Raw genomic sequence first — 71,229 nt, forward strand, 5'->3', positions numbered from 1 at the left:
ATACAATCCGGCCAAACAGAAATTTCTTCCTTCCTTCTCTCAGTCAGTGAATGGGGACCAAATCTGAATCACCCTGAGGGATCTGCAGGAGCCTTAGATGACAGAGTTTGCCCTTGAGTAGCTTAAATACGCCAACAGGCCCAAGTGAGATGAATTTAGATAAAGCTTTGCCATGAGGGAGGGCTGAGCTGTGCATCCTGCACATCCCCTTGGGAGGAAGGCGAGGCCTTACCATGGTCTGCCAGGTCCACAGGATCTGCCCCAGTACCTCCACCACGTCACTTCCCTGGTGTCAACTCCCACAGCTCTTGTCCCACCCCTCTCGAGACTGCTGGAAAGGAGAGGGCTCCGTAACCTGTAAAGTGCTGGGCTGATATCAGTGAAGCTGCTGTCAGCCGGCATATGCACTCACGAAGGAGCTCCAGACACCGGGGCCAGCCATCTCATAGATCATCACGCTTTGCCCCAGGAAAGTCAAATCGGATAACCGGACCGCCCCAAAAGGCAGCCCTAGAACGAGCATGCTGTCCTGACTCATTCTCGCAGGCTTGGCCCAGCGTTCCCTGGTCCACATGGGCAACTGCGGGGAAGAGCCCCCAGATGGCCTCGCCACTCTGGGCCCTTGGGGATCCCCGACCCATCACTGGGCTCCAGCCTAGCCTCACAGCACCCCACGTAAGAGGCATAAAAGGCCGTAGAAAGCAGGAGACATCAGCTACCCTAAACACAGGGCCGTTTTTAGTTCATAGTAGTATTTCCTGATGTTGCTATTCACAAAAACTATTCATTGTAGAAAACACAGAAAAATTAATGCAAGTCTAGAGAAGAAATTTTAAATCCTGTTAGCCTACTACCCAGAGATATCCACAGCTCATATATGCATATATCCTCCTATCTTTTTTCTCCACATATAAAAAAACTAGACGTTAGATATTAGAATTAAAGCTTTCATAATGTCTTACTTACTTGGACGTTTGGTATCCCTGCCCTGTTTACTTAGCATGAAATCAGTAGCATTTTTCTACATCATCAAATATTTTTTGAAAATATTTGTATGGCTACATACTACCCTATGCTAGAGGTCTAAACATAACTCATTTGACCACTGCGTAGGGTTAGATATTAGGGTTGAGACTGTTCCAACAGAGACCTGGTTCCTCCTCTACTCCCCCTCCTCACTGACTCTCCTGGTCTTCATCACTGACTACCTTCCTGCCTAGGCATATGCCAGGCTGAATGGGAGGCACAGGGTAAGACCCCATCGCTGCCCCGGACAGGCTGCCTGGCTACGTGAAGACAGAAGACAGTGCACTCATAAGAAAGCTGAACAGGAGTCCCATGCCAACTGAGGAGTTAGGAGGGTAAGACTGTAGAAAACGTTTCCAGATGCGGTGGGATGGCTCCACCAAGAAGACACTGGAGCACTTACCACACGCTGGGGCCAGAACACTGGACAGCAGTGGGCCAAATGCTACGTATTCAGCATAGGCCCGTGTGGCCAGGTACACCCAGCCCAAGAGAAGGCTGAGTCCCTGAGTCTAGACCAAGCCCTCTGCCTGCAAACATGGCTCCTGTCCTGTTCAGCTGACAGCCTCGGAGGGAGACAGATATTAATCAAATACTTCACAAATAAAGATAAAAATTACAACTGGGCCATGAAGGAGAGATAGGTAGGGCTCTGAGGACATATAACCTGGGGTTCCCTCAGGGGGCAGAAGTGTGGCCAGCCCCATGTGGAAGGAGCAGGTGAAGGACCCAGAAGAATGTCTGTCTGGAAAGCAGAGCAGCAATGCAAGGTGGAATCCAAGGAGAATCCAGAGCCAGACCACGCAGGCATGATGGGCCATGCTGGGTTTTAATCTTGGGAGGAACGGAGCTGTTGGAGGTCTTTAAGCAGGGAGAAGCCAAGGTTGGATTTCCATTTTGAAGAGTGTGCTCTGGCTGTGTTCGAGTCCTGGCTCAGGGGCGGGGGCAAAGGGTGGATGCAGCACAGTCAGTAAGAGGCTGTGCTGGAGCTGGGGCAGGCTGACGGTGACTTGGACCAGGGTAGTGGCAAAGGACATGGGAAGAAGTGGAAGGATTGGATCGATATTTCTAGAATCAAGGTGGGGTTGATGATGGGACTTTTCAAAAAATCCGTTAAGTACACTTTTGAGCTAGAAACATTAACCTGCCAGCATGAAGAGGTGCTCACATTAGCAGGATGTCTCCTCAGGCAACGTCCCTTGGCAGACGTCCTAGTGAAGGCAGAAAGGAAGAAGTGGGACACGGCACAGATGGGGAGTTACGGTGAGGGACGGGGCACGGGGGGCAGCACAAGGGGCTCAGCCCCTGAGTTGCCACAACCAGACCAGCCCACGAAACCCGGGCAAGTCACTGTACAGCCCCAAACCTCAGTGTGTACATCTGTTAGTGGGGAAAACAATGCCTGCCCTGCACCGCCCCATCCCATGTTGTTGTGAGGATGGTAGATTAGATCATTTTGAAGCATCCTGCCAACCTCAAGTGTCTTAAGAAAGGAACTTGGCCATGTCCCAAGCCACCCTAAGAATGAAGCCAACTGCCGGTAATCAGCCCTGGGGTCAGAGGTTCCAGGAGCTCTGGACCGGAGCCCTGGGTCTCCAGGCAGGACTGACCCTGAAGGCCAGGATGGGGCAGCCCTGGCTGGGTCCCGTATGCGTTGTAGGTGCCTGGAGCTGTAGGCTCCGGTGCAGCAGGAACTGGACCTTAGAATATAACCATCTCTAGTGGCTGACACAGCACAGAGAAGTACATGCCGTAAGGCACCCCGTGGTTTGTGGGGAAAACACATGCTCTGGGGCAGGCCCCTCTGGACTACTCCCAGCTGGTCTGGGAGACCAATCTGGAAGAACGTCTGTTTCTACTTAACCTCTGGTTTCTACGGAGCTGCTCTGAGCCTCAGTTTCTTCATCCGTAAGCTGGAAACGCCCACATCTGCCCTGCAGAGTCTCTGGGATAGTGTCTCATATATTAGGCACTCAGCAATGGGACGTGCTGCCGGGAGTTTGAACTCAGGCCGCCTGTGGATGGGTTGTAGGCTCTGGGCTTGCTCACGCGAGCTGCAAGGTCGTTCTTTTGCCCCCTCCACGCAGGCCAGCTGCTGACAGTGGCAAAGCCACGTTGCCATGCTTGAGGGAAAAACTGCCTTGGTTTCAGGTTTAATAAAAAAAAAAAAAGGATATTTGGGTTTGGTTTCGTCTAGGGTTTGGCAAACGCGTGTGGTTTGCTTCTCCTTGCGGCTGGGCTGGGGCTCCGGTTCAGGTCCTGGCGGGAAGGAGCAACTAGCGGGGCTTTAGGACCCGGCTGCGCGTCTGCTGGACCCCGCGGGTCCCGGGTCCCCGGAGCGGCGGGCGGAGAGGCTTGAATGAGACGCTGGCGGGGATCGGACTGAAACCGCTCGCGGCAGAATAGCTCCGCGGTCTCCAGGCAACCGCCCTGACGCAACGCAAAAAAAAAAAAAAAAAAAAAAAAAAAGTCCCTTAAAAAAAGAATAGTGCCGAGAATTCACGGGAGCAAAGAGAAAGGGAGGCAGAAGCCGGCTCAGCTCCCGAGGCCGGGGCCAGAGGCTGCGGCGGGCGCCGGGAGCCCGCGTACGGAGAAGGAGGCGGGGAGCTGGGTGACACCCTTGGAAAGGGCCTTGGCGCGCCAGGGAAGGTAGGTTCGCGACAGGGGCGGGGACGTTCCCAGGACTGGGGTCGGGGTCGGGGCTGGGCGCCCCGCTGAGGGTGGTGGGGCTGTGGCCTGAGGCACCCGGAGGGGAGGGGGCTCGGGGCCGCAGGTCCCCAGAGCAGGCACTGGCAGAGAACAGCCTGGTCGGGGCTGGGGAGCACCGATCCCACCCTGGAGTGGACACCCCTTAACCCTCCCGCAGGAGAACAGGGTTCTGCCTCACCGTCCCTGGGGGGGCTCACTTGTCTCATGGGGAGTGGGACAGCCTGCTGGACTCCATCTCCCACCTCCTCGCTGGCCCGTTCCACGGCTAAGATCTGGCTGGAGATTTGGGGTACACCGTCTGAGAGGGAGGAGCCCCACTCAGTCTCTCCAGGTCTACTCTCAGACTGCTTGTCATCTCTAAGGCCACCCTGTCCCCTCCAACCTACTTCAGGCACGGTGACATCAAGTTCCTGCCCCAAGGAAGCAATCCCTAACTCAGAAGAAGTAACCCAGGCCACTTGGGCCCTGGGTGTTCTGAAGGACTGAAGCCAGTGTGATCAGAGGGAACTGCGCAGCCCAAAGGGCCCCAGGGGAAGGAGCAGGTCAGCCTTGAGACTGCCCCCGGCCCGGGGAGGGGGGGGTCACTAAGAAAAGGCAGGAAGGTCTATGGTCCTTGGCTAGGGCACAGGTGTCTCCCTCCACCAAGTCAGGTCGCATGTTCGGCTTTTAAAATAATCCCTTATTGTCTGTATCTGGTTTTCATTCTCTGTGGTGGGTGGTTCCTCCTGAGAAGGTCTGGAAGAGAGGCTGATTCTAGGTTGGTGGGCCACAACCTCCTCTTAAACCCACAGGCATGTTCTCCCAGATTAAGTTGCCATCCACTTCCTGGTGAATCCCAGGTGGGATGAGCCAGGTCCCCATCAACAGGGAATCCCCTAAGTGCCCGAGGGAGCCAGGGTCCCAAAGCAGCTTCCCTTCCTGATGCCCCAGAGATGGTCCTGCCGCCCGCCAGGCAAGGGATGGAGAAGGGAGAGTGCTGGGCAAAGTCCTGGAAGACGCGAGGCGGCCATGGCGCCTCTAGCCCGACGGCGTCCGCTCGTTTCTGCTAGCATGTTTTTAAGAGGTTTGGCAAAGCAGCCCTGAGCTGTGCTTAGAGTGGATAGAGATGACAGCTCTTTTCTGAGTACATTTACTGAGCAGGCACTGCTTGAGAACCCTTCGCATCCACTGGTCATTTTATTCTCACCATGGACCTCGGAGGGGACACTGTATCTCCATTTTGCTGATGGGACTCCAAGAGACTCAGTAACTCTGTTCGGCTCAGGTGACTAGTGAAAAAGAGCCTGAGAGTCAGCCTTAGGTGCCTGACTCCTAAGGCAGTGCTCTGAAAGGAAGGCTGCTGGGCGCCTGGGTGGCTCAGTTGGTTAAGCGACTGCCTTCGGCTCAGGTCATGATCCTGGAGTCCCAGGATCGAGTCCCGCATCGGGCTCCCCGCTCAGCGGGGAGTCTGCTTCTCCCTCTGACCCTCTCCCCTCTCATGCTCTATCTCATTCTCTCTCTCAAATAAATAAATAAAATCTTAAAAAAAAATGAAAGGAAGGCTGCTTTAGGAGATGAGAGGGGAGAGGCTCAGAGAGGGGGAAGAAACCATTTGCACCTGGAGAAACTGAGAGCTGTGTGGCAGGGCTCATCCTGTGTCCGGGGACCGTCCCTTACCATCCTGAGGGACCTTGTGGAGCCCAGAAATTCATTTCTTGCATCAGGAGCCTGAAAGGCTCTGCAGTCCAGCCTGGCTCACTTCATCGGTGCTTGCCTGAAGTGGAGAGAGGGGTTCTCCCTCACCCCCTTCTCCTCCCTGCCCACCCGAAGTCCCCCAACTTTTCACGCACTTGTTCCTGTCTTGTCCTCCCAAATACACCCATGGATTTCCACAAGATGAATAGTCCCGTTTCCGTATCTACCAGCTTGGCCTCCCTCCAAAAAAGGACTCTGGCAGGGAAGTAAATTAAGGCAATGCCTAACCGTCTGCCGAGAGAGACCCACAGAGCCCTCTCTGTGGGTCTCTCTCTCTCTTCCCCCTCTCTCTCTTCCCCCTCTCTCTCTTCCCCCTCTCGCTCTCTCTTCCCCCTCTCGCCAAGGGGGAAGAAACTGCTTGTGAGGCTCCCCACACACTCGGGTGGTTTTCTCTAGGTAAATTTGGCTAGTGGAAAACTCCTGTGCCCCCACACAAGCATCTGGAATTTTCAGACCCCTCTGGCAGCTATGCTCTAACTGACTCTTGGCTTAACAGGGGTGTTGAGCTACTTGGAAAGCTGGAAGATGAATGATAAGCTGAACGGTTTGCTCCCTGGTTTATAGAACACGGTTGAGGGAGTTCTTACTAATTGGAAATCTCCTGGGATTAGCCTGGATGGCTCTCAATATGCAAATGTACCCTGGGATGTGGATTGGGGTGAGGAGAAAGGAAGGAAAGGGCAAATTCTGAAGCAGTGCTCAGGCCCACCTCGAAGGCACAGGGAGGGGCTACAGAGAGGGTGGGAGCAGGGAGGATGAGCCAGGAGGTTGGAAAGGGGTTTAGCCAGGAACTTGGCAATCAGCCTGTAGAGTTTGGGCTGCCCTAGAGGGTTGAGTTGCCAACATGAGTTTGGAAGGCTGCAAATGTCAGCTTCTCCATGGTCAGCACAGTTGCCCTGGTGTGTGAAAGCCCAGAGCTACCCCGCCACCCCCGTTTCTCTCTGGAGAAGTGTGGGAGAGAAAGGAAAGAAAGGGAGAAAGAAGGTGGGCAAGAGGAGAGCTTAGAGGCTTGCACTCCCCACACCATCTGCTTTCCTCCTGAATGCTCCCCGATCCTGCAACAGCACCCACCCAGGAAAAGCCTTTAGAGAAGGGAGCTCATAGGGCAGCTGCCCACCTCCCTGTGGCCACCGCTCCTAGAGGAAGGGCTCTCATCTCAAGGGGTAGAGGAGTAGCGAGCACTCCAGCATCAGGGGCCTCCTCACCCCAGGACCCCTGCCCAGCAGCCTCTGCAGAGCCCCAAGAAGGGGCCAGGGTTCAGCTTATCCGGGGTACAGCCTGAGCACCATTTCTTCAAGACAATCTCTCCAATATGGCCAGAAATTACCCCCCCCCCGCACACACACCCAGAATCTGATCTTATTGTGGGAGTAGTAATGGGTCCCAAAAAGACTTCCTCGTAGGGCTTGTCCCTTGAGACCTCGAAGGAAAGGCCCAGCTCAGAGCTGGTTTTCCGGGTACATAATGGGCCCAGACAGTGGCCTCCACTGTGGCCACAGTTTCGGGGCTTACTGAAGGCCGAGCAGCATTTCCTCATTCCAGGAAGCCAACAGAGCCTCTGAGCGTATGCCGGGCACTTAGGGCCCAGAGGCCAGGGAACTCTCAGGGTGATGAGTCCTGGGTCAGGATCCTTGTCTGGGAGGACTCTCGGAGCCCTGACTGTCCCCCTCCCCTCACCCCCATAAAGTGAAAAGTGACACTACGTCCTCAGTCCTTTGAGAACTGACACCGTTCGGTCATGATTCTAGGGTTTGGCTGGGTTGTTGTCCATTTATTTGCTGGAGGGCAACCACTGCAAACACTGAGGAAGGTGAAGGTGAACCTCTTTAGCAGGTTGGATGAAAGCAAGCCTCAGACCACATTCTGCCACATATGTAGACATTTTTTTTAAAGATTTTATTTATTCATTTGAGAGAGAGAGAGCACAAGCAGGGGGAGAGGCAGAGGGAGAGGGAGAAGCAGACCCCCACTGAGCTCAGAGCCTGACATGGGGCTTCATCCCAGGACCCTGGGATCATGACCTGAGCCGAAGGCAGACACTTAATCGACTGAGCCACCCCGGCGCCCCTATGTAGACATTTTTTGAACAACTATTTGCAGACAGGCCCAGCAGAATTTATACAGCTTGTTCTGTGGACTCGGTGAGGTCACAGCCATCTGTCTCTCTAGGTGTCCTGACCACCCCTCCCCTGAGAGCTCACTAGATTCTTTCACCCTGCCTTTCCAGGTCAAGAATGCCTCAGGTAATTCTGGCCAACCCACATATCTTGAATACCTCTGTTTTCACCAAGGAGAATGCATTTCTAACACTTACTCTGTAAATTATCAAATGCCTGGTGTTGAGCAGAGAGAAAGACAACCAAAGCACCTGCCATAGCCCCCTCTGGAGCGCAGACCCTCTGCCTGAGGCTGCTGGCCAGAAGTGGGAGTCCCGATTTGAATGCACCCTTGTTGCAGCTAGCCTAATGAAACCACACAGAAGGGTTTTAAGATCAATCGTAGACATTGTATCACAGATAAGACAATGGTCTTGCCCTCAAGAAGTGTGCAGTCTGATCAGGGTTGCAGGTTAGAAAAGACCATTGGAGCAACCCAGAGTACTGAGCTGACAGGAAAGTGATGTTCTGAGCATTCTGGAGCATACAGACATACATGAGCTAACTTGAACGGTTTGGCAGCCGTTCCGCCCTTTGATAGGCCAAGGAGAGGCCCAGCCAAGCATTGTCATGGATGAGAGGGGATAGTCCTTCTAGAGGCGTGACTAAGAATTCACGTACACTCTGTCTCATTGGGACCTTCCAAAGCTTTGAGGTAGTATGAACCCCATTTCATGGATGAGGAACTTGAGGCCTAGAGGGTTAAATCAATTACCCAAGGTGGTAGAATTAGTAAGTGGTGGGACTGGGCTATCAACCCCTGTCCCCCAACACTCAGCCCTGCACCATCCCTAACCTGCTCTATCTCTTTCTTCTGCTACTGATTCCTACCCTCAGCTACGCACAGCTCAAGTTGACATGAATGGGGAGAAAGGTCACACATCCCACTTTCTGTTCTGCCTGAGCCAACTGTTCCCTCCAAACCCCAGTGTGGGCACAGTCCTACCCCTCAGGTTAGCTGCAGGCAGCGCTGGACATTGCTAGGCAGGCTGAGTTCAGGCTTGAACCACCCCCGCCCTCCATCCCCAGCTCCTGAGGACGGACAGGCCCTGCCCAAACACAGGGAAACTCTAAGGGCCCTTCAATCCCTGGAGAGGTCAGCACACCCAGACAGAGTATGAAAGTGAAGTGACTTGCCTAAGCACAGAGCACACCATGAAACTTCTTAGGAAGTCCTTGCTAAACCATTAGGCTTTGGAACTTGTAATGCAGAGCAAAATAGAAAGCCCATCATCAAAACAAATTCCCATTGGAGCTGGACTTCGTTGATTCTGCTTATTTGAAGTTGAAGCCAATTATCCTGTGGATTTGGATAGTTCTAGATCTGCCTTGTGTAGGGGCTGAGACACATCCTCGTTGGGAGACGCTTTGGTGGACCGAACCCCACAGGGGGACGATGTACACCCCAGCGCCCTTAGCTGTGAAATGGCACCCCGAGTTTCAGTCAGCTGTGAAGTGTTCCCTACTTTTACAGCCAGAACACCCGCTTGAACTGCGTTCTACTTTGATCTCTGCAAATTGCTTTAAAGGCCACTCTGTGTCCGCTTTCTACCCCGTAATCCCCAATGCCATGGCCTTTGGCCAGAAAAGTGCTGTGGTCACATGCAGCAGTGGGCTGGGGCGGCAACGGGCTGCCTGAGTCCCCGCCTGGGCGTCTCTGCCTCCTCTGGCATTCCCTGGAGGAGGGCCCCTGCTTCAGACTCTGCATTTCCCATGGCCCCTTCCCCCCTTCCTCCCGCACCCCTCCTCCCTCACCGGACTTGAGGATTCTCAGGCACCTTTCTCCCTGCCTGTCAGAGCAGAGCAGCCCTTTCCCAGGGCCTCGCAGCCTTGGAGGGGACACTGTAGCCTTGACCCTGGGCGGCCCAGCAGCCCCCTCCCTGCAGCAGCCCTGCGCTTTCTCCTCTCCTTTCAGTGAGGCAGTAAATTAGATCTGCAGGGCCGAGGAGCCGGGGCCTCTCCCCGCAGCAACAGGGAGCACAACTCTTTCTTGGTGATTTTCTGAGCAACTTCTTTCACTGGGCAAAACGATAGGAAAGGTTTCCACGTTCCCAGCCCTGTGTGTGGCAGGAGGCCTGTGCGTCTGCACTGAGCACCCCAGAGCAGAGCCCATCAATTATTCAGCACGGGCCGAGCACTTTGAATGTGCAAAGGTCTGAACAAGGGTTTTTTATAGAATCTTGCCTCACAACATCCCAGTGGAATGAAGCAAGGTTTCCAGGTATTCTAGACAGCAAAAGCTCAACTTGGAGTCAGAAGAGGAATCCGAGCCCAGACAACCCCACTAATGAAGCTGTGTGACCCCAGGCGAGTCTCGAGACGTCTCTGGTATGCAGTTTGTCTGTGGTTGAAATCTCAGGAAGACCTCTCCAGCCCAGACCATAGTGTATGGGGAAAAACTTGTGAACTTTTGTGTACAGGGTGATTTCGAAATCATTATGATATTTCTTGCTATTCCAGGTGTGGAAACAGAAGCTCTGAATGGTAAGTGAAGGTAACAACCATTAGCAGTGGACGCTGGAAACCGAGCTTCACCGGGAGACACCCCCCGGGGCAGTGTGGGTAAGTGGGTTCCTCTGCCCCCCTACTCTCATGGGTGCAGCTCGGGGACATGGTGACCACCCACCGGCTGCTGTGGTCTAGACTCTGTGAGTGTCAAGGTGGAAGGAAGTGCAGAGGCCACTGCACCCACATTGCACATTTTGCAGGGGAGAAGCAGAAGCCCTGAGAGGGGAAGTAAGTCGCCTCGGTCGCTCGGGTTGGGACAGGGTCCCTGGAGCTGACTCTCAGGCGAGGGGCTCTTTTGTCTCCCACCCTGGGCTGGGTCTGCCGCAAATGGCTGTCTCATTCCCATCTACCAGCAGCAGGGCTGGGACCCTGGCTGGGAGGCTGTCTGGGGTTGCCTGGAGCAGGAAAGTCCAGGGGAGTAAGGAACCCAGCCCACTGAGCCTCCCTGCACCTCCCGGGATCCCAGACTGGGCCTCACCTCCAACAGCTCATCCCCCCACGTCGGCAGTCTCAGGTCTGGGCATCCCAGCTGCCCCTGGGACGGGCCTGGGAGCCACCAGGCCCCCAACAGCAACACCATGGTCAAAAGAAATGAGCTCTGTCTCCCATGCCAGGCGCATCACTCACATTCCAGGAAGTCATGTGACTTGTCCAGGAGGGTATCGCAGTCAGGAACGGCAGAACTGTCCTGAGTGAGGCTCGGGTCCCCTCACTTGCCAGGCCCTGCCCTGGAAGGCGGGCTCTAGCCCATGAGAGAGACCCTCATGCTGCAGCAGTTTGGCTTCCCAGTGTCAAGGGGGTGGCGGCGGGGGGCGGGGGGGCGGCACTTGAGTCTAGCTGCTTGGGTCTCATCCTCCTCGACTGCCCAGATCAGTTTAATACAAAAATGAAGCATTGCCGTAAGACTATTTAAATGGCATTATTTGCCCCTGGGATTCCTAAGAACCTGGGCTTTAAAACACTGAAATACTCTAAAGCGTGTGTCCTGTTATTTTCTACAAATGAAGCTATTTGGGGGAGTGGTCACAATGGTGGAGTTGGGAAAACTTGGGCTCAAATGGTGGTTTCTTCACTCACCTGTATATGACCTGTCAGGCAGGGAGAATACAATTCGTATCTCAGGGCCATTTCGAGGGTTCAACTAGACGTTTGCACTGTGCTTGGCCCACGGTAGCCACTAGAAAATGCTTCTCTTCCCCTCTTCCTCTTGATTCTAGGATTTTGTATTTTTATTCCTGTATTCAATCAGAGGAAATGGCCATTTATATATTTCTTTTATTTTTACCGAAAATATGTGTTGAAATTGAACTGGTGATGTACTCAGTCAGAGAGGAAATGGCCATTTATATATTCCTTTATTTATACCAAAAATATGTGTTAAAATTGAACTGGTGTTACCAAACAAGTAGCTAGCTATAAGAAGTATGGGGAAGAATTGGAATCAGACTGTTCCTAGACAGATCCCACAGTTAGTACAGGGAGATGACTTGGGCCCCTCTTGATGACAGGGGACAGAAGTCCAGCTTAAATTAGTCCAAGCAAAGGAGAGAATGTATTAGTGCATAGAAGTGGGGAGTTTCTGTCTTTGGGCACTGTTGGATCCAATGGCTCTGAATATGTTGACCTGTCTCTATCTCTGCCTCTCTTTTGGTTCTCCTTCCTAAAGGCTTATTCCTTCTCAATGTAAATGAGTTTTCTCCATGAGGCTGAGAAAGATGCATCCTGGAAATTCCAGGCTGAAAAGCTACCTTGTTTCTTCAGATGCCTATATTTAAATCCCATGAAAATATTCAGACTGGACTTGCCTGGCCGTGCACACATCCACTGGACCAGTTACTCTTGCCAGAGTAAGGGCTAAAACAAATGTTTAAGTCTGGGTCACGTGAACATCCCTGGGGGTGGGGGTGATGGGCAGGGAGCTAGGACTCACAGTCCCTTCTGAACACTGAAATGACACTGGGATAGGCCTCACAGAAGGGATGCTGAAGGTATCTGTCCACCTAACGGGTACATCACAAATGTAACTAACTAATGTGATCCAAGGAGAGAAGTGGCCAATACCTAGACTAGTTGGTGCAGAAAAGCCCTAAAAAAAATTTGTTAGGGGAAGAAGCAATCGGTTCTATTTGGAAAGAACACAGAAGGCTGTAGAATGAGGTGGTGTTTGAAGTATGCTCCAAGATTTGGTCATATTCAAACATGAGGTTATGGAAGAAGGATAAAACATCAAGTTGAGGCCAGCCCCCCCCAAGCCACCCCACTTCCCAGCTCAGACTCATTCTGACCTTGAAAGTCTTACCTATGAACTTGCAGGAGGTCTTCTGCTGGGCAGATTCAGAGGTAGAACTACTCCAGCTGGAATGTGTTCACTAATTCACGGCATTGCCATGTCAGCATTTATTGAGCATCTACTGTTTGTAGAGCCTTGTGTTCGGGATGCAAGAGAAATCAATGCTCTTCCTATTGAGGAGCTAGACGTCTGGTCAGGGAGGCAGAACACTCCCTGAGGAGTGTCGAACAGGCAAATGTGTGGTGAGCATGATGGAGGCCAGTCCCGGGGGGAATTCAAAGAATGACCTGGCGGGCGAGGAATCCTTGAGGCCTTTTGAGTGGAAGCAACCCCTTAGCTGAGCTTGAAAGCAGAGCTTTAGTCTTTGTAAGGAGCAGGGAGGTCCCAGACAGGCCATTCATCCATTTAACAAGGTTACTGAGAACCTACTGTGTTCTGAGTGCTAGGGTCACAGGAATGAGCAAGAGAACATCACTGCCCTCGCGGAGCTTACGTTCTAGGGGGTGAAACACACCATAAACAAGTAAACAAATAACATATAATATCATAGTTGTATGGTGAGTGATAGCAGCTACAGAGTAAAACGAGGGAGGATATCTCGGCACGATGGTCAGAGCCGGTCTCCGTGTGGAAGGGACATCTGAGCAGAAATGCGTGAAGTGGGTGCCTGCAATCAGTCAGCCGACCGAGCCGAGGCTTGAGGGCAGGCAGCAGCGTCTCGGACCCTTAGACGAAATGGCTGGATTCTCACAGTGACTTGCTGCCAGGAGGAGTCATCCAGGCAGCAGAGATGACTTCCAGGAAGTGGGAAATGAAGGGTTCTTCTAGGGGGGCAGCATGCGGCCCTTGCAGGTGGGCTGTCCCCTGAGGTCTGTAGATCTTGGGGGGGCATTTGAGGAAGATCCCACCGACATGCACAACCCTGGTACCATCCCCCTTCCCTTACTATTATCCCCCACCACACACCTAGAGCACACATGCAACAGTGTAACCCACCACACACACACACACACACACACACTGTCCCAGTGCAGTTCACCCCCACTAGGGTCCAGTCTCTGCAAGATGTCATTCCCCCATCTCAGGAGCTCCCTCCCAACACCGGCTCAGACCAAGACGTGGAATAAAGATGAGCTATGTAGGGCCAGACCAGCGGGTGTCCCCTCCTGCTTCAGTCACCATGGCAACCTCTGACAGGAGAGAAAACCCACTTTCTGGCAGCTCCTCCAAGCTCCCTGGCTCCTTTGGGCAGCCCTGTAAGGCGCAGGGCTGTGTCCCCCGGCCTCTCAGCCCGGGTCATGAGGACTCAAGCCAGTGTGCAGAGCACGCACTAGAAATTCACAGCCTGTATGGGCCACCACCGGAGGTCAGGCCTGAGTCTCTCCTCCCTACCCTCCCCCCCCCCCCCCGCCCCATTTAAGATAAGCATTGTGGGTTTATGATTAAACCTGGTTGGAAAAGCCGCCTTGTCAAAGCTCCGCCTCCACGCCCCAGACCTCCTGGGGAAAAAAAAATTAGTTGCTTTAGAAAAGGAAAGAAAAAAATTCAGGTGTGAGTTGTGGCTTGAGCTGCCCTGAATTAAAGTTTATAAGATGCATGATAGTCCGCCAAGCCCTTTCCCCTCACTCTCTCTTCTCATCCTCCTCTACCTCTGCAGGGTGGACACTGCAACAACCCCACTTTCAAAAGGGGGGGCCCTGTGATTCTCAGCTGGAGGGGGCCCCACCCGCCTCTCAGGGGCACGTGGAAATGTGGGGAGGGGAGAATGTTTTGGATGGCATGCTGTTTTAGGATACTGCTGAGCCCTCAGGGATGGATTCTGTCTCCCCAGATGAATTATACATCCCCCTCTCCTTTCAGCTGGGGCTCTTGGTCTAACCACCAGAAAACAGTGTTGCTGTAAGGAGTTCACAGAATTGGCGGGAGGTAGAGACCCAAAGGAGAAAACAGGCAGAACCAAGGCAGCTCCAGAAAACAAAGAGTGGGAGGCAAGGCCCTGTGAATTAAATGGTTTGTCTGAGACCGACTCCGTGGGGTGCTAGGTTTTTACTCACACAGTACTCCCCAAAACACTTCTGACACCAGATGTGTGATTTTTCCACACCAAACAGCCCTCTGGCTCTCTGCAGATGCCAACTGCGTGTCCCATGAGCTCCCTCAATTTTGACACCATCGAGCTAAAGTCAGTGTCAGACCGCGCAAGTGGTCAGTCCCGCAGACTGTCCCCGCTTCCCACGCCAACTACAGGTCCCAGCTTGTCACTGGTACCTCTGATCTACTGGCTAATACATTGGGAATTGACCCCAACCCCCTCCTCTGATTCACCAGTTTGCTAGAATGGCTCACAAAACTCAGGAAGCATTTACTTTCATTCACCTGCCAATGAAGGGTACATAGGGCAAGGTGGGAGGAAGGGGTGCAGAACTCACATGCCCTCTCCAGGTGCGCCACCCTCCCAGAATTTCCATGTGTGCACCAACACAGAAGCTCTCTGAACCCCTTTGGGTAGGGTTTTTATGGAGGCTCATTACATAGGCACGATTGATCAAATCATTAGCTATTTGCGATCCACTCAATCTCCAGCCCCTCTCCCCCCGCTGCCTCCTAGGGCAGGGGCGCGGCTGCAAGTTCCAACCTTCTCATCACAGAGTGGGCTTTCAAGTGAGTCCCCTCATTAACATAAACTCAGGTGCGGTTGAAAGGGGCTTGTTATGAATAGTAAGACACTCCTTTCACCTCTCTGGCTCTAGAGCTATTTCAAAAACTAGAGACAAAACCCAGACATTGCAACAAGAAATATTCTTACTGCTCTCATCACTTAGGACATTCCAAGGGTTACAGGAGTTCTGTCTCAGAAACTGGGGTTGGAAACCAAATCTATATTTCTTATTATATATCACGTCCTCCAACAGCCCTTTAGCAGGGATGATCTGGCTAAGATAATGCCACCTCCCCTGCACTTCACATCTGCCTCCAAGTCTCATGTGGCCACAAATGAATCCTAACCATTTCTGCTTCTGGGCCTCATGCACACCACATTCTTTTTTTTTTTTTCAAGATTTTATTTATTTATTTGACAGAGAGAGAGATCACAAGCAGGGGGAGCAGCAGGCAGAGGGAGAGGGAAAAACAGGGGCTCGATCCCAGGACCCCGGGATCATGACCTGAGCTGGAGGCAGACGCTTAAACGACTGAGCCACGCAGGCGCCTCACACCCCACATTCTGAGGCCTGGGCCTGAGCGTCTGACTGGCCAAGCTCAAGTCGCATGCTCTCACCTGGGTGTCAGGGCGTGGGACAGGAAGGAGGGAGGATCTGATCCTCTCTGCTCAGAGGAGAGGTACCCAGCCTGCTGTCCAGCACAAGATGAAGAGCCCCCTGAAAGCAGTGTATGGTAAACAAACAAGACAAATGGCAACAAATATCCACTGTGTTATTTTATATTCTCTGTCCAACACATGCTTATGTTGGTTATAAACATCAGAAACACAGTTTCTCCCTGCGGTGACCAAGATGGCCCCCAGGAGCCCCAGGTCTGCATGGAACATGGCTGGTTTCTGGATAATTCTGGTACAGAAACCTAGGAGGACTCTGATTGGCCCAGCTGGGGTCATGTGACCATCTACTCAGGACCGAGAAGGCATGCCCGTCTTGAAAGGGATTCAGGGTTCTTGTCTCACCGAGTCGAAGAATGAGTCTCACAGACACAAAAGGGTGAAGTGAAGGGAAAGTTTATTCAGTGAAGGTGAGAACAGAAAGGAAAGAAAAAAAGCTCCCTAAGAGTGAGAGGGGACCTGAATAGGGACCCCTGAGGGCTTTTACGGTCTGTCTCTTATAGAACACTGGCCAGGCACTTGAATCTTCTTGATGTCACCCCTGATAGCGCCATGATTACTTCTCCTTTGACTCTCTCGGCTCTGCTGGTTAAGACAGACGAGGTGGTGTGGTTCTGTTCCCTTATCTCTGGTTCTGTTACTCCTCAGCATTTCTGGGATTTTTGGTGAGCCTGATCACCTAGCCCCCTACCTATCTCTCCCTACCTAGCCCCACCTGTCCCTTACTCAACAGGAAGCACACAGACAAATGCTCTTTCCAGAAGAGAGAAAGGACACGGGGTGGAAAGTACCTCACGATGCTGGACATAGAGGAGGTTCTCCAGCTGTAGCGGTGATGCTGGATGGCCCGGCGCACCAGCTCCCAGTCCTGGCACTTGAAGCAGGACGGGGCTATTCCTGTCTTCCTAGGGCCTGACAGCCTGTGTTTGGGACTCTGAGGTCAGGGCAGGTCTCATGAGGACAGGTGGTGAGGGGACCAGGTCGCCTCGGCTTCTGTGAGCCTGTCCGGACCGGCTCAGACTGGAGCGAGCACAGGCCACAGTGCACGGGGAGGAGGCCCAGGGGGGAATCTGTTCTATTTGCTCGTTCATTCTACAGACGTTTAGAGAGAGCAGCACGGTGCTAAGTGCTGCGTGTTCTCACCCTCATGAAGCTCAGAGTCTGGTAAAGGAAGCATCAGGAAAGTTCCTTGTAGCAGTGCTATGGCTTGAGAGGGCCGGTAAGCCCAGGGGTTGACAAGCCAGCCCGGAGCGGGACAGCAGAGGTGAGATCCCCGCTTTCCCATTCATTAGTTCTGCTACTCAGCCTCTCTGTGTCTCTCAGTCTCCTCATCTGTGCAATGGATACAGCACTACTTGCCTTGTAGGGTTGTTGTGAGGACTTATGTGTTGGTACATGCAACGCTGCTCGAACAATGCCTGGCGTGGTCCGCTCTGAGTAAGAATCAGCTAATGTTGTTGTGATGAGATAATTGTTTCTCTGATGTGCTCTCCTTGCATCCCAGGCACACGCAGCTAGGGCGAGTCAAGGAACACTTCCTGAAAAAGGAACCCCCTGGGAAATGAGGGGTAGAGGGAGGGAAGGGTGTTCCAGGCAGAGGGAACAGTTTGTGCAAAGCCCCGAGGGGGTGAGAGAGCGTGCTGCTCCATGGGACAGGAGCGGTGGGGAAATTGCATACTGTGGAGAAGAAATGAAACAGTTCTAGCAAGGAACCCCAGACGGCAGGGAGCAGGCACGAGCCTGGGGATCTAAACAGGGCGAGGGTGGCTTTCGAGTGTCTTAGAATGTAGAGCAATAGGGAGTGAGTGCAGTCAGGGAACGGGCTCATCTTCATGCTACCTTCACCCTTGAGAGAGACAGAGACAGGGAGAGACAGAGAGACTGGGTTAGCAGCCGCTGCAGGGCTCCCCTGCCCTCCGTGGAGCCCAAACCCATGGAAGTGGGTTTGAAAGTGGTCCAAGTGAACAGACTAGGTTATGATGACACAGGGCATAATTGGCCGGATGACTGAGCTGCACCCACCTGGCTCCTCCAGCAGCCCGGGAGTTAGCTCATGGCTGGCACAGCCTCCTTCCCTGAAGCAACCGTGGGCTGGAGTGAGCCAGGAACGTGTTCGAGCAGCAGTCCTCCCAGGCAGCGCAGGTCCCCGGGCGCTGGCTTGTCTCTACCACAATAAGGTGGATGCGCCCCTGAGGCTTGTCTTCTGTTGCGGGAAATTTCACGTCCCCCGGCAGCCGGGTGGCCCGCCTGGCAGAGCATGCCTGGGCCTGGTGGGATTAGGGTCTGACCTTGTTTTTCTGGGCGCCTGGTTCTACCAGCATCCTTTAGCTTTCCTCCCCAGGCTGTCCACCTTTGCAAGGCTCAGAGGGAGAGAAAATGTGTTCCCCAGCAGCAGGAAGGACTTAGGTTAGATATAAAGCAAGCCCCTTTGCCCAGGTGTTGGAGGGCTCTTCCTCCCAGCGCCTGTGCTCCCAAATCCCCGGTTTGTGCAGAGGAAAGGGAAGTCTCTACTGCTCTTTCAGACCAGGGAGCCGTCCAGGGCTGGCTTCTGCTCCCTGCACCCAGCTGAGTGCCCACTAAGTGCCCACATCCCTGTGGTGACCTGAGTCGTGACATTCCAGCTCAGCTCCTGGCAGCCTAGCTGGAGGGGAGGGGGAGCAACTCCACAGGGGCTCTTGAGCACCAGGGCATCCAGAGGGGCAGCGATCCCCGGGACACCATCTGAGGACCAGGAGAATGGAGAACGGGTCCTGTTTCAGCAAATCCACACCACCTGCATGTGCTGGGGGCCGTGGGAAGCAGTCTAGGACTCCGTCCCTGCCTGCTACAGGTGACCACACACCTCAAGTGGAGAGTCCCTGACTCAGGGTGCTCCACACCCGACACATGCCTTGATGCTAATAATAATCCTCAGGTGGGTACAGATCTTCAAAGGTTGCAGAGAGCTTTCATGCACCAGATTTCCAGCTGATCCTCCCAGCATCCTCATGAGGCGGGTTGGGGTAGGAAGCCCCTTTGTACAGAGGAGGAAACGGAGGCTGAGAGGAGAGAGCTGAGCCCCAGCACTGGGTTTCTGGGGAGCACATCTGGGGCCAGAGCTGAGGCATTCAGCCCCCTGCCTTTGCTCTTACCATGTGGATAACACACTGTCAAAGATGGTCACTCCTGGGGCCCTGAGCTGTGGACAGGGGTGTTTAGAATAGGAGCAGGGAGCGAAGGGAGTGGGGCTATGGAGAGTGGTGTTTTCCAAGCTGGGCTTTTCTTCTCCTTCCTGTGGCAGACCTGCTAGTCACCGCTGCATGATGAGACTCTGAGGGGGAGACTTGAACATCTGGGGGGAGTTGGGGCCAATCGACGTCATCTCAGTCAGCTTTGAGGGAAGGATACAGGGTGCAGGTAGTGGCTCAGGCCACCCAGCAGGTCTGGGATGAACGGGGTGACTGCTCAGTGCAGCACAGAGTAGTTTATCTGGTCACATGACTGATGTAGCACTGATAGGTTTCATCATCTTAAGAATAATAGTTTTAAAGTATAACTTTGTCTAGGGCTTACCATAGAGCAGGCACCATGGGAAGGGCTCGATATTTGTTACTTCAATCCTTGAAATGGCTCATGAAGCTGATATTATTACCATCAGGGCCGGCTTCATGAGCGAGGGGCCTGGGCAGCCCCACTGGGCCCCGTGCCTGCAGAAATGCTCTGCAGTTGCCATCTTGAAATTCTTAATACTTTTCCACAAGGAGCTCTGCATTTTCATTTTGCGCCGAGCCCAGCAAATTCTGTAGACAATCCTGGTTATCTCCTCTCCTTAGAAGAGGACACAGAGGCACAGAGTGGTCGAGAAGCGACATGTCCGAGATCACAGAACGGGGCGCCCTTGGCAGGGGGTCTAACCTCTGGAGTAGACAGAGGCCAGCCAGAGTCCAAAGACTGTACCCAGATCCGGCTGCCGGCACCTGTCTGTGGTCAGGGGTGACTCACTTCACCCCTCCCAACCTTGATTTTCTCATTTGTGAAATGGGGTGATCCCACCTGCTCCTCGGGGCCACTGGGAGGCTTGAGAGAGAGGATGCGTACACGGGTTCTTTCACACACTCCCTAAGCTTAGCAGATCAAAGGATCATCATTAGCTGACTCACAGTGCATTGGCGCTCCTGTTAATGCCTCCAAGTCCTTCTGACACCGTCTTCACAGGCCTTCTCTGGATTGCTTTAGAAACCGCCAATTAAAATAAACTCCCCCTACCCTTGGAGGCAGCCTCATAAAGTCCTGGAGTCATAGCTCTTTCCCACTCCAAAGGGAAGACCCTTCCCTAACAGGTTCTCCCTCCAGCCACAGCTGCCCCTGCCTTCTGCAGTGAAGTGTGCAGCTCAGGGAGAGAACAGTCCGTGTCATCTGCTCACACAACTGCGGTGTGGAGGGAGCATTACTTACGGTTTGTCTGCGATTAGATCCTCTCCACAAAGCTTCACTGGAAACCATCAGAGCTCCCTTGTCTGGGGGGGAAAGAATCCTGTAAGGTAGAGCCACCCTGAGGCACACTCAAAACATTCTGCAAAGAGGCCTCCAGCGCCTGGGAGGGGCTGCTAATAGGTCTCTAGATTCTGAGAGATTCTAAAGAAGCCTGTGGGACCTTGGAACTGCGCAGGAAGCCCCTCCTGAGAACACCCAGCATTTGCAAAGCATCCTAAACCTGCAGAAAGTGTGTACGAACCTTAGTTCTGCCAATCCCCCAAACCTAGGAGGTTGGTATTATCACCCCCATTTTATAGACAAGGAAACTGAGGCTCAGCAAGCCTGACAGCACCTACAGTTTGGCCATCTGATCCCTAGTCTAGGGTTTCTAGCTCAAGACCAGTGGTTCCCAGTCCTGGCCGCTCACTCACATCCCCTGGGGGGCTTTAAAAACACCCTGATGGCCGAGTGCTGCCCCACATTAATTGAATCAGAACCCCTGGGAGTGGAGCCTGAAAATTCATTTTTGTGGAAGTTCCTCTGAGGATTCCCATCTGGGTGGCTAGAGGTGAGAACTAGGTTTCTCTGCCATTGGTTGGGATAGAATATTCCTCCTCATTCCTCAGGGATGCCCCCAAATGGGCCAGGCTCAGAGCATGGGGAAGACAGCCAGACTTCCTTTGGTCAGATCGAGTTGCAGGCAGGGATTATAGAAACAGTCCAAAAAAACAGCAAGCTCTGTTCTTCTTCTTCTTCTTCTTCTTCTTCTTTTTTAAGATTTTATTTATTTGAGAGCGAGAGAGCAAGCACAAATGGGGTGAGAGGGGCAGAGGGAGAAGCAGACTCCCTGCTGAGCAGGGAGCCCAACATGGGGCTCGATCTCAGGACACCCTGACCTGAAGGAAGACACCTAAATGATGGAGCCACCCAGGTGCCCCCAAATTTTATTTATTTGAAAGACAGACAAAGGAGAGGAAGAGAGCGTGAGCAGGGGCAGAGAGAGAGAGAGAGAGGAGTAGACTCCCCGCTGAGCAGGGAGCCTGATGCTGGACTCAATCCCAGGATCCTGGGATCAGGACCTGAACCAAAGGTGGACGCTTAACCGACTGAGCCACCCAGTCTGTTCTTCTTGAACATCTCCATTGCTGGGTGGGAGAAAAGCCCCAGAGCTTCCCTGGGGCGCTGAGACTATGTTTTTATTTTGCCCCTGCCCAACTCTCTGCCTCTTCCTATGTCTGTCCACCAACACCCTGTGCCCAGTTCCCATCACCCAAACAAGTAATCAGAACTCTTAGTTTTAGTTTTTCTCCTTGCAGAGATCTTTTTAGGCTCACGGAAGTCAATAAAAATCTGTCCCTTCTCCTCCCTTTCCACACCAACAGCACACTCTCCAGACTATGAATGTCTTGTTTGTTTTCTTCGTGTTAGCTTTATCTTGGACATTATTCCACATGAATTCATTCTTTTTCTGCATGCCCTCAGCACATGTTTTTAAAGATCACCCTGAGAACCAAGGACTTCTCTCCTTGGTTCAAGTCAAATGTCCCTTACTCTGATGTGCCCATCTCCACTTGCCTGGACCCCGTGGGTGCAGGGAAGTGGCTGGGAGGTTGGGGTCTCTCACTCGGACCCGGAGTTCCTTCTTTATCCTGTGCTCAGACCACCTCCCCAGAGTTGGGAAGGCCAAATCTGATGAGAGCCGCGCCCTTGTCCATGAGGTGCTGCAGTGCGGGCATTTTAGGTAAATGTGGGAACCATCTTTCTAGAACGGTGAGTCACAATCCTTGCTCGGTTTAACAGTCCTCCTTGAGGGAGGTCAGCTCTTCCCTCAGCTGTTGCAGGTTTATTTGCTTCCTCCTCAGAAGAGGTGAGGTAAGGTGGTGTTCTTGGAGGAAGAAGCTGAGAGTGGAAGAGCCAGCGCCTGAGGACAGGGGCTGTGGGGGGCGGGGTGGGGCGGGGCCAGCTGTGTCGGCCTGGGGACCCACAGGTCGCTCGCTGGCTGTCGCTCAGAGGAGAGACCTGACCCTTCAGAATCAGACAACTCAGCCTTGTCCTCACTAATTGCCAGGAGCTCTCTGGTGAGTCATTCAAACTTGCAGAGCCTCAGGTTCCTTGCATGTAAAATGGGGACAGAAAGAAGTAACTTACAGACTTGCCTTGGGGACTGAATGTGATAATTCATTTTGTTAGACGGTGAAACACCGTACAGAGCATTGATTTATTATTAACTTCTCTGCGTTAAGACTTGAAATCGCCTCACTTCTCGTCCTGAGTGAGCAGTAGGCAGCCCTGTCACCTAACCTCTCTGAGCCTCAGTTTCCCCTCCTGAGGAGCTCAGGAATGTGGCAGGCCTCCTGCCAGGGGAGGGATTAGGACTGACATCATTTGCATCCTTCCTGCAGGGCCTCCTCCAACCAGCTGGCAGCCTCTCCCCGCCTGCCCTTGCCCGTGAGGAGGGAGCTGAGTCCTGCTTCCCCCCCCATCCGCCCGCACCTCCAGGACTGAGAGCTCTTCTTGGCAAATCTGCCCCCAAAGATTCCTGCTGACGCTTGTCTGTTCCTGCCCTTTTGTGAAACATGGCACCCACAGGACTCCGAGAAGAATCTTAAATCCTGAGCCTCCACAGCAGCTCTGGAGTGCACTCCGTGTGGCTCATCCACCGTCCCCGTCAGCTCCGGGAGCTGCTCACATCCCAGCAATGCCCTCAGGAGCCCCGACCCCAGCTGGATGAGACCATTCCTGAGTGGGACCCAACCTTGCCACCCACCAAGATTCGCACACTGCCCCCCACCACCTCCCATGCCCGGCTGCCCCAGCAGACTCTAGAATGTCTGTGCCTCAGATCCAAGTAGAAGAAGTGGCAGGTGGGCAAGAAGAGACGGCAGGAGAAGCCCTGCCTCCCGACGACCACCTCCGGAGCCTGAAGGCTCTCACTGAGAAACTGAGGCTGGAGACCCGAAGGCCCTCCTACTTGGAATGGCAGGCCAGGCTGGAGGAGCCGACATGGCCCTTTCCGAGGCCAGCTGCTGAGCAGGGGGAGCATGGGGAGGAGGAGCCCTCATCCCCGAGGAGAAAGCCCAGGCAGCATCCCCCACCCAACGGGAGTGCCAGCCAGGACGCTGGGCCCCAGCCCACCGGCAAGCTGGAAGGCTTTGAAAGTATTGACGAAGCTATAGCCTGGCTCAGGAAGGAACTGGTAAGAATCCCTGGAAAAGATGCCTCTCTCTCTCTCTCTCTATATATATATATATCTGTCTCTCCCTGTCTCCTGTCTGTCTCTCTTTATCTCTTTATCTCTCTGTCTCTCCCCCATCTCTGTCCTTCCCAACTGCATGTCTGTCATTGTCCTATTAAATCAAGGGTGGACCTCATTACTGTGTGGTTACAGGAGACCAACATGCCAGTCAGCCCCTAGTCACAGGTACTTATGGAGGAACTGTATTTAAGGAGCTGCTCAGAGGTTGGCGTGGTTGATGGGGCCTGAAAGCTTTGGGCTGGGTCTCGGAGGCTGAGTGGGAGTCTGCCCAGAAGTCAGGAGCTGGGGGGGCATCCGAGGGAATGAGCATGAGCAATAGGTACGCTTGGGGATGGGGGGGCAGCAGCTTGACCTTTTCTCTGCCCAGGGGCCCAGCAGGCTCCCAGCAGATTCCCAGCAGGGACATCTCTAGCATGTGGGAAAGGGAATGGGTGTTCAGAGCTTTGTGCCCATAGCCCAGGGGAGAATCACTGGTCCCAGGCATAGGGCTCCTTGGCAAAGTTGGGCACGATGCTAATGCTCCCCATGATCTCAACTCCTGCCCCTCCTCATCACCTGTGGCCCAGGTCACACCTGCCCAGTCAGGCCACTCTAGCCACAGGTGAGCCAGCAACCAACGGCCAACTGCCTTCGAGAGCCACTCATAACTCCTGTGTCAACAGGGTAGGCAGAGGGCTCCCCGGTTCGTTTTGCAAAAGCCTGAAAAATAGATCCCCTTTGGGGCCTAGAATTCCTCATGGGTTGAAATAAATCATTGGGGCAGGGGGGAGGGGAGGCTCAGGGACTCAGGTGTTCTGATCCATTGGAAATCTTTTTTGGTTTTCATGTTTAGTCCTTAATGTTGAAACTACTTCCCAAAACACACCACTCCACGATGTCTGTCTTTAGTAACTGAAGTGTCAGTTGGATTGCACAGCAAATGGGGCACCTGTGGATTCAGGCTGGGTCTCTGGACACTTCACTGCCACGGGGTGCTCTTGGGGGGTTTAAGAGGTGAGTCGAGAGGGACACGCGGTGGGCCTGGCTCTTTAAAGCTGCTCCTTAAACTCCTGAGGCTGAACTGCTTTAGTTGGTTTTCACAAAGAACAAAAATATCCCCATCAATCAAGGATTCAATTACTGGGCTCTGGGCCCATTTGAGGTTTTATTGCTTCTGGGAGGGGAGGCCTTTGCTTTTGAAATAAATTAGCGTTCCTCGTGGGCCCCCTTTTGGGGTAGAGAGTAGAGAAGGTATTCCCCGTGTGTGAGCCAGGAGGGAGTTTTCTAGAGCTTGTCCTCCTCATCCTGTAGATGAGAGAGGTGTCTCTCAACTCCCGCTGCATATTAGAGTCACCTGGGAAGACTTAAAGGGTCCCAGAACCTAGACACACCTCAGATCAATCAAATGAATGTCAGTGGGTGGGCCCCAGACATCAGTAGATTTTAAAGTCCTTCCCCCCACCCCCTCTCTACCCCTGGCACTTCCAAACACAGCCTAGATTGAAAAGCATTGCTGTAGATCTGCAGGCTGTGCCCCTTTTCCTCGACCATCCATTGCAAGCTAAGCCGCATGAGTGACCGGGCCAGACTATATGCTGAGAGAAAGCAGGTGGGCCAGGTCAAGGACAACCATGGGTAATGTAGAGAGCAATGCTCTGTAGGCAGAGAGAGAAGCACTAATTGTCAGGACTAACTCGACTGCCAAAGGCTGTCTGAAATAAGTACACGGAATGTCAGCATTAATAATGCTTTATATTTGCATGATATTTTTTTCATATACGGTGTAGTAGGTTTTTTTCCTATGTTTTTATTTAAATTCCAGTTAACACAGTGTAATATTAGTTTCAGGTCTATAACAGTGATTCAATACTTCCATGCATCAGCTGGTGCCCATCACAAGTGCCCTCCTTAATCCCCATCACCTATTTCGCCCATCCCCCTAACTCCTCCCCTCTGGTAACCATCAGTGTGTTCTCTATAGTTGAGAGTCTGTTTCTTGGTTTGCCTCTCTCTCTCCTTTTTTCCCTTAGCTGGTTTGTTTTGTTTCCTAAATCCCACATACGAGTGAAATCATATAGTATTTGTCTTTCTCTGGCTGACTTACTTCACTTAGTAGTATACTCTCTAGTTCTATTCATGTCATTGCAAATGGCAAGATTACATTCTTTTTATGGCTGAATAATATTCCATTGTGTATATCCATTCATTAGTCAATGGACACTTGGGCTGCTTCCATAATGTGCCTATTGTACACAATGCTGCTGTGAACGTCGGGGTGCATGTATCCCTTCGAATTAGTGTTTTTGTCGTCTTCGGGCAAATACCTAGTAGTGCAATTGCTGGATCGTAGGGTAGTTCTATTTTTAACTTTTCTTTTAGGATTGTATTTATTTATAAGAAAGGGAGAGCAGGGGATGGAGGGGAGTAGGGGAAGAGGGACAAGCAGACTCCTTGTTGAGCACAGAGCCCCATGTGGGGCTCAATCTCCCGACCCTGAGATCATGACCTGAGCTGCAACCAAGAGTCAGAGGCTTTAACTGACTGAGACACCCAGGAGCCCCTCTATTTTTAACTTTTTGAGGAAACTCCGTACTGTTTTCCAGAGTGGGGGCTGTGCCAGTTTATTTGCATGGTATTTACCCATTTACCCCTTCCCACCATTTCTCTGTGCTACCGGGGATGGGTAATAATAGTAATAATAATAATAATAATACCGAGATTTGTCACTAATTGTGTGTTGTGTGCCACACACTTCACAGGCATTACTTACTTCTTTTGATTGTCATATCACTTTCCTGTCAACCCCATTTTACAGAGGAGAAAAGCAAGGCTCAGAGAGAGAGTCGAAATTTGAACTCTGGCCCATCTGGTTGCGTTGCCCACGCTCTTCTTAGCCACCGTGCTACATAGTATCTTCCAAAGGCAATGGATCTTGCTGGGTGATTCCTAAAAATGTACATTCACAAAGATGCCAGCAGTGAACAGAATGCATGGGAGTGGGGGCCAAGGAAGAAATAAGACCGAAGAGTCCCAGTCCTCACACCGTTATTTCCTTGTCTTACGTCAGACCCATGTGATTGCTGTCATTGTCTCCATTTTACAGATGAGTAAAGTGAGGCTCATAGAAGTCAGATGCCCTGCGTAGGGTTGTATGACCAGGAAGTGCCAGAGCCAGAGCTTGAACTCAGACTTCACCAGTGAGGGTGGAGAGCTATGGGGAGAAGAAGCAGGAGAGCTGGTCCTCCCGCGAAGGGCCCAGTTGGGCATGCTGAATGAGCAACGACAGGGGTGGATTTGTGCTCCAGAAATCCCTCTGGAGCACTTCTTAGAGCAGTGACTCCCAAACTAATGTGCATACAGTTCACCTGGCTCTCCTGGTAAAATGAAGATTCTGATCCTGTTGGTCTGGGACGGGGTCCACGATTCCAAATTTCCAACAAGCTCCAAGGTAATGCTATATACTGCTGGTCCACAGACCACACTTTGAGAAGCAAGGACTGAAAGGCAGGCAGGACTGGGGCCAGGGAACCAACAAGGGACCTCAGAGGGAAGCCCCAGGGATCCCCAGGCCTGCACCCTGAGCTGAGCTGCTGCCATAGCTGCCCTTTTGGCTCAGGGCTCAGTAAGTACATGGGCCTGTGGGAAGGAAGTCCCAGCATCCCACACCGAGTTGTCCAAGAACCAGATTCCATCAGAGATTGTATGTCTGCGGTCAAAAGCAGCTCAAATGCCGACTGGCAGGCAGGCCAACTTGAACATGCAGTTCTGCCCACTTCGCTTCCGGATTAAATAGTAACAAAGGCAACTCGTAAAATCCTTGGACTGGACGGAAAACACGGAGTTCAACATCTGCACAGCAAACGCATTCTCACATTTTTAGAATTTCAATCAAAACACTTAACTTCATGTCATTTGTTTTCCTAATTTGTCATCTGTCAACTCACTGCAGGTGTCACTGAAAATTAACCTGTTTTGGGGTGCCTGGGTGGCTCAGTCAGTTAAGCGTCTGTCTTCGGCTCAGGTCGTGATCCCGGGGTCCTGGGATGGAGCCCCATGTTGGGCTCCCTGCACAGCGGGGAGTCTACTTCTCCCTCTCTCTCTCTCAAATAAATAAATCTTTAAAAAAAAATTAACCTGTTTAAAGAACCCAGTGAAAGTAGTTTCAAATAACCTTTGTTTTATTTTAAGCCCAGAGTTAAGTTGTCTCTGTAGCTGGGTAGGCTCATAGGCAAATTTGTCTTTTCTCCTCATGTGGCTAAGGTAGCAGATTAAAAATCTGTAATTCAGACAATCAGGTGGCTGCTTTCCCTCCAGGAGGTCAAACCCTCAATTTGTTGGAAGTTTTGGCTCCGGAGTAGGTTGTGCTCAGTAGTGGGCAGGCCCTGAACAGCTCTGTGATTATCACAGGGCTGTCCCCAGAGTCGTTGATAAAACCAGTGAGGCCTTGGTTATCATTGTTGACCCTTTCAGAGGCAGGCCAGGCTGGGTCTGGACAGACAGGCTAGTCCATCCCGTCCGTCTCCTACCAGGCCAGCTCAAAGGCAGAGAGTGACTGCCTGAATCTTATTTCCAAGGCAAGAAAGGATCCTAAGAGCTCCCTTGGGGGTTCACTCTCCCTCTCTGCTCTCACCACAGGGAAAATGACAAGTCACTCCTGACATGCTCCAGGGACTTATAAGTAGGGCAGATATTTCCTCCAGTCTCATGTGTTGGAGGATACGAGGAAGGTGGAGATCCTCAAACCCTGTTGGCATTGCTCCTCCAAGCTAGGAAGGCCTGAACTTTGGCGTCCCCAAGTATCCCAGGCCCCTGTCTCCATCTGACTATGGCAGGCAGGGCTTATGGCCTCTGTGTGCAGGGGACAGACTTGGAGCTCAGTCCAGTGGCCGTGGTGCATCTCTGCTTGTTCCAGACTGCTTATGTTGGCAGAAAGTCCCAGCCTCCAGCAACTTGCCTTTGGGGCGGCCTTACTAGGTGGCCAAGGGGTGGGGGCAGTCCTTCAGGAAAGAGTGAGCTAGAAAGGGCACGCCCCAGATGCTGTGGGACTCAGTTCTCTAGCTGAGTCTGGAATTCAGAACATTTCACAAACCTCTGTGCTTGGTCCCAGAGCTTGCAGCACAAGGGGGAAAGGGACGCTCCCTTGTCTCCTCTCTTCAACCCTGCTAAAATGTTCCCCTTGCCGATCCAAAAGATAAAGAAAGGGGAAAAATCTTCCACTTGGCCTGCATGGTGCCAAAACTAAAAACAAAACAGAACAGTCCAGCTTCCTAAGGGGTTGTCTTTGGGGCAAGAATCCTCGGGCGTGAGCAGATATGTTTCTTTTAGTTTCGTGCAGGTGTTTGATACCCACAGAAAGCCCCCAAAAAGGTGTTTATGCTTGTTAGAAAAGGGGAAGAGGAACCTGACAAGTTTTAATAATTCTAGGGCCTGCCGTGGCAGGAGGTCATGGACCTGAACTCAGCTGGCCCTTCTGTGGCCACGGCTTGATTTCAGCCTCTCCTGATTAAGCCTCTCTTGCCTGCGCTGCCTGGTTGGCAAGCACGTGACTGGTGTGTCCCAGGCACGGCCAACAAGGCCAGTGTTCCCTATTTCCACTGAATGATACAGCCAAATGGCAGTTCAAATGCACCGAGCATCGTCTGATGACAGCCACAATGCTCCCATCTGGGGAGCATGGTATGGTCCCCAAAGCACTTTTACATACAGTATCCTGGGAGAAGGCTTGGAGGTACTTGCCACTCCCATTTTACAGAGGAGAAGACTGAGGCTCAGAAAGATGCTAAGCCTAAGAGCAGACAGGTTAAGTGACTTGCCCAAGGCCATATGCAAGGTTATGGCCAAACCAGGACATAGACCCACATCTCCTAGCCCTGGATCCAGATCACTTACCTTTTGTACTAGGTATAGGTACTAATACTCAGTGTTCTAGTCAGTGGGGCCAGGAGTTGTCAAAAAGCCTGTATTTAAAACCCTGGGGGGTGCCTGGGTGGTCAGTTGGTTGGGTGTCTGCCTTGGGCTCAGGTCATAATCCCAGGATCTTGGGATCAGGTCCCGCATCGGGCTTCTCTCTCTCCCACTGCCCCTACCACCGCTCGTGTTCGCTTGCCCTCTCTTTCTCTATCAAATAAATAAATAACATCTTTAAAGGAAATAAATAAATAAAACCCTGCTAACTACAGATCAGGACACGTGTAAAGGGTGAGCGATGCCTCATAACCACCCTGTAGCAGGGCCTGGGACAGCTGTGGCCATTTTATGATAAGGATATGCTCAGAGCCGTCCAGGGAGGTACTGGCTGAGCTGGGATTCGAGTCCCCAGAGTTTCTAGTCCAGCTGTTCCTTTGCCCGACTCTGAGTCTTCTCAGTGCAGCTGGGAGCTTTCAGCCTGCCTGGCATGAGCAACCTGCGGGAGGAAGGCTCCTGGCCACACACTTTAGTAACCCTTCAGTCATTACTAAAGTATTTATAAGCAAAGGCAATAGGACAAAACATCAATCACCTTTATTTCTGAGTGCCAGTATTATTCTTTGGACTTTTCTATAGCTTCTGAGGTTTCTAAAATAGGAATACATTATATATCCTTAGGAAGGGAAAAGATTTAAAAATGAAAGGCAAAAAGAAAAAAGAAGAGTTCCAAGCTCCTCTCTGTCTTGCCAGTGTAATTGGTACACATTCCTTACCTTGTAATCTACAGGTTTTAAAAAAAGGCATAGACTCTCCTAGACTAAGATAAGAAAATTGAGGCCTGGATCCCCAGAAATTCCCCCCCTCACAGCGAGAGCTGATGAGGTGGGGACTGTTGGCCAGGGAGATGAAGCCGACTCCAAAAATCAGGTCCTGCCTCTTTCCTTCCCTTGACTGTCTTGCAGTTGAAAGGAGTTGGAGGTGGAAGACAGAGGCCTGATGGGGGTAGCCACCGAGAATAGAAGGAGAAGGCAGCCCTGGAGCTGTAAGAGACAGGCGGGGGAGACCTTTGATCCAATCCTCCGTTCAATCAGTATAGCCAGAGTTCACCGAGTGCCTGAGTTTAGGACCTGGGTGCAGGTGGGGGCCAGGGTGAATGGGACAGGGTTCCTATCTTTATGGGGTTCTCCCTTTTGTGGAGGAGACGGACACAAAACACAATGACACGATGTGACAAGAGCCATACTAGAAGTATGATAAGTACAGTTCGAAAGTGCTTTGGGGAGCTCAGGTGCACGCCGAGTGGTCACTTGTGTGCCAGGCACAGCGGACAATGAAATTAACCAAAGGGAAATACACAAATCCCTGCCTTCAGCAACCAGATCCATGTCTTTAAGTGTGGTTGACATTAGGCTGCTCCTTATTTCCCACATTTTTCCGATAAGAAGGAAAACCCAATTCCTCTGATGGGCACCCTCTAGGTTATAATAACTACACAATATGTTAGTGTGTAGTAACTATTGGAAGAGGTACCCAGGGCATTTGTTAGAAATACAGATCCAGGGACACCTGGGTGGCTCAGTCGGTTAAGCCTCTGCCTTCGGCTCAGGTCATGATCCCAGGGTCCTGGTATCCAGTCCCCATTGGGCTCCTTGCTCAGCGGGAAGCCTGCTTCTCCCTCTGCCTACTGCTCTCCCTGCTTGTGCTCTCTCTCTGACAAATAAATAAAATCTCTAAAAAAAAAGATACAGATCCCTCTCAACCCTCTGTGGAAATTCAGATTCCATACATCTGGGGCGGTGTCTGGAACTTAACAAGTGCCTGTGGGTGATTCTAATGCAACTGGATTACTAACCAGTCACAGGTGGAGTGGGAAAAGCATAAAATTTGTAACTAAACTAGACTTCCGGTCAGGTTTTACTATACCCTAGCTGTGTGACTTTAGGAAAACCAATTAACCTAGCCCCAGGTTTTGTTATTGTAAAATGGATCTAATAAATACCTACCTGGCAGAGTGTATATAATCCCTGACTACCGAGATAGTCAGGGACTCTATACTAAATGTCCTGTGTACATTTATATTCATCACATCATTTAATACAGCGCTCTTTTAAGGTAGGCTCCATCTCCATTTTGCAGATGGGAAAACTGAGGTAAAGTAATTTGGCCAAGATCAACCAGCAGAGCGGGGGTTTGAACCCAGAGCTGCCCGACCTCAGAACCCCTGCTTTGAAAGGCTGCTATACAATCAATTGCTCTTGGAATCGAATGAGCATGAATCCACTTTATATCTCATGAAGTTTTAGGCTCATTCAGCACATCCTCTCAACTCCTGGAACTCTAGGCTGTTATTCTCCAAAATTCACTTGATTTTGCACTTTTTCCAAGAATTCCCCTCTCCCTCTGAGAAGTCTTCATTATTCTAATACAAAGGCTGGGTCTGGTCACACACAGGTGCAGAAGGGACTGTTCAAGCCTGAGACATCCCCCTGGGCTGAACTTCCCCTTTCTGAAGGATGTATTATTTTATAAGCTTCAGGACCCACCCCTGTTCCCAAGCTGCCACCAGGCCCCCCTCACAAAAAAATCTGAGCACTGCCCAGAGGCTGTTGTTGGTCATGTCCCTGGGCACAGGTCTGAGCCAGACACAGCCAGGGAGCAGTCAAGAGCCAGGGAAAGGTGACAGAAAGGCTCACTCAAGGCAGCTGAGCCCTTGGCAGGGGAAATGGTTTCCAGGTCTGCCCCTGAGTGCCTGGCCCTCAGGAGCCACAGCAACCCGGGGAGAAGGAAAGTCCCAAGCCAGTGGGAAGTCCTCGCCTCCCATACCACCCCTACTGCAGGGCAGGCACGCCCACCAGCACCAGTGTCTGAGGAGGACCCCTCTGATAGAGCTAGTTCTAACAGTGCTAGCTAGAAGGATGCACAGAGCCCCCAAATGCTAGAGCAGGAAGGAGCCAAAGGGCTGATCACCCCGGTTTTTCACTGAGGGTAGGAGATACGCGGAGAGATTCCATGGGTGCCCTTCAGTCAGCTGCCACAGGCTTGGGCCCAACCCTCTTCATCCCACCCCCCCATCCCCAGCTCACACTCTGCCAACAGCCCACAGGGTCTCTGCTGGCCACATTCCACAGCACTCACCAGTTGGTGACCTTACTAAGCACCTGGGGCGTGTGGGGGAGGGGCAGCCCTGACTCATGCCCTAACTCTGGACTATGGGGTGGGGGTGGGGGGCTGGCGCTGGGTCATGGCCGCTTCCCAGGCAAGCAAATACTCTCCTGAGGTGGGTTTTGCGTTCACCCTGGTGCCCTAAGTTGCTGCGAGTTCCCTCGGGCAGATGAGGCCCAAACCATCTGTTCTTTCCAAGGAGGCAGGCTCTGGGTTAATGGAGTGTGAAATGACTTTGGAGAGCGAAATGGCCTCCATCATGCCTGGAAGGTGGGGCAGAGAATAGATTCGCTTCACTTCCTCTTGAAGGCACCGGGAGAATCTATATATAGAAACTACAGGTGTATGGGAGCCTTGATTACTCATACAAGCCCCAGCTCCAGAGAACTCTCGTCCCACAAGCAGCAATCCTCACTCATGGTCAGTGTTTCTGGCTGGTTCGTGGGCTTGCTCTGCATCCGGTGTGAAACTCCCACTCCGTCCGTGTCCAAGCTGGGAAGCCCAGAACCCAGGAGAAGTCTAGAAGTCCCAACATGGGTGCTCAAGGGGTCTTCTAGGGACTCTCTATGGAAGTCAGGGCACCTCAGCATCCTTCATTCAATTGACAGCTGCCCTGGCCACGGCTGATTGATCTCCAGACAATGTCTTAAGGAAGCGCAATGCCCGCCTGGGACTGGTAGCGCTCCCTGTAGGTACAATGTGAAGGCAGTGTGAAGAGCTCATGGGGGAGCAGGAACACAGTCCCGGAGCCAGCCCTCCCTGCAATCTGGCTGGAAGCCTCGCTCCAACAGCCTGCCTTGAGTGGCTGTCGGCCCCCACGAGGCGCCCCGCTGGCTGTCCAGGGCAGTGGCCGGGAAGTTGGGGAAGGCCCCACACTGGCCAAACTAAGGACACCCTGCCTGGGAGGGTCCCCTGCCTCCATTTCAAATCCTGAAGTGCTTTAGCATTACCAGCTCCATGAACCCAGATAAGCCACGTGATAAAGGGGGTGCTAACGCCACCCTGCCAACCCCACAGGGCTGTGCTTAAGTGTGAGGAGCGACACAGGTGTCAGGTGTAAGTAATCATCTGCAAAGTGTGTGGGAAGCATGATTTGGCAACCAGCTCTGCTCCGGGCCCTGTTGGTGAGCAAAGAAGAATCATACGGGGCCTCAGCACTCAAGTACTCCTGTAACTTAGTAGGAAAGATGAGAGTGGCATATAGGAAATAACTAAATGTTTAGCTCTGCAGTTCTGGGGGATAAAGTGGGACTAATACTTATGGAACCTCATGTCCTATACAGAGTATCTTATATATGTGTTATTCATGTCGTTCTCGAGAGCAGATATTATGATTATGCCCATTACGCAGATAAGGGAACTGAAGCTCAGACAGCTTGAGCAACTTGCCCAGAGTTGCACCACCAAGTGAGTGGTAAATGGAGGACTTTGAACCCACAAGCCAGTGCTCTGTTCACTCTACTCACTGCCTCTCTGCAGGCCTGGAGGGCAGCCTGGGCGAGAAAGTCAGGAAAGGTCCCCTAGGATTGTCCCAGCTGGAGAAAATCAAAACCTGGCCCTGGGGAGGTATTGTCCACTGATTCATTCATTCATTCATTCATTCATTCATTCATTCATTCATTCATTCAACAAACGGCTTTTGAGCACCAGAGCTATGCACCAGACACTGGGATGGGCCTGGTGAATACACGGTAGTCATTTCTCCTTGGTGTTTTGCCACCTGGTGGGGGGACAGATGAGTCAACAAAGGCCTTGTGTAAGTGCTGTGGTAGGAGGCACCCATGGTGGGGAGTGTCACCCAACCTGCAGGGCTTGGGGGCTAGGGCTGGGCCTGAAGGATGATGGGATGGGAAGGAGTGGTTCTAGGGGAGGGAATAAGGACCCATTGTGACTGCCATAAAGGGTAAGAGGCTCAGAATGGGAGAGCTGAGGCTGGAGAGAGCAAGAGAGCCAGGAGGGCTGGTGGTACCTTTGAAAAGTTTGAAGAAGGGGGAGACCTGTCCATCAGCCTCTTGAGTGTAGGGCCCAGTGCAGACAGTGGGAGGGGGAGCAGGAAGGAACCCACAGTGTGGAGTGTGGGGTGAGGGGTGACTGTGGGCATGCCAGTCTGGGCTTGTCCTTCCCAGCCTGGCCACAGAGCCTATCTCTTCTGCCCTCACTCAGAGAACACAGGATTCCTTTCTTGGGTGTGCAGCTTCGAGTCCCACCTCATGTCCAGGATGCAGTCTTATCAGGTAGGGGAAGATGATCTGCATCCCCTTTCCATTAAGGGGTCACATCACGACCCAGAGCCACTCATCTCACTAGGGGCTGATCTAGGACTGTGTCTTAGTCTCTTGATGCTACTGCAACAAAATACCCCAGCCTGGGTAGCTTCTCAACCACAGATTATCTAATTCTCACAGTCTGGAGGCTGCAAGGCCAGGATCAGGGGACCAGCACGGTCAGGAGAGGGCCTACTTCCAGGTCACAGACTTCTCACTGAGTCCTCACATGGTGGAAGAAGAGGTGGAGGGATCTCTCTGGAGTTTCTTATAAGAGCATTAATCCCATTCATGACTTAAGCGCATCCCAAAGGCCCCACCACCAAATACCATCACATTGGGCATTAAGGTTTCAACATGTGAATTTTGGGGTCACACAAACATTCAGACCAAAGCAAACTGGAACCCAGAGCCTCTGGGGATGGATCTGGGGGCTATTCAGGATGCATCGCTCTGTCCTTCTGAAAGGCCAGCCTCGTGGGTGAAAATGCAGTTTGGCCTTGGACCTTCCAAGTTTGAAAATCAAAGACCTGGTCATATATGTAGAGCTTGACTCTTGCCACAGAGGATGGACCATTCCTGGCAGGGTCCTGGCTCTGGGCTCTGCTCAAACTTTCCCTCCCAGCATACAATGGCTCCAAGGGGAGCACAAGAGCCCCTCGGAGGAGGGGAAGACAGATGAGTCATCTTCTGTCCAGTAATGGGAGCCATGGTGCCCTTCGGCCCACCCACGCCCCGGGCCAGGGACAGCGTGGCACTGGCCCAAGACTAGCAGCATCAGAGTGGCAGCCATGAGCTGCTCCAGGAAGAGTTTTCTGCTGCCACCGGAGTAGAGCCCTTTGAGAAGCATGTTCCAGCCTTCCCTCAAGTCAACAGCTTTGCTGGAAAATCAGCCCCTGAGCAGTTTGGTTTCTAGGGGTGTTTGAAAAAAATGTTTTAAAAATTTTCCCAGACCCTAAAGTTGCCTCTAGCAGCACAGTTCAGTGACACCACTTGCTTGCTTTCCTAACAGCATTATTTTGGCTCTTTCTCAGAGGCCAAACCCAAGATCAAATAATGAATAATATTTTCTCCGGGCTTCTAAGTGTGTTCCTACACAGCACTGATGAAAACAATAAGCTGGACCTTTCGGTTAAGTTATATAAATCACCAGACAGCTTACAAAAACTATTTCTAAGGTTCAAGAATGAAGTCTCATAGAGAATACAGTGCATTCTGTCCTTTCATGGGTGGCTGAGAAAATGGCCTGGATTTTTCTACTCCATCTCCCTTCAACATCAGTCAGAGCCTGATCGTGACTGTGGGGCTGGGGTGGCTTAGATCCGAGCCTCAGAAATAGGGATTAAACTAAATGCACTTGAACAGCTCGGGATTCTTTCTGTCTTCCCAGATCTGTGCTAATCCCAATGTGCCTCAATCCACTCATAGCCCCTCTGGTTTGCCCTAAGCATAGGGCATTCTCTGGGGTGAGCTTTAGAGATAGGTTTGGGGCGGGCAAAGGCGGCACGTTCACAAGAATTGCTCCTTGTGCTCCTGAAGGTCAGCTAGTCACCGGTCTTTTGTATTTTTTCCAAACTCCTTAAATCTTCAGGGCATTTTAGACCTGCAGAGAGCAGACCCAAGAAAGTGTTCTAGCACATCCCATGGGCAACTAGGAATAAAGGTATTAGCCAGAACCTCGTGCTTTTAAGACTTTATTCAAGAAAATGGACCTGCGGGCTTCCCTGGAACACCAAGACATCATTCAGGGTTTTAGACTGAGCAAGTGAACACAGGGCAAGTGGGCAAGGAGCGCTGGGGAAGGAAGCAAATGATCCAGATTGCCACAAAAATGCCACTTCTCCAAATGCTGCAGGGGCCGTTGCCAAAGAACGAAACACTCTCTTCCCCTTGCGGGTTGGTCTGAGCCCCTCCTTCTGTGGTCCCTGCTCCTCCAACGTACCTCAGAGAAGCCTTCAACCTCCCAGACCACTCCGCCTCCTTCAGGGTCTGGTGGGTCCCCAGTGCCACCCAAGTTAAAGAATGTGTCTCACAGACAGACGGGCCCCTGGCCAAGAGGGGTCCTCCTCACCAATGCCTGCAGCATCCACATGTGCCTCAGGGAGGGGATTTGCCTGGGACCAGGAGGCTTCTAGGACATGGGACTTGGGGGTGCTAAAACCAGGAAGGTCCTGGGCAAACCAGGTCAGAGTAACCACCCCAAATATGTAGCTTTTGTTGTTTCTTTAATGGTGGTTAAATGTATGTATATTGTATAAAATTACCATTTCAACCACTTTTAAGTGTACAATTCGTTAGGTACATTCACAGCCGTTACCGTCCATCTTCAGAAGGGCTTTCTTCTTCCCCACCTGCAACTTTGTCCCCAGTAAACACTCAGTGCCCATTCTCCTATCCCCCCAGCCCCTGGCAACCCCCATTCGATTTTCTGTCTCTGTGAGTTTGACTACTTATGTACGTCATGTAAGTGGAATTGTAAAGTACTTGTGCCTTTTGTGGCAGGCTTCTCTCACTGATATATCATCCTCAAGGTCCCCCATATGTCAAGATGGCAGAATGATACGCCTTTGTACAGACAGACCATATTTTGTCTATCTGTACATCCATCGATGGACAAACGGGTTGCTCTCACCTTTCATCTCTTGTGACTAATGCTGCCATGGACACGAGTATACAAGTCAATATTCAAGCCCCAGCTTTCAGTTCTTGCAGGGATATACCCAGAAGAGGCATTGCTGGATCATGTGGCAATCCTATGTTTCATTTTTTGAGGAACTGCCTCCACATCAGTTTACTGCAACATTGGCTTTGACCCCACACCGCCCAGAGGTAGCAGTCAGCCCATCTTCGAACTCCCCCTGAGACTTGGCCACAGAGACCTCCCAGCAGAGCGCTCTCCCATGAGGTCCTTCCATGAATTTCCTTGGCTGGCCATCCTACCGGCGTTGGCTCCAGCCGACCACCCCTGTTGCTACGAGGCCACCGATCGGCCACCTTCTCCTTCGTGTGCTTCCTCAGCCGGTAGAACGCATCCTGTCACCGCCACACACTGACATTTCTCCCCCTTTCACCAAGTACTGTGCCCTAATTACAGGATTAATGCAATTGTAGGCACTCTTCCAAGGATCCAGCAGGCGCCTTTATTCCGCAGGAACAACAGGCCACCCTAGGAAGGGGGGTTAGAAATCAGCACGTCCTACAGTAGAGTCTGCCAGGGAGAGCATTAACCCACACTGATAGTTGAGTCACCGGGACCAGGCTTTAGGGCCAGCGTCTCAGTTGCTTTAATAAAGTCTTGAAAGTGGGAGGTTCTGGCCAGTTTCCATGGTCTGCACCTTGGCCCAGAGAGAAAGAGCTTGAGGGGTGAACCTCTTACCTCTGTTTGACTGGCAGTGATCAGCTCATGTGGCTACCACTTATTATCTACTATGCTTCTCATAGTCCTTGGAATAGACAGCATCTCTTCTCTCTAGATGAAGACACAAGTTCAGGCAGTGTTAGTGACTCACCCAAAGTCACACAGCTAGTGAGGAGGGGAACCCAGAGTCTAACCCCAGGGCAATGGGTTTCCCACTTTTACTTCTTCTGGGACCCAGCCCACCTCCAGATCAGCGGAAGCCATGGAGAGGCCCCCAGCTCTGGGCTCTGATACGTTCTGAGGGCACCACACCCCGGCTGGCCAATCCTGGACAGTCCCTTAAACTTCTCTGAGTTGGTTTCCTCACCTGGAACACAGATTGAAATACCTCTCATCTAGAGCTGTGAGCAGATGCGGTGAAGTAATACGTGACAAATGCACCTGACGGTAGGTGGCGGAAGATGGGGTGTGAGGTCATCACTGCCTGCCTCCTTGGCAGAGAAGAAAAAGGCAGGAGGGCTTCCATCCCCAGCCCAGGCCCCGTCCCAGCTCTCCCACCTTCCTTGGGAGCTGCCATTTTTCCAATTCATGGCAAACAGGAGCAGCAAAGACTTATGTTCACTGAACATTTCTGAAAAGGTTAAAATCTAAAAAGCCTCTTAGCTCTATGAACCTTGTGGACATGATGCTAAGTGCAATAAGCCAGTCACAAAAGAACAGATGCTGTATGGTTCCACTTATATAAGGCACATCGAGCAAATTCATAGAGACAGAAAGTGAAATGGTGGTGGTTTTGGGGGGAGGAGGGAGGGGGAGGTGTTTAATGGGGACAGAGTTTCAGTTTGACAAGATGAAGAGGTCTGCAGGTGGATGGTGGGGGTGGTTGCATATCAATGAGAATGCGCTTAATGACACTGAACTGCACACTTAACAGTAATGAAGATGGTAACAATTTTATGTTCTGTGTATTTTACCACAATGAAAAAAAATTCTGGGTGGGGGGACCTGCACATTTTGCTTAGGTTTGTTTTTTTTGTTTGTTTGTTTTTTGTTTTTTGTTTTTTTTAGCTGTGGGAGCTCATTTCTGTATGGATTTGGTCTGATTTCAGCAGAGTTACATTTTAAGAGGTGGAGGGCTCAAATTAATGTTTAAGGCACAGAATCACCTTTGGAAAATCCCTTAGTGAGTGAGAATAGGGCCAACACGGCAGGTTTTCCCTCTGGTGTTGGAACACTGTTTCTCTGAGCATCAGTTGCAGTGGCTGATTTACATTCTGGTATCATAACAAAAGATATGATCTGAGTGACTCCTAGGGCAGCTATTCACACTGAGGTACTCTCAGAACCAGGGTCTGCTGGGAAAACAGCATGTTCCCAGTCTCCCTCCTGGTGCTTTGGGGCACCAACAAGCAGAATGGCCAGAATCCTCAGCCCTGTTGAAAGTGTGTTCTTATTTCTCTTCTTTCCCTCGTGCAGAGTTGAATGAATCCAAGCTGAATGAGTATGTGAAGTGACCCTACCAAGGTGGCCTTTGTCCAGTCAAAGAGAACTGGACACATGCATTACACTCACCCCTCTTTCCAGCTAACTCTGATGGAATTTCAACCCTAAATTGTTCTCTGACCTCTGACTGGATCTGTTGGCCATAGAAAAATAGACCTTTCCCCCTACCAGGTACTCCTGCAGGCCATATCTCACAGATACTCCCAGACACCTGCTCAAACCTGAAATTCTTCAGCTTTAAAGGATCTTTTCAGACCTAAGACCCAATTCTTCGGACCAAAATTCAAACCTAAACCATGAAGTTCCTATCTTTTCAAAGAACTCTATCTTCAAATTATAAAATACCCCCAGAGAAATGGTTCAATCAAGACTCCTCGAAGACCCTATTAGATAAAGCAATGGGTGTGAGTTGGCATTGTCTTTCAGACAAATTTGACTACCATCTCCTTCAGAAGAACCTTAGATAACACCTAGCCCACTTCCAGGCATGACTAAGGGCTCCATAACGAATGAATGACCAACTGCCCTGTGATGAGCCTGCCATCATTAATTTGGTGCTACTCTAAATCAATAGAATATTCTTAAAGATTTATTTATTTTAGAGAGAGAGAGAGAGAGCAGGGGTGGGGGCAGAGGGAGAGGGAGAGAATTTCAAGCAGACTCCCCATTGAGCGTGGATTCCAGGACCCCAAGACCATGACTGGAGCCAAAATCAAAGTCAGATAGATGCTTAACAGACTACGCCACCCAGGCACCCCAATAGAATTTCTGATTGGCAATAAATTTGGGTTTTTATGCCCAAGGATTGAGAAGAAACTAAGAAACTGGGGGCTATGAACTTTAATCCCAATTTTGCCATTAAATACTTTGCTGATCCCTATGCAAGATATTTTATCATGATTTTTCTCATCTACAAAATTGGAAAGAAAAGGGACTTGTAGAAATACATTTAAAAAATGAAAGAGAAAAAAAAGAACAATAAAATGCTTACCGGTGAAGTCGCTTATTTTTCTACCAGGCAATGCACTGAATCCCAAATCTTAACAGGGGAAAAGTGACACCGAGACCGTTTGTGTTCAGTTGCATAACAATAGAAAGGGTCCCTCTGGGATCTCATGGTTAATTTCTCCATGTCAGTTTGGTTCCGAGCACCAGGTGAAGGACATGGCTGAGCTTGAAGACACAAAACTGCGAAAACAATAACCCTTTGCAATGACAGAAAGAGTAAACAGTGAGAAGGAATTAAATATCGTGTCAAGTAGGAGGAGCTGAGGACCTGTCTTAGTGACAAAATGTTGTTAATGGAAAGGGCTCTGTGCTGGGAGCCTGAGATCCTGTGAGCTCCAATCCCCATCTCTGTCATTGCACAACTGTGAAACTGAGAATTCACTGACACTCTTCCAGACTTGTAAACTACTCAGCCAAGCTGCCCTGCTAATCCTTCGGGGCTGGCTGTACAGTACTAACAAAATTAGCACACAGATGAATTTTGGAAACTGTAAAGATGTTACCAGGTGTGGGGTTATTATCACTTCCCTTCCTCAATAGAAAAAAAAAAAACAAAAAACCCTGAGGCACCAAAAAGATCATGAGCCTTTTGTTAGTTCACTGAGCAGGGACTAGCTCCATATCCCCCCTACTCAACAGTACCTGAAGAGGCAGGACTTCCTTGTCGGTGGCTTGGGCTCCGGAGTCTGATTGTCTGGGTTTCTCATCTCAGCTCTGCCATTTATATGCTTTGTGATTTGACACAGTGACTGATTTCGTGAGCTTCTGCCTCTTCATCTCTAACTTGTGGATGATGATGGTGATATTACTTAACAGAGTTGCAGTGAAGAGTAACTGTAGCATGTTGATATACCCATTAGAGATCAAATCTTTGTGCCCCACCCTCCAAATTCATATGTTGAAGCCCTTACCCCCAGTGTGATGGTATTTGGAGGTGGGCCTTTAGGAAGTAATTAGATTTTGAGGTCATAAGAGTGGGGCCCCCATCATGAGATTAATGTTCCTATGAAAAGAAAAGAAAGCTGACCTTTCTCTCTCCATCATGTGGGGATACAGCAAGAAGGTGGCCATTTGCAAGCCAGGAGAAGGTCCTCAGTAAGAATAGAATCAGCCCACCCCTTGATCTTGAACTTCTTGACCACAAGAACTATGAAAAATAAATGTCTATTGGTTAAGCTTCCCGGTCTGTGGTGTTTTATATGGCAGCTTGAGAAGACTAATACATACCTGAAGAGCTTAGAACAGTGCCTGGTTCATAGTAAAACATTCAGTAAATATTAGCATATATTTACATATTTATTTGGCTTTTTTGAAACTTTATTAAGAAATATTACAGGCAGGGGCGCCTGGGTGGCTCAGTGTGTTCAGTGTCCAACTCTTGGCTTCGGCTCAAATCATGATCTCATTGTCATGAGCTCTAAGTAGGGCTTAGCAGGGAGTCGGCTTGAGGATTCTCTCTCTCTCCCTCTGCCCCTACTCCTGCTTGCTCTCTCTCTCTCAAATAAATAAAATCTTTAAAAAATATATTGCAGGCATTCTAAAATGTTTAAAGGCTTAAAGAATGATCTAACAGTATACCCACCACCCAACATAAGGTATAAAACATTACCCATACAGCTGAAGCCCCCCTAAACCTTCCCCAACCACCTTCTTTCCTTCCCACCCAGCGGTAATCATGCTCCTGAACTTGGCACTTACCACTCCTGTGCATTCCTTTATACTCTTACTCCACCCGTATGCATCTGTAAACAATGAGACTGAACCTGTAAGCCAGGACTGACATGTGCCTCTTCCAGAAGGGTTTAGACATAGTATCTAGCCTAGCACAAAGTATTGTTTGGGAAACCCATCTGTCCCCATTCGTCATCTTGCTGTGTGTGTCTTTTCACCTTCCTGAGCAGGGAATGTGCCAATATCTCCAGGTGGACCAACTGATGATGCAAGCCATTAATTGGATCTCTTATCAGCGGGTCTGTGTTTGTCAGAGACTATGGAACTGCAACCCCCAGCCCAGCTCTTTGCTGATGCCTCCCCTCCTCCCTTCCAGATGGAGATGCGGCTGCAGGACCAGCAGCTGGCCAGACAGCTCATGCGCCTGCGCAGTGACATCAACAAGCTGAAGATCGAGCAGACCTGTGACCTGCATAGGAGGATGCTCAACGATGCCACCTACGAGCTGGAGGAACGGGACGAGCTGTCTGATCTCTTCTGTGACTCCCCACTCGCCTCCTCCTTCAGTCTCTCCACCCCACTCAAGCTCATTGGAGTCACCAAGATGAACATCAACTCCCGGAGGTTCTCTCTGTGCTGAGAAGCCCTAGAAGGGGACGGAGGGGCCAGAGCAGAGTGTCTGGGAGGCAGGGAGGGGGCATGGGAAGGGTGTTGAGGCTGCGTTACCCTGAATGGGTCTCCCCAGAGGCAGGGCTTCCCTGTGGCTGGTGAACCGTGGGCCCTCAGACCCACGGCAGGTGCTCTCTCAGGGGGCCCCAACTGTGGAGCCCCACGACCCTCTGACTGTCCGTGACCCAAAGTGTTCTGCAGAAGGGCCGCTCCATCCAGATCTTCAATGAGACCTGGCTCCCAGCATGACACGTCTCCATCCTCCCCTCATGGACCCCCCATTCCTGTTTCCTGGAATCACTGGTGCTATGATCTGGGATCCCAAAGGGGGGCCCCCAAACGCTGTGATTCTTGCAGAAAGCTTCCCCAAGGGCACTGAGCATCCAGGGAGCAGGTGATTAGGTATGTCAGGTGAACCCATCTGCTGTTGCTGTCCTCTAAGTACGGGCTCAAATTCACCATAGACAGGTGACTCAGCAGCCCTGACAGGGACCCACCAGGAAAGGAAAACCAGGAGGAACGACAAAGTGGATCTCGGGACCGCAGGCCCTACAGCTGCTGGGAGTGCCTCTGCTGGGCGGCCGGTCCAGGCTGTGGCCACTCTTAGACCTTGGCACTACTGGTGCTATATCGATTGTTTTCAGCGCGAGCCAGGATACACCCGGGCAGCGTGGGTGGGGCAAACACAGATACCCTCTCTGTTGCCTGCCCTGGCCGCACACCCCAATCCAAATCTCCAAAGAGCCCCTTTGTGGCCACCCTGTGCCACCCTGCACCTCCAGGGGAGTGCCCGAGTGAACTAGGCAAATCTGTCCGTGGATTTCCCATCACCGAATTCTCCTGGTGGTATCACCTTTGTCCCCCTCTTGCCCCGCCCCCCCACCCCCAGAAAGACTCGAGGGAGCTCAGGAGCTCACCCTGAGCCTCCTCTGACATTCTGTGCCTGATTTAAATCACTAATTTTAATTGAATCAGACGGTTACTAATCTGTTGCTAACTTGTTCACAACTGTTTGATTTTTGTCCACATGGTGATGCCAGTTGGGTAGGTCAAGTTCAGTAGTTTAGGATTTGATTTGAAAAGGTTCTCCCTACCAACAAGCATGAGGCTCAGCAAGGTGAAGACTGAGACCTCAACAGTGAGGAAAGTTAGCCTCGTGGAATGCCACGTGGCGCAGGTTCTCCGCCCAGCTGGGGGTGCCTTTTGACGTCATCTAGTTCAAGCCTTCTTGTTCAGAAAGGAGTAAAGTGAAACCAGGGAAAGAGGATGACTTCCCTCAGATTACACGGCTCCTTAGTGGCTACTATCAACAGGTTAAATCATTACTAAGAATGCCTAGACAGATCACGTATCAATGAACTTGAACCCCAAAGATGGTCCTAATGTTTTGCCAAACCCACAAACTGCCAAGCCCTCTACTCTCCACCTCACGCAGCCCCAACACGTACCTCTCACTTTGCAATTCAGAATATTTGGGTCCAACTCAGAGCAATGCCTGGAAAGTGGACCCACAGAACACGTATTACCAGTCACACTTCCATGGTCGGAGTAAGGTGTCCTGATGTTCTTTCATGTTTCATCCTCTCGTATAGTCTCACTGGGGCCCGCGCACACTTCACACACACACACACACACACACACACACACACACACACACACACACACACACACACACACACACTGACCCACACTGGGAAGGTTGTTTTTCTTTTGTGGGCTGGCAGTGCGAGGACGTGAATGAATGGTCCCTAGTTAGAAAAGAACTTGGTCTCTTTCTTGTGATTTCAAAGAGCCAGAGGCTTTATGCTTCCTTCGCAAAAGGTATAACAACATAGATAAGAGGTGTTTTCTGTCTGACTCTGAGCAGTGACTGAAGTCCGAGGCCCAGAGGACTGGTCCACAGAAGAGACCTGGGTGGGACGCCAGACCTTTTAGACCTGCTCCCCCTGAGGCAGGAAGGGAGGGGGATTTTCTCGACCCCGAGCTGTCTCTCCTCAGGGATTCTGCACAAGCACTGCCAAGTCCTACCGAGGTATTCTCGCCAGTCTTCTCTGAGATACGTCCTTGAGATGGCAGGGGTCAGGGTGGCCTACACACGCCACCCGCTCTGGAGAGGCACACAGGTACACATACACCCACACAGGAAAGCCCATTCCATCTTCTGAAAATGATGCCAAACTGGCTTTTTTTTTTTTCCTTTCTAGAAATCAGTCATTACAGGAATTGAAAAAATTGGATTCAACTGAAGTGGCTTTAGTTGATTTTGTCGATCCAATTGAATTGGTGTCAATTTTGGCAATTTAGTTGTCCAGCTCACCTAATGTCCCCTTCCTTTCTTTGTTCTCTGAGAGCAAACCGAGATCGAGGCACACTTTTTGGAATAGGTTAGACATCTCAGCTCTTTTGCTTAGTTCACCCCCAAGAGAATTTAATTTGGGGATGAGGATGGAGGAGAAAGGGGAAGGGACCAGAGATGAGAGTGGAGGGGGGTAGACTGGGTGCGTCTCCTTACTCATCATCCAGTGTCTGTTAGCTCCCTTATTCCCACAGGGAACACGAATAACTCCGCAGGTCAGCTCCCTGTTGTAAAGCCCCGGCCTTATGGGGGCTCAAGCGATGTCTATGGGTCCCCTGCAACCTAACCTGTGTTGCCAGCATCCTGGGGCCACCTTCTGGCTCACCACGTGTACACAATACTGTTTGTAGTTTAAATCATCATCTGCCCATCTCTGTGTCACCCCCAAGGACCGCGGGTATAAACCACGAGGTCTCCATAGATACCGCCATGCACGGCAGTGTGTGGTGCCTTCATGGACTCAGCAGAGATCACAGAGGCCCGGGGAGCCTGGGGAGGCTTGAGAGGGCCTGGGCCAGCCCCAGGGCCTCCTCCCTGTAGCAATATCAAGTGCTATTACATAATCGATGGACAATTTATAATCTTATTTTTTATGGTTCTTTGTTTCTATATTGCTGTTAGAAGAAGTGAAATAAAAATATTTCAAAAGAAGATACTATATAAGGGGGAGAAATTTGTTTTCTTTTACCTCATTCCTATTATAGCACACAGAGAAAGACAGAGAGAGAGGGAGAAGAGAGGGAGGAAGGGAGGAAAGATGGGTTTGGGATTTACTTTGGGACATGTTTTGGGACAGACTTTGGAGGTAAAGCCAACAAGATACACCAACAGCTTGGATGTGGAGTGTGAAGGAAATGGAGGAATGAAGAACCACCCTCTGGCTGGCAGCTGACTGGAGGGGCTGCCATTTACTGAGATGAAGATGCTTTGAGGGGAGCATGGTTGGGGCAGAGGGGCAAGACCAGTAGCTGTGTCTCAAGCATGATACATTTAAATGTCTATTAGACATCCCAGTGGGCAATGAGTAAGTGCTTGGCTATAGGGACCCGGACTTTAGGAAAAGGCCAGTGTTGGAGACATAAATTTGGGATTCCGGATTTGGGTACTTGGATTGTAGTAAAAGCGCCATGCCTGTATAAATTCCTCAAGGAAGAGAGAGAGGACATAAGAGAAAGGTGCAAAGTACCATATCCTGAGACTCTGACACCTAAAGGTCTGGAGACTGAACGGAAGGTGATGAGCAGACTATGAGGGGAGCAGAAGTGACCTTTCGGGGCTGGTGCGGCTTCTCCATTCAGGGACACAGCCTGACGCTACGCTAGCTGCCCGGTGGCCCCAGCCAAGGGTATTCCTCTGGGACTGGTCACGTCGGTCACCACAGTGGCTTCCAGAACCTCCTGCAGATCTTATCTACCTTATTTAGAAAGGGGGTTTTGAACCCTGTTGACAACATTCCCTTTGGCTTCTCAGCAGGAGCAGAAGCCTGTCCCCCCTCCTGACTCTCCGGCAACCCAGATGGGCACCGGCAGCGCGGGCAAACTCCCCGGGCCAGCTGATGGAGGGCACCCCCCCTCCATCACTCCCCTGCCTCCCCGCTTCTCCACACAGAGATGGCTAAAATGCTAAGAAAATGCTAAGAAAGGATGACTTGCCAGAGAGCATCCAGGGTCCCAAGGCAAACCTGAGTGAGGGAATGACAAGCCAGCCTCCTCCACTCCCCCTGGGGGAGCCTCGCCTCCCCAGGCTGCCGGCCTGGGCACCCAGGGAAGGGTCTGCCCGCCGCACGGTGAGCCTCACCTGGAAGGGTGGCATGGGGCGGGGGCCAAACAACACTGTCCATCCTGTCACACCTGTACCAGTCAGGGTTGGAGCAGGAAGGAGGAAGCGGTGGCCAGCATTCCAGGAGGGGAAGGACCTGACACAGCGAATTGGGGGCTACAGAATCATCGGAAGGGTCTGGGAAGTGGTGGCTAGGCGAGGTCATCCTGAAAGTGTGCTAGATTTCAGCAGGCTCGGCAGGTGCCCTCGGCCGGGAAATAATGGGCTCACACGCCGTCATGGGCTTGGCTGTGTCCCCTCAAAATTCAAATGTTGAAGTCCTGGTGCCCCATAGCTCAGAGTTTGACTGTATTTAGACATAGGGCCTTGAAAGAGGTAATTTAGGTAAAGTGAGGTCACTAGCCTGGGGCCCAATCCAAAAGGACTGGTGTCCTTACGGGAAGAGGACATCAGGACACCGACACACGCAGAGGGAAGACCGTGTGAGAACACAGGGAGAAGGCGGCTGTCTGCAAGCCGAGGAGAGAGGCCTCAGTAGACCCCACCCCTGCAGACACCCTGGTCCCAGACTTGCTGCCTCCAGCACTATGAGACAGCACATGGCTGTAACTGAGGCCACAGGTCTGGGGAACATGCTATGGCTCCAGCAGACTAAGACCCTTGCTGTTCCTCTTTCTCTCCCTCTTCCTCTAGCCCTGGCCCTTGCAGCTTGCACCTGGAAGTGATTGACATCACTCCTGCCCACATTTCTTTGGCCAGAACAAGTCACATGGCCCCACCAATCCTCCAGTGGGGGAGGAAGCGCAAGCTTACCACATGCCCAGTGCGGAGGAGAACTGGAATGTTCTGGACCAGGGTAGGAACGGCCACACCCACCATTCTTCCCCACCTCACCCTGAGCCACCTGCAAAACCCCATCGGCCTGTAGCCCTAAGGACACCTTGGCCAGCAGACTCGAAGCAGTGGGACAGGCACCTGGGAGTGTGCAAGACGGTGCGGTGGGGGGCGAGAAGAAAAGATGAGGACTTCTGTGAATATTTTTCATCTCTTTCTTTCTATATTCAGTATGTTTTAAACGGGCATAATGCATTGGTACAGTAACACATTTTGTGAAGCGTGAATCTGTCGGGGGTGAGGGGATATACACAAAACTTCTTACCAGTGGAGCGCAACATCAAACGTGTGGGCCGTAGCCTGCAGACACTGGTCCTGGATCTTACCCTGCTGCCCAACACTAGGCTGGGCCACACGGGACTCAGGGATTAGTGCTTTTCTCCTGAGAGGCCGCACAGGGATGTCCTATGACAGAGGTCCCTCACCAGCAGCTGGTCATTGCACTTGAGTCCTTTGGTAAATGATACAGCATTCCTTCCAGTTAGTTCTGGGCTCTGCGCCCCTTGACCACAGAGCAGAAAACAGAGGTGGGAGAGGAAGAAGAAGGAGGAAGGGATGGGGGAAAGGGGGAGAAGGCCAAGAAAGAAGGCACAAGAGAAAGCGAAAGAGGGGAGGATTTTCTAAAGCGTAGAGTTGGCACCAGTCAGAGAACATGAAATCCCCTCCCCTTCTTGTGCTGAATCCCCCACCTTTTTAATAAGGTCCTGGTCGATTCTTAGAACAGGGCCCAGAAATCACAGTTTCGGAGACTGAGTCCTGGGGGGCAGGCGTGGATCCAAGGCCCAGCAGCCAGAGGAATTGCCAGGCACCCCACAGCCTCTCGGAGTCCACACCCCAGCTGCAGCAAAGCGGCTGATCTCAGGGCTTGCTCTTCTTGTCTGCCAGGCCTTTGACAGGCCACCTCCTGCACAGCTGTCCCCAGGGCCCTGCTGCAATGACCAGAGCTCAGCTCAACAGAGGGAGGGGCACCTGGAAACCCCAGAGAGCCTGGGGGCCGGCCACAGGGAGGGAGGAGGTCCCCACTGCTGCTTCCTGCAGGAGACAGAGGGACACAAAATGTCATCTGCTGAATCCCCCTCCCCCGCCCACACCGCAGCCTAAAGCTGGAGTGAGCTCTGCTAACTCTAAGGAAAGACAAGACTGAAGGAACCATCATAAAAATGCCTCAGGGCGCCCCAGGAGATGGAACTAGATTTTCTAAGAGCAAGTTTCTGTTAGAAGTTTCCAGCCACTTCTATTTCTAGCAAGAGACAGTGAGTCTCCCTTAGAAAAACCTCCTGAGTGGTCCCTTTCAGGAAGTAGATGAAAGGCAAGTCAGCAAGCATTCCTCTCGGGGAGGGTGAGCCAGGACTCTTGGCACTGACAAAGACCATCCTCTCCAGCTCCCGCTGTGACGGCCAGGAAGGAGTGGGCAAATTGTGTCGGGGTCTAGAAGCCTTCCAAAGAAAGAGGCCTCGACACCTTTACAGATTCTAAAGTATGGAAGCCTCTCTGATACCTCTAATACCGAATGTCTGACTCCTCTGGCGCGGGGGTGGGGAGGCTGGATGTCATCAGTCGCAGACTGCAGAACTGCAAGACATCTTTGCGGGGAGGGATGAGTCTAAGGAAAGAATGGAGAGGAGAGACACAGACTTGCCATGATGAAATGGAGCTCAGAATTCAATCCTCCAAAATATAAAAGGGGCCTCATACCGACCCCAAGCTGCTGAGGTGGGATACATCACATGCGGTCAGGGCAGAGGGCTTTCGGGATCAGAGCACGATCTTTTCCTAGTGCAAACAAAGAAGCAGGTCCAGGAGCTGAAGGGGCTGGCCAAGGTCACTGGCCAGTTGGTACAGAGCTGGAAATGCTTCCTGATCCTGGCGCTTCCTAATACCCTCTCTTCCCTGCAGCCTTTGTCCACCTCCCCATCGCTTGTCAGAACCTCTTCCCCTTGCCAGAACCTCGCAGAAGTCTGAGAAAACAAATCTGTGAAGTTCTGGAAACAAACGATTTTTTCACTTTGCCCTGGCGACCCACTGTGTTACAGAAACCCTAAAGTGCCCTCTGCTGGAGAAGCTGAGGAATCAAGTCACACGTGGATTCCGCCCCCCACCCCCCACCCCCCCACCCCCCACCCCCACCCCCACCCCCCACCCCCCACCCCCACCCCCACCCCCCACCCCCACCCCCGAGCTTCTGCAACACCAGGCACTTACACCTTGATAGTTGCTGACTTTCTTGGTGTGTGCGACCGTCATCACTGTCCATGTTTGCTAAAAATTCAAAGTTCAGACACTATTTCCGCCACTCAAAACCCAAAATCTCTAGTTGGAGCACTCTGTCACCATGTACTCAACCTGCTAATATTTTTTAATATCTAGTTTGTTCCAAGCACTGCGCCAATTCCAAACACTTTGGTTTCTTTCATTCTATCTAAAGTGAAACTCAGGACTCCTGGATGGCTCGGTCGGTGAAGCGTCGTCTGCCTTCGGCTCAGGTCACGATCCCAGGGTTCTGGGATCGAGTCCCGCCTCAGGCTTCTTGCTCATCAGGGAGCCTGCTTCTCCCTCTGCCTGCCTCTCACCCTGCTTGTGCTCTCTCTCCCTCTCTCTGACAAATAAATAAAATCGTTAAAAATAAATAAAGTGAAACTCATGTTTTATCTCTGTTCCAGAATGCAATCCTTCATAAAGAAAATAAACTAGCCACTAACCTGAAAACAGTATGTGAAGTTTCTAAATCTATTGTTTCATTTGGGGCTTTCCTTCTCACTTTTCCAAGCTACAGTTTCTAGTTATTGGGGCCATTTTCCAGATTACAGATGAGAAGGGAGAAAGCTTTCCATCTTTCGGTCACTTGTTCTCTCAAAACGCCCGAACTCCTCCAGGTTTTTCCCCCTCACTGGCTTCACTCGGTTTCAAAACTCTAGCAGTCTTCCTCGGCCTGCAGCTACAGCCTGGCTTTCTCCCCCAGAGAGACAACTTTCTAAGACAATGACTCAAGCAATTCAATTTGCCCCTTCCATCTTTCTACTGTCCCCTCGCCCCCCACCCCGCTCTGTCTTTCTTCCCATGAGTTAGAAAAAAAAATGATTACATTCTCAAGCCCTTTTCCTTCCTTATTGTGTGTTTCCTCGTGACTAATTGTGCTCCATTGGATGTGTCTCAATTCATTTTGATTTTACAGTCTTGCTTGCTTTATTTTGTTTTTTTTTAACCTTTAGGAGAAGAGGCCTCTCAGATTTGCACCCCTTGCTCCAGATGGCCACTTTCCATTCCAACAAACAGCATATTTTCACCTTAATTGGCCCTGGCAGCCGACCAAGATCTAAATTAGCACCACAGCGAAGTCCACGTGATACATTACTAACAGAGTTCGTTAAAACCAAGAGTGGGGGAGGGGCTTTCTGGAACTTACTCTGAACCCGAGTTCAAGAAATAAGGCAATTTATACCTATCATTTTTTTCTCAAAACCTGAATGCAAAAATGATTGAAAGGGAGGTTTAAACAACCCAAACCATCCAAACAACCTCTATAACCTCAGGTGTTAGATGTGTGGTTGTCTCTTTCTAGACCAGCCCAAATTCCAGATTGATGTTTGCCACCAAATGTTAAATTGTTAAGTGTGAACATCTTGACTCTAAGCAACAAAACTGTACAATAACTCTTAATATCAGAATATTTCTGACCTACTCTCTAGATCAGTGATTAATGTATATTGATATGTGTGTGTGTGATTTTATCTCTGCCCCTTTGCGCATTTGATCCTCTTTTCCTGGGCTTATCCTGACTCCACAATAAGACTGAAGTTTCCCCTTTAAACTCCTAGTGCCTAACTCAATACCCAGAATGTTCAGGGTCCTGAATAAACGTGAGGAAAATTAATAGGTTCAGAATTATTTTATGAGTCTCATCTACCTCAAGTGTTTGCAGAATGCGGCTATCTGGATCCTGAAAAAGAATAGCATTGTCCAATGGTTATGATTGAGCTGAGCCAGAAGCAGGCTGGATGATCACTTCCCCTGGCCTGAGTCTCTGGCCCCCTCTGCTGGTGCTCCTTCCAATTGTCCATGAATAAGGCAAACCAAGATGGCCTTCCAGCCATGGCCAACCTCAAAATATCCTTGGTATGAAGACATCACACCTGGCTCTCGGAAGAAAATCAGGCTTAGAAAACATTAGACATCTACATCATTTTAGAACATATTAGAGATAACTGATAAAAAGAAAAGTCTTGAGCGTACCATGTCTTAGAGGAGCTAGAAGGTGTGAGAGGTAAACCAAATGAACCTGTGCAAATTTGTCCTTCCCTAGACCTATCTATTTGAGAAAAATCCCCAAATAATTGGAAAATTAAGAAACATACTACTGAATAGCCCATGAGTCCAAGAAGAAATCAAAGATGAAATCAGAAAATATACTAAGCCAAAAAAAGAGAAAATACATTTTAAGTCAAGCAAAACGGATACATGATATATCAAACTTCATGATATTCCAGTTAATGCAATCATTAGAGGGAAATTTGCTTTAAATATTTTTATTGGAAAGAAATAAAATTCCTAAATACATTTTCGAATTGTCTACCTTAAGAACTGAGAAAAAAAGAGCAAATTAAATGTGATATAAGTAGAAAGAAAACAATAAACATTAATACAAAAATCAATTAAATAGAAATGGAAAAACAATAGAGAAAAAATCAATGATATTGAAAGTAAGTTAATTGGAAAGATCAATAAAATTGATAAACCTCTAGCTAAACTGATCAACTAAAGAAAAAGGGGGAGAATACACACATATTACCAATAGCAGGAGTGAAAGGGAACAGTACCATAGATTCCTATGGAAGTGATAAGAAGGGGACATCATGAAAAGACTTCTACCTAAATCTGACAACTTAGACGAATGGAAAAACTCCTTGAAACACACAGATTATTAACACTAACTACAGTAAAAACAGAAAATCTAAATAACTCCATGGCCACTACAGAAATTGAATTCATAATGAAAAGTCGTCCCACAAAGAAAACTCCAGGCCTAATTGGTCTTATCAGTGAATGCTATCAAATACTTAGAAAAAGGGTCACCTGGGTGGCTCAGTCATTAAGTGCCTGCCTTCGGCTCAGGTCATGATCCCAGGGTTCTGGGATCGAGTCCCACATCAGGCCCCCTGCTCCACGGGAGGCCTGCTTCTCCCTCTCTCACTTCCCCTGCTTGTGTTCCCTCTCTTGCTGTGTTTCTGTCAAATAAATAAAATCTTTAAAAAAAAATACTTAGAAAAAGAAGACCCCTCCCCCATCCTATGGAAACTCTTTCAGAAAATAAAGGAGAACACACTTTCCCACTCATTGTATGAGATCCTCATTATTTTAATATCAAAACCAGACAAAGACATTCCAAACAAAGAAAAAAGTACAGATTAATGTCTCTCATGAGAAAAAAAATACTAGCAAATTCAATATAGCAATACACAGGAAATAAGATTTATCCCAGCTATTTAAGATTGGTTAAGATTCAAAAATCACAGTTCACCATAACAGGATAAACTTTGTTTTAGAGATTATCTTCATAGATGTAGGGAAAAAAATTGAAAAGATTCTGTTTTCATTGATGTAAAAAACTCTTAGCGAATTAAGAACAGAAGACTTCTTCAAACGGATAAAGAAATACAAAAAACCTAGAGTTAACCTCATACTTTTTTTTAAATTTTATTTTATTATGTTATGTTAATCACCATACATTGCATAATTAGTTTTTGATGTCGTGTTCCATGATTCATTGTTTGGGTATAACACCCAGTGCTCCATTCAATACGTGCCCTCTTTAATACCCATCACCAGGTTAACCCATCCCCCCTACCCCCCTTCCCTCTAGAACCCTCAGTTTGTTTCTCAGAGTCCATAGTCTCTCATGGTTTGTCTTCCCCTCTGATTTCCCCCCCTTCATTCTTCCCTTCCTGCTACCTTCTCTCTCTTTTTTTTTTTTTAAACATGTAATGTGTTATTTGTTTCAGAGGTACCGGTCTGTGATTCAACAGTCCTACACAATTCACAGCGTTCACCATAGCACATACCCTCCTCAATGTCCATCACCCAGACACCCCATCCCTCCCACCCCCCACCACTCCAGCAAACCTCAGTTTGTTTCCTGAGATTAAGAATTCCTCATATCAGTGAGATCATATGATACATGTCTTTCTCTGATTGACTTATTTTGCTTAGCATAATACTCTTTAGTTCTATCCACGTTGTTGCAAATGGCAAGATTCCGTTCCTTTTGATGGCTGCATAATATTCCATTGTGTATATATACCACATCTTCTTTATCCATTCATCTGTTGATGGACATCTTGGCTCTTTCCATAGTTTGGCTGTTGTGGACATTGCTACTATAAACATTGGGGTGCATATACCTCTTCAGATCACTACGAGCTAACCTCCTACTTAATGGCAAAAGACTGGAATGGCTTTCATCCTCTGTTTGCGAACAGGCAAAAAATGCTTGCTCTCATGGCATCTCTTCATCAGTAAACTGGGAATTTCAGCCTATGTAATCAGGCAAGAAAAAAGAGTAAAAAGCAGAAAGAGTGGAAAATAGAAAGTAAAATTATCTTTTGCACAGACTACATGGTCATGTATACAGAGAACCCTAAGAAACCTACAAAAAAACTACTAGATCTAATAAATGAGATAAACAATGTCTCAAGTTACAAAGTCAATATAAAAAATCAATTGTGTTTCTATACATTAGCAACTAGAACTTGCACCTTTTTGAATTAGCATCCCAAAACATGAATAATTAAAGATAAATTTAACAAAATATGGCTAAGACTTATAACTGAGACATATAAAACATTGCTGAGAGAAACCAAAGAGGCCCAAAATAAATGGAGACATATACCATTTTAATGGATTAGAAAACTTAATCTCCCTAACTAATCTGTAGATGTGATACAACTCCAAACAAAATTCCAGCAAGGCTTTCTAGTGGAAATTGACAAGTTGATTCTAAAATTTACATGGAAATACAAAGGACCTACAACTGCTAAAATAAACTTGGAAAGAAGTACAAAGTTAGAGGCTCTCGCTATCTGATTTCAAGACATTGTGTAGTGACACTAATTAAGACAGTGTAATATCAGTGTAAGGATAGACATATAGACCAATGGATGGAAGACGAAGTACAGAAATAGACCCCCATGTATAGGATTAATTGATTTTCAACAACTTGCCAAGGCAATTCAGTGGGGGAAAGTATAACCTTTTCAATAAATTGTACTGGAACAACTGGACACTTATATTATTCATATAGAAAGAAAGGTGAACACTAGCCTTCACAACATACATAAAAATGAGAATGACTGAAATTAAAAAGACCAATACCAAGACAATACCAAGTATCAATGATGTGGAACAAACTCTCATACGCCACAGGTGGAACTGTAAATGGCACTTCCACTTTAGAAAACATTTTAGGAATTCCTTATGTGGTTGAACATATACTTAACCACATGACTCAGCAATTCTACTCCTAAGTATGTGCCCAAGAGATATGAAAACAGATGTCCACACAGACTTGTACGTGAATGCTCATAGCATCTTTATTCATAATAGTAAAAAAACAAGTGGAAACAATCTAAAATGTCCTTTAGTAAATGAATGGATAAAAAATTGTGGTGGGCACCTGGGTGGCTCAGTTGGTTAAGCGTTTGGCTCCTGGTTTCGGCTCAGGTCAGGATCTCAGGGTCCTGAGATTGAGCCCCACACTGGGGAGCCTGCTTGGGATTCTCTCTCTCACTCTCCCTCTGCCCCTCCATCCTCTGCTCAAGCCTGCTCTCTCTCTCTCTCTCTCTCTCTCAAAAAAAAAGTGGTATACCATAGAATACTACTTAGCAATAAAAGGAATAAACCACTGATACAATAACATAGATGAATCTCGAAAAACATTATGCTGAGCAAAAGAAGTGAAACACAAAAGAATACATGCTGTATAATTCCATTTACAAAAGAGAAATTCAATTTATGGTGACAGAAAGCAGATCAGTGGTTACCTGGGGCAGAGGCAGGGATTAACTGGGGATGAGACACAGGGTATTTGGGGGGTAATAGGAATATCCTGTAGCAGTTGCCGGCCGAGCCCACACACAATTACAATCACCAACACTGGGAGCCTTCCGTAGCCGCATTGGATCTGATGGTCCATGACCAGACATCTTCCCATACGCTTCTTATTCGACCCTCACATCCGCTCTTGACTTAGATACTACAGGGTCATCTCTGTTACTACAGAAAAGGAGACTGAGGGAGGCTCAGAGAACTGAATGACTTTCCCAAGATCACACAGAAAACAACAGACCCCGGATTCAAGTCCAAGTGCCAAGGAACTTGGTTTTCTGTATTCTCTCACGCCCCCATCTTTGTGTCCCTGGGAAAAGTAACTTGGTTGTCACGTAATTAGTTAGACTCACCAGCAACAATAACATAGCAATCACAGACTGATAACAGATCTACGAAGTACACTGTGATATAACATTCACTTTCTTGCTCAGGCGATTCCACATGTATTTCTCAAAGAAGGGAGTGACTATCACTTTGCTTGCTTTACTTAGTAGTTCAACTCAACAAATATTCTGTGGGTGAGGCATCATTAGAAGCTGGGCATTCGGCAACGGCAAGGAATAAGACACGGTCTTTGCCTCCCAGGATCTCACCAGTCAGTACTAGACCCTCCTGAGCAGCTTAGGCCTGTTTTCTCCTGTGTGTGGTCCTAACACCAACTATTACTTCCTACTGAAATCCCATGAGCTCACTCCCAGTGACTCACAGAATGGGGAAGATAAGGATCCGTGTCCAGATTTTCTGTTTTCCAAGAAGTACCATGGTGTTTTCCAAAACCAAATGGAGGCAGGATCTGACAAGTAAAAGAGCAGTGGTGGTCACAAAGGAAAGAGTAATTTAAATCAGACAGAGCATGCAGAATCCAGAACAGAGTGCTGCTCTGTACGGGGCTGTAAGCCTTGAGCCCGACATCCTCAAGCTACTTGAGAATTGCTAACGTTACATTTGGGGTGGTTTGTCTACATAACTGCCAAATCTGATACGTCAAGGAAACAGTCCACGGGTCTCCTTATGTCTTCCCCTACAAATTTTAAAACACCTCTTTTACGTATGATCACATATACCTCTAATCACAAACATTTCTCCGGGAAAGGAGGTGGTGAGACACTTTAATGATAAGCACCATTCCTTTTATTTCTGCCCAGGCTTTTGAAGGCAGAGAAGGAAAGCAGAAGTTATCATTCCTATTTTCCAGGAATGAGAAGCTCAGACACCAAGAGGTAGTAACATGACAGAATGGACACACCTTGGTTTTGTGGGTCTCAATCCTTTTTAACATTTTGACATATTCATCTTTCTTTCTCTAATGCTACATCACGCACATTTATTTGAAAAATTAAAGTGAACTACACCTAACTTTTATTACATCATAACATGTAAAATAGGGGCTCTTGGGTGGCTCAGTCGGTTGGGTGTCTGCCTTCAGCTCAGGTCATGATCCTGGGGTCCCAGGATGGAGCCCCTGCTCGGCAGGGAGTTTGCTTCTCTCTCTCCCTCTGTCTCCTGCTCACCCTGCTTGTGCACTCTTTCTCTCTCTGACAAATAAATAAATAAAATCTTTAGAAAATAACATGTAAAATTAATAACTTTGGGTGCATTTTTTTTCACACGAGGCACGTATGGAGCAGAGAGCATGACACAAACCTAAGTTTTGGCTTCCTCAGACACACACGGTTCCTACACAAGTGGCTCCTCGCTCATGACCCACAACATAACCTCTGCCTGTCTTCTCACAACCAAGCTCAGCACGCAGCAACCCATTAAATCCTTTCTCCGGCAGGGTCCGCCCGGTCAACACTGGGGTGCCCCCTGGTGGCAGAGGCTCGTATAACTTTCAAACACCAAAACTTCAATTTTTTTTTAATTTTTTTTTAAGATTTTATTTATTTGACACAGAGAGAGAGAGACACAGCGAGAGAGGGAACACAAGCAGGGGGAGTGGGAGAGGGAGAATCAGGCTTCCCGCTGAGCAGGGAGTCCAATGCGGGGCTCGATCCCAGGATCCCGGTATTATGACCTGAGCCGAAGGCAGATGTTTAATGACTGAGCCACCCAGGCGCCCCAAAACTTCAATTTTTAAAAAGTCGCACCGTATTTGATTATGCTTTTCCGCCTTGATGTAAGGTTCGTGAAAGACAGACTCTCCTTAGCTCCCTGAAGTATCCCCTCGCAGTTAAAACAGCGTCTGGCACACATAGGTGTCCTGTAAGTATTCGCTGCATGAATCAATGAGGAAGTTCTGCCCACACCTGGCTGTCCAGTGAGCCTGCTGTACCAGGCCCTTTCATGTGTTTTTGCTGGTATTCGTGCACAGTGTGTAGCTGAAGCCCCTCTCCCAACTTCTCATTTGAAACTCAGCCCCAGCCTCTCCTCAATAAAATGAGCTTCCTGTGCTGCTGCAGTCTGAAAATATTAACAGCAAAAATGATCATGTAAATCATATGCAAATCAAATCAGCAAATATACCATTCTATTTCATATCTAGATAAACTGAATTATATGGATACCACAATGGCTTATCAAGAGATAGAAATTATTATGAAAATAAATCATCAAATCATTCTAGTAGTTTCCAAATCATGTATTCATTTTTAGAAGCTTTTGCAGGGGCCCTGGGGTGGCTCAGTTGTTAAGCGTCTGCCTTCCGCTCAGATTCTGATCCCAGGGTCCTGGGATCGAGCCCCACGTGGGGCTTCCTGCTCAGTGGGAAGCCTGCTTCTCTCTCCCACTCTCCCTGCCTGTGTTCCCTCTCTCACTGTGTCTCTCTCTGCCAAATAAATAAGTAAATAAAATCTTTTAAAAAAAAGAAGTTTTTGCAGTAATTTCTTTTTTTTTTAATGGCTACCTTCCAGATGATACCTTTGCCTGAGCTGTAATTCAACTTTGGGAATCAGATGAAACTCTTCCAACAACTTCCACATTAGGTTATTTGGTGGTGGCTTTTTGTCTTAATCAGTCCATTTCTCTTAGCACCAACAATTTAGTTTTTGGTGCTGAGTCTTCTTGGCTTCTACTGAACTCCTGGGAATTTCACTAAAGAACTTCTTAGCCCTTATCATACTGTTTGATATTTCTACTTATTCAATATTTCTGTTATCAACTAGGCCATAAAAATTTTAGTGAAATGTCATATTCAAGAACTGGTTTATGGCTGCCTGGATGGCTCAGTTGTTAAGTGTCTGCCTTCGGCTCAGGTCATGATCCCAGGGCCCTGGGATCGAGCCCCGCATTGAGCTCCCTGCTCTGCAGGAAGCCTGCTTCTCCCTCTCCCACTCCCCCTGCTTGTGTTCCCTCTCTTGCTGTGTCTCTCTGGCAAATAAATAAATAAAATCTTTTTTTAAAAAAGATTTGGTTTAATTTTATCAACTTAGGTTCATCGGCAGCTCACAGAGCTTTGCGAACATGAGTCAGCCACACTGAAAGGACTTAAAATTCATTATGACTTTTGTCATAAAAAATGCTTTTACATATAATTTAAGATTAATAACATTTTTCTTATAATTGATATTTTCTTTTATTTTAAAATGACATATTTCTTCAGTATTTCCTCATTTATTATATCTTCTTCCTTTCTTATTTTCTCTGTCTAGACTGACAGGTTAGTGATTTTATCAGTCATCAAAATAATCTATCAGCTTTGATACTGGAAATACGTTTCTTATATAGCTAAACAAAGTTTTGAGGTTTGTAAGAATATTATTTGCTTAAACCAAATCACTGATCAAAAATTTTTTTTCCCAAACATGTAACCACTCCTATTTTACAGTTTCTATGTAAGTGACTATTTGTACATCTTTTTTTTTTTTTTTTGAGAGGTGGGAGAGGGCCAGAGGGAGTCTCAAGCAGGCTCCACGTCCAGTGCAGAACCGATGTGGGCTTGATCTCATAACCCTGAGATCATGACCTGAGCCGAAATCAAGTCAGATGCTTAACTGATGGGGCCCCCCAGGCACCCCAACTATTTGTCGTCTTAATGTGATTTCCAACCTGCTTCGCAACTATTTGCTAGCAATTCAGGTTATCACTTAAGGTTATTGAACATTTCAAATATCCCTTCCTCTTGTTAGGAAATCTAAGCACGTTATCTGTAGATCCACACATTGAAAAAGTTTTCTGCTCTGTAGGAACTGTGTAAGTTTCACATTTGGATGTAGAGTCCTCAACTATGTAAGCCAAAGAGGTCTTTCCCTCTGTAAATTGCCTGATCATTAAACAATACTCAAAAACATGGGGCCAGGCCACTTGTACCCTTTGGCCTTGCAATAGGCACGGTGGTAATGGGCCAATGCTAGGTACCCTGTGCCTGGATGTACCAGTCCTGGGCCTGGCTGTGCTCAGATTCATTCCTCACTCTTGTCCTGCTCTGCTGTATATTAAGGGGGCAGCCTGCAGCCTGCAAGCCCCCATCAGCTGGGTTTAGCCCAATGGGAGGCACTGGTGGGAGGAGAAGAGAAGCCAGAATATTTCTTTCCCTCCCTGTCTGACCCTGGTTGCATCTCCAGCAGCATCTACATGCCGCCAGCAGTCTCAGGCCCTGTGGGGCTCAGGTTCTGCCAGGGGACCTGAGCCCCTGGCCTGATGACCTTCATCGCCTCTTCCCTCTGTCTCTCAGCCTAGAGATGGAATGCCTTCCTGCTGCTCCTACTCTTGCATTGTCCCTGTTTGGTTTTGAGCTCCTCCATCATCTGGATAACCAATTCTCTGCATTAAATCTCCTTTACTATACATAGGTTTTCTTGGTGAATCTTTGGCTGATGTGTTGTGATTTCAGAGTCAAATAATAACATCCCACGAGGAGGCTCTGCCCCTCTCCCTCACTGGCCTCATGGTCTCCCTTCAATGCCTCCCACGGGGCTTGAGTCTGCCCATTTGCCATTTCTTTCCAATTCTGCTTTCAGCAACATCCTGTTTGTGGTTGGAAATTGCCCATGAAGGGAGCATTGACACCATGGAAACCTGCCAATGCTATACACCAGGCCCACCCTGCCCACCCCCCACTCCACCAAGAGCCAGTTGTTGACCATTTACCAACACACTACTAGTTGAGCTCTGGATGAGTAGTGTAACAGACATTTGGCCCTTTAACTAGGGACAGGGCTTCCCTGTGGAGGTCGGTTTTCAGCTTGTCCCACCTAGTCTTTAAAGAGAACAGGCCCAGTATGAAGACCACTGTACTGCCCTAGGGAGCCATGGCTAACCACTGTCTCTGGAGCAGGGGCGGCACTACGGTGAGATAAGATAGGAATTTGCCTCCAGCACAAAATTTTAGAAGGCATCCAAAAACCCAGTAACCAAGATGACTGGTATTTTAATGCAATATTCTCAAAGGTCAAAATTAATGCCCCCAAACCCATGGTAAACAAAATGTCACATTTTTAAGTAAAAACAGGATTGGACAGGGCTGAGGTGAGTACGGTGAATGATGCAAGTCCAGGTAGGATTCCGTGTCGATTAGATTTTTTTTTATAAATTTTTTTTAAAGATTTTATTTATTTGACAGAGAGAGACACAGCGAGAGAGGGAACACAGCAGGGGGAGTGGGAGAGGGAGAAGCAGGCTTCCCGCGGAGTAGGGAGCCCAATGCAGGGCTCGATCCCAGGACCTGGGATCATGATCTGAGCCGAAGGCAGATGCTTAACGACTGAGCCACCTAGGCACCCCCCGGTTAGATTTTGATACTTTGTTCATATGGGGGTTTTTGCATTAATTTGGATTTTTTTAAATTGCATTTGGCAATGATTTCTTGGCTATGACACCAAAAACACAGTCAACAAACAAAAAATAGATGAATTAGAGCTCATCAAAATTGAAAACTTTTGTGCATCCAAGTACTCTATTAACGAGATTAAAAACACATGCAGAATGGGAGAAAATACTTGCAAGTTACATACCTGATAAGGAATTAATATCCATAATATATAAAGAGCTCCTAAAACTCAACAACAAACAAGCCAATTTAAAAAATGAGCAAAAGACTTGCATAGACTTTTCTCCAAAGAAGCTATACAAATGGCCAAATAAACACATGAAAAGATACTCAGTATCACTAATCATTAGAGGAATGTGAATCAAAATGATGATTAGATACCACCTCACACCCATTGATTGGGATGATTATTATTAATAAAGAAATTAAAAAAAAAGAAAAAAAACAAGTTTTGGAGGGGTGGAGAAATTGGAACTCATGCATTGCTGATGGGAATGCAATATGGTGTAGCTGTTGTGGAAAACAGTACGGAGGTTCCTCAAAAAATTAAAAATAGGGGCACCTGGGTGGCTCAGTCGGTTATGTATCCAACTCTTAATTTCAGCTCAGGTCATGATCTCAGGGTTGTGAGTCGAGCCCTGCGTCGGGCTCTGTGTTGAGCATGGAGCCTACTTAAGATTCTTTCTTATTCTCCCTCTGCCCCTCACTCTCTCCACTCACACACACACTCTCTCTCTCTAAGAAAAAAACAAAAAAATAAAAATAAAAATAGAACTTTTTAACTCCACTTCTGGGTCTATAGCCAAAATAATTGAAAGCAGGGACTCAAACAGATATTCGTACACCCATGTTCATAGGGTTTAGCATTATTCACAATAGCCAAAATGTGGAAGCAACCCAAGTATCCACTGACAGATGTAGAGATGCACAAAATATAGTCTATCTATACAATGCATATTATTCAGCCTTAAATAGGAAGAACACTCTGACACAGGCTACAACATGGAAGAAACTTGAGCACATAAGCCAGTCACGAAAACACAAATACTGTTTGATTCCATGTATATAAGGTTCCTAGAATAGTCAAATTCATAAAGATATAAATTAGAATGGTGGTTTACAGGGGTTGGGGGGAAGAGGAAGTGGGGTGTTAGTGTTTAATGGGGACAGGGTTTCAGTTTGGGAAGATGACAATGTTCTGCAGCTGGGTGCTGGTGTTGGTTGCACAACACTGAGAAAGGTACTTAAAGCTACCGAATTATACATTTAAAATTGGTTAAAATGGTAAATTTTACATTATATATATTTTACCACAATTTCTTAAATACTACCTTAAAATATTATTTGTCTTGATTACTGAGGTCTTTCGGCTCCTCCTTAAGTTGTGCGCCTGTGAAGAGTACCTCATTTGCCTCACCCTAATCCCAGGCCTGCTCTGGAACTCTTGTCAGGCAAATGTAGACAGTTTTCTGGTTTTCTTATTAGTAGAATGATGCTTCTCCCCAACATGAGCATGGCCCGTGGTTGCTGGTAACCTTCTACCCCCAAATAAAGTGGCTGGGAGATGAGGACCTGGTGTGGGGTTGGGGTGGGGAGATGGAGTGTGGCTGTTGGTGGATTTGGAATGCTGAGTGATGGACCAGCTTCAGGGAAGTCTTTGAGACAAGATAAAAGGTGCCAAGGAGAGAGTGGGCTTACAAGAAGTGGCCCATTACAAATGGCTGCAGGAGGGTCGCCTGGGTGGTTCAGTGGTTAAGCATCTGCCTTCAGCTCAGGTCATGATCCCAGGGTCCTGGGATTGAGCCCCCATCCATCCGGGCTTCCAGCTCATCAGGGAGCCTGCTTCTCCCTCTGCCTCTCTTGGCTGCTCTGCCTACTTGCGCACACTCTCTCTCTCTCTGTCAAATAAATAAATAAAATCTTTTGGAGTGTGGCTTCCCAGCTCAGCCTAGGATCAGTGTCTCTCCACTTTTTCTACCTTGTGGCACACCACGAAGATGAGAATACACACACCACATGCAGGAGCCCAGGGGGCAGTGCTGCAGCCGAGACAGCGTGCTGGCCCCAAGTGTCCCCAAGTGTCCCCAAGGGCCCCCAAGGGCCAAGGGTATCTGCACATTTGTGTCATATTCCCAGCATCCCAGTTGAGAAGTCTTGGATGGAGATTCTTACCCTCCCTTTGAGGACACTGGTTTCCGACAAATTTTTCTAAATTGAGGAATAAGAGAGAGGTGCAAACCAGTTTGTGTTAATAGGTTACTTTTACATTTAAGGGGAAAAAAAGGTGTAGTGGGTAAAAATCGAGTATTTGATTTGCTTGGATTTGCATTTTTCAAGCTCTGGAAAGATAGAATAAAGTTTACCTAAGGAGGTGTGGGAACTGGGCAGCTGGAGAGCCAGGGTAGATACGACACGTGTCACAGTATCCTTTATAAGAAGTTCTAATTCTATGCAAACAGGTCTCAGAAATTCCCGGCTGCTTATGGAAAAGCAGAAATATCCCAATTGGAGGGTTATATAATGGTCATGAGACCTCAGAATGGCAACCTTTTCTGGCAGGGGTTTACCTTGACCTGCTATTGACCACTGCCTTGTTTTCTGTCTTATCTCCCTTGAAACCCAGAATGAGCCCTCAGGCCAAGCCAGCAGAGCACTTTCCTCTGGAAAGAGTCCCACTCCCTTGAGAGCAGCGGGGCCAGGGGACAGTGCGCCAGCTCAGCTGGGAAGCTTCCCTTCGGGGTCAGTTCCATCTTTCTCCTTGACTTTCTGTCCTCTCCATGGACATTCTTACATTCGGTGATCATGCACTGGCCAGTTCCCAGACCTGCTTGCCAAGCTCCCCTTTATCTATGAGGAAAATTCAAGGGTCTTCCGTCTCAAGTTTTACTGAAGGTTGCCCACACATGGAACTGTCAGGGAGCAATGAGAAGGTGAGGATGGACACCCCCAGGGCCCCTGACACAGAGCTCAAAAAAAATGTGTGCTGAATAAAAAAATAAATGAATGATGAGAAATACCACAAAGAGAGAGAAATATAGGGACCCCTAGGTGGCTTAGTTGGTTAAGCAGCTGCCTTCGGCTCAGGTCATGCTCTTAGGGTCCATGCTCTTAGGATCAAGTCCCGCATCGGGCTCCCTGCTCACCTTCTTCCTCTGCTGCTCTCTCTGTCAAATAAATAAAATCTTCAAAAAAAAATAAGCTACATTTTTGTTTTAGGCACTTTTCTATATGTGTGTTGTATTGTACAGTTTGTTTTTTTTAAGTAATTTTAAAAAAGGCAAACCTGTAGAGGCTGCTTTTAGGCAACAGGCTTGAGTGATGGAATGTAGAAAGGGCCCAGAGCCCCCACCTGGCTGAGGGTGGTTGCCCCACCTCATAACATCCATAGGCTCTAACTGACCAGTGGGCTACTTATAAATGAGCACAGATACCAAAAAAGGGAAAATTCCGTATGTCTCCCTACCTCCTCACCTTCCGGCTTTAAGAACAGCCCCCACCCACAGCCTCCTTGCAGGAGTCCCTCCCCTGCTGTCTGGCCCACTGCTCCCCTCCTTTGTTCCGCCTCAGGTGAATCCCTTGACCTCCCATGCCACTGGCTTCCACTTGATCGGGTCACCCCACATTTGGCCTGCATCTGATCGGGAGAGACCCCACAAAACCTACAGAAGAAAATGTTACATACTGAATAAGTACGAGTTTAGTCACCCCCCCCCCACACACCCCATCCCAGCTCAGTTCTTGTCTTTCTTAAAAATCCCTTTGATTCTTGGAGGACCTGGGTGGCTCAGTCAGTTAAGCATCTGACTCTTGGTTTCTGCTCAGATCATGATTTCAGGGTCATGAGATTGACCCGAAATCATGAAATCGTCAAGCCCTGCGTCGGGTTCACATGCAGCGCAGAGTCAGTCGGCTTGTCCCTCTCCCTCTGCTCCTCCTCACCCCCACCCCCACTCTCTCACTCTCTCGTTGTCTCTGTCATAAAGAAATAAAATATTTTTTTTAAATCCCTTGGATTCTCTACTATTGCAAATCTTTTCCTTTTCCCAGCTAAGCTCCTAAAATAGCTAATCCAGACCTGCCACTTGCACTTGTCTCTCCCCTGTCTTTTTGATAAGCCATCATGGGTGTCAGGCAATGCCTTGACAAATCTATTCCCCACCACATTTCTGAGGAGCTGGACCACTGCAAACGGCCATGGCCATCGGGAGAGTGTCTCTCTTTCCCACTGCAGGGTGTCTCACCTTCCAACACTGGTCAGCCTCATCCAGAGGCTCTCCAGGGTGCTCTCCCGGCACCATTCCAGGTGTTTGGTTCTTTAAGTGATACGAAGCAGTATCACCTGCCCTTCATCAGAATTACCCAGGTGCTTTTAAAGACACCCATTCCTCAGCCCCACTAGTGAAGAAACTGCAAAGAAGGAAATTCCAGAAAATTCTTATCCACCAGGCACCTACCATGTACCAGGTGCCTCCATCCATCAGCCTATTTAATTCTTACCCCAGTCCCATGAAGTTAGTGCCATGATTGTCCTCATTCTGCAGGTGAGAAACTGAAGCTCAGAGTGGGTCACATGGGCGGGAACAGTGGAGTCAGAATTTGAAACCATGACGGTGTGCCTTCCTGGGCCATGCTTTTCCCCCCAGAGACCATGCTTTTCCATATCACTAATTTTAATATCTGGTAGAGCAGGGTTTCTCAAAAACATTCACATGTACTCAAATCACCTGGGAACGTGCTACTTCTGACTTGGCAAGTGTGGGGTCAGGCCCGAGAGTCTGAATTTCTAACAAGCTCTCAGGCGATCATGTTCAGTACAACTTGCTATGAGCAGCAACACAGGAAAAGAGGCTAAAGTGCACATTACTGGGACCCAGGCCATCATGGGAATTTCCGTTTTAAGGGTGGGTAAGCTTAAGGTGCTATGGACTGAATGTGTCCCCCCAAAATTCATCTGTTGAAATCCTAACCCAGAATGTGACAGTATGAGGAGATGGGGCCTCTGGGAGGCAATTAGTTCAGGAGGGTGGGTCCACATGAATGGGATTAAAGCCCTTATAAAGAGACCCTAGAGAGCTCCCTCTCCCCATCTGCCGTGTCAGAGCACAGCAAGATGACCATCCGTGAACCAGGAAGCGGGCTCTCACCAGACATGGAATTTGCCGGCACCTTGATCTTGGATGTACAGCCTCTAGAACTGTGAGAAATAAATGTCTGCCATTTAAGCCAGCCATTCTATGGTATTCTGTCATAGCAACCCAATAAGACTAAGACGTAAGGGAAACTAGATGACCCCTCAGCCTGGGGGTGCCCTCGCCACGCTGCCTCCGTTCTGCCGGCATCAGTCCCACACAAAGCCCAGCCCTCTGCCCGCTCTCCACGAAGACTTGAGACCATGGAAACGTCACTACAGATGTGAGAGGTGACAGGGAGCAAGCTCATCTCAGGCCACAAACCAACTTCTCCCTCAGCTCTGCTGTCATCCCAGAAGGCCACGCTTGAGACACAAGGTCCCCTGGGAGGCGTGGTCAAGTCCTTGCTCCAGAAGTTTCTCTCTCAGGGAGCACCTGCCCCAACTAGGTCTCTGGTGTCCCAGGGAATAAATGCTCTTCATCACATTATCTCTTCCTCAAAGAAAAATACTGACCACCCTTTGTAAATGCCTGTTCTTATTGCTGCTTTTTAATGTAAATTCTCTCTCTACTTGCCGGAGAAGGAGACCAAACACAATATGTACTTGTCACTCCCAGGCTTTCTACAACTAATTGCCCTACTCCTAAGGAATTGGGTGGGGCTCTTCTTTGAAGCACCTTTTGGGGTGTGGCTTCCCAGTTCAGCCTAGGATCGGTGTCTCCCCACTCTTTCTTTTTTTTTTTTTTTTTTTTTTTTTTAAAGATTTTATTTATTTATTTGACAGAGAGAGAGAGACAGCGAGAGCAGGAACACAAGCAGGGGGAGTGGGAGAGGGAGAAGCAGGCTTCCTGCAGAGCAAGGAGCCCGACGTGGGACTCGATCCCAGGACCCTGAGATCATGACCTGAGCCGAAGGCAGACGCTTAACGACTGAGCCACCCAGGCGCCCTCCCCACTCTTTCCACCTTGTGGCACACGAGGAAGACGAGAGTACGCACGCCACAGGCTGGAGCCCAGGCAGCTGAGACAGGGTGCTGGCCCTGACAGCCCCCAAGGGTCCCCAAGAGTCCCTGAGTGTCCCCCAGGGTCCCCAGGGTCCAAGGGTATCCGTATCTCTGCACATCTGTGTCGCATTCACAGCACCCCGGTTGAGAAGCTCTGGATGGAGATTCTCCCCCCTCCCCCTTTGAGGACACTGGTTTCCCACACATTCTACTGATGGCTTCTGTCCTTGTAAGTGGCTATAGCTCACATTGTGAGCTCCGTCCTCAGAACACAAGCCCGCCCCGTGTCACTGAGAGGGTACTCTGCCTGCTTTTGTACCCCCTCCAGGGTCGTGGCCTCTGACAGGGAATGGTGAGCAAGCACTCTCTCCCTTTCTCTCTCCTTCTCTCTTTTTCTCTCTCCGCACCCTCCCCAACCAGAATTGTTCATCACTCTGTTCCCTCCCGTGGCCCCTGACCTGACGCCCTGGAGAATGTTTTCTGCACCTGCTCTGACATGCCATACAGCAATGGGCGGGAGTGTCTGCCTCTGAATCGAGGCAGCCCCTGTTTCTAACCCCGCCCCACACGGTCCAGGGCCTGCTCAAGGCCACAGGGTGAATCTGCTGCTCACAAGCACATTTGCGGGCACAGTTGTCCACAAAAGCAGCAGACTGGCTCAGGGTCCGGGTTGCCTTCAGATCAGTCCCCCGCTCCCTCCATCTGACCCTGCAAGCTGAGTGCCACCCCTTGCACCTCCCCCAGCCAGTCTGAGCCGCTGCCCCCCATTGCAAACTGGTGGTTTGGCCTCATTTCCCAACCACAACCAGCGTGGCCTCCCTATCTCCCTCTTACGAACTTAGTTTCACAAAGAAGGAGAAGTCGGGGCCCTCTCAGCTCTCTAAGCTCCAGAGCTATGATTTTGCCCTAAGTCACTCCTGTGGTAACTCGCCCATCCAGCCTGATGTGCTTTCCAGGATGCGAGGTCTACATTGCTTCCAGATGCCTTTCTAGCCACAGCTTGCTTCTTTCTTCTGGCCCCGTGAGGCAGGAGCCCTGGCGGGGAATCCTTGCTACTCTCTTAGCGCCCCCAGGAACCTGCACCCAGCTGAAGGCCTCCGCCACGCCGGCCCCACAGAGCACCCCTGAGCCTGCAAATGCTCAGCTAGTTGCCATCTCTTCTGCACCCGCGGCCTGCCCCCGTCATAATCCAGGGATGTCTGTCAACCGCAGGTTCAAAGCGCCTGCCTGGGGGCCCAGGCCGCATCCCGGCTCGGGGCTCGGGTGTTGGGAGCGCAGGGCCTGCCAGAGTTCCCACGGGGAAGGAGGAACGTCCCTGGAGCCAAGAGTCAACGAGCAGGGATCTTACTTGACAACCGATCTGGGAGAGCCCTCAGCAGGGAAGAGATGCTGCCCTTGGATCCGCTGTAGGGCCTGGGCAGAGAAAAAATGAGGGAGAGAAGCCAAAGGACATTTCAAGATGAAGGCCAGGCACACCTGCAGCCTTAGCCACACTGCGACCTTCAACCCCCTCCCTAGAAGCTGCCAGCAGCTTCCCAGCCCCCGAGGTGTTGACTCTGGTGATAGGGGAGGGTGCTATCAGCACACAAGGTCTGAGGCTCAAGGCAAGGGCAGAGTGGCCGATAAGCTAAGTGGGCTTTGGGAAATGCTCCAGGCAGAGACACACGTTCCACCACCTTGCTTTTCCCCAGCCAGCAGCTGGGGCTATGGAGGATTGCCCAGCTCAGGCCTGAGACCCTGGGCAGAGGGTGGGAGAAGGTGGCCCGCCGTGCCTCCAAACATGAGCTGTCTGAATTTTCTTCCAAATGTCCTAACTCATGGTTCTTCCCCGTCTGGGGTAGAAGGGGACCTTTGAGGAACTGATCAAAACCAACACCTTCTGCCTGAAAAATGTTGCATCCAATGCGCTGCTGTGTTTGGTTTCTGGCCCCTCTGAGACCTGGTTGATGCACAGACAGGATCAGAGGATGGGAAGGCTACTTGGAGGGTGGGGCGAGAAGCCGGCGAAGGTCTCTGAGAGCCTGGAGAGGGGGGAGCAGAACTGGGAGAAGTGTTAACAAGGTTAAACACCGAGGTGAGAGGAAAGATGGCGGTAAAGATCCGAGTGAATTTAAAGAGCTGGCTGGCTTTATTCAACCATTCCTCAAGTGGGCAGCATCCCACCTCACAACAGAAGGGTGCTCTGAGGAGTTCAAAATGGAAACCTTGTATGGGCAGAAAGGAGGAAGATAAGCAAGTGAAGGAGCAAGAGGAAAGAAAGGATTGTTTCGGGCAGGTCACCTTCCTTTAGGGGGAAGGGCAGAAGGTCTTATCGAGCAGATGACCTCACTGTGCTGATCAGGAAATTCTGGATCCTTCGGTCTAAAATTCCACTACTGGGAGAGGCTAAAATTGCAGTTAGGTAAGCTATGAAGTCTTTTTAGCAATGGGAAGCACTCTCTCTCTCTCCAGGATGGCTGTTGAAATAAAGAAAGGACGCCATATCCTAACCTGGTGGGGTTAGGTGTTAGCGAAGCATTTTCAGATGGTCCTGACCTGATCACCCGGCCAGGGAAGAACCCAGCAGGAGACCAAGAAGAACATAATTCATGGAAGGCTTTGGGAGCAACATGGAAGTATCTCCTTCCTTCCTTTTGTCTTTGGGTCTTAGTAAATAATTTAACACAATCATGTTGAATTCTGTGTGTGGCTTTCAGGTTGCCAGACAAATTTCAAACTTGGCCATTGTAATAGACAAACTCTAAGGTGGCCCCCACAATCCGTGCCTCCTGGGGGGAACCCTCTCCCCTTGGACAACGTAAGCAAGACCTTGCTTCTAGCCAACAGAAAGCAAGCAAAGTGGGGCAAAGGTGATGGAATGTCACTTCCTTAATTAGGTTACATTTTGTACTACTCCAGCTTGTTAGGTGACCTACTCTAGAGACTGTCCTTGCTGGCTGGATTATGTTGGGAAAGCCTATAATGGCAAGAAACTTCCAGAAGCCTCTAGGAGCTGGGAGTAGTTTCTGGGAGCTGAGGGTGACCTCTGGCAATACTGTGCAAAAAGCCAGGGAGGGCGCTTGGTGAGATACTCTCAAGGAAATCTGCCAGCGACCTGAGTGAGTTTAAAAGCAGATTCGTTCCCAGTCAGGTTTCCAGATTAGAACCCGGCCCTGGACAACACTTTGTTTGTAGCCTTGTGTGACCCAAAGCAGAGAACTGCGTAGTATCTCTTGGGATGTCTACCTGGACTCCTGATCCACAGAAACTATGGGATAATAACTATGCATTG

The 71,229-nt window shown here is 49.6% G+C and overlaps 1 protein-coding gene across 2 annotated transcripts; it reads left to right on the plus strand.

Annotated features, from left to right (window-relative positions):
- Nucleotides 1–3,503: 3,503 nt before the first annotated feature.
- FAM167A (family with sequence similarity 167 member A) lies at nucleotides 3,504–45,987 on the plus strand. 2 transcript variants are annotated; one of them, XM_027600310.2, is made up of 5 exons: nucleotides 3,504–3,675; nucleotides 10,086–10,187; nucleotides 11,800–11,980; nucleotides 22,712–23,408; nucleotides 42,697–45,987. In XM_027600310.2, the coding sequence occupies exons 4-5, from the start codon at nucleotides 23,040–23,042 to the stop codon at nucleotides 42,958–42,960; spliced, it is 633 nt and encodes a 210-aa protein (XP_027456111.1). In that variant the 5' UTR covers nucleotides 3,504–3,675; nucleotides 10,086–10,187; nucleotides 11,800–11,980; nucleotides 22,712–23,039; the 3' UTR covers nucleotides 42,961–45,987. The 2 variants fall into 2 exon arrangements, with proteins under 2 accessions (XP_027456111.1, XP_027456110.1); XM_027600309.2 differs by lacking the exon at nucleotides 11,800–11,980 and having other exon boundaries at nucleotides 22,615–23,408.
- The last annotated feature ends 25,242 nt before the right edge of the window (nucleotides 45,988–71,229 follow it).

This window comes from Zalophus californianus, chromosome 2 (genome assembly GCF_009762305.2).
Source record: "Zalophus californianus isolate mZalCal1 chromosome 2, mZalCal1.pri.v2, whole genome shotgun sequence".
Taxonomy (NCBI): domain Eukaryota; kingdom Metazoa; phylum Chordata; class Mammalia; order Carnivora; family Otariidae; genus Zalophus; species Zalophus californianus.

Excerpts from the sequence above, each read along its gene's own strand:
- FAM167A (XM_027600310.2), top strand. The coding sequence starts at position 23,040 with ATGTCTGTGCCTCAGATCCAAGTAGAAGAAGTGGCAGGTGGGCAAGAA. Across the intron at positions 23,409-42,696 it reads CCTGGCTCAGGAAGGAACTG|ATGGAGATGCGGCTGCAGGA; the intron begins GTAAGAATCCCT and ends CCTCCCTTCCAG.